Raw genomic sequence first — 71,695 nt, 5'->3', positions numbered from 1 at the left:
AACAGAGAACATCCCTGGTCATCCCTACTCCCTCTGATCTGGAGGACTCGCTAAACAGAGAACATCCCTGGTCATCCCTACTGCCTCTAATCTGGAGGACTCACTAAACAGAGAACATCCCTGGTCCCTACTGCCTCTGATCTGGAGGACTCACTAAACAGAGAACATCCCTGGTCATCCCTACTGTCTCTGATCTGGCGGACTCACTAAACAGAGAACATCCCTGGTCATCCCTACTGTCTCTGATCTGGCCAGCGTCCCGGACTCGTCTCTTCACTGTTGACGCTGAAACGGGTGTTTTGAGGGTACTATTTAATGAAGCTGCCAGTTGAGGACTTGTGAGGTGTCTGTTTCTCAAACTAGACATTCTAATGTACTTGTCCTCTTGCTCAGTTGTGCACCGGGGCATCCCAATCCTCTTTCTATTCTGGTTAGGGCCAGTTTGCGCTGTTCTGTGAAGGGAGTAGTACACAGCGTTGTACGAGATCTTCAGTTCCTTGGCAATTTCTCGCATGGAAAAGCCTTAATTTCTCAGAACAAGAATAGACTGATGGGTTTCAGAAGAAAGTTCTTTGTTTCTTGCCATTTTGAGCCTGTAATCGAACCCACAACTGCTGATGCTCCAGATACTCAACTAGTCTAAAGAAGACCAGTTGTATTGCTTCTTTATTTAAATAGCACAAGAGTTTTCAGCTGTTCTAACATAATTGCAAAATGGTTTTCTAATGATCAATTAGCTTTTTAAAATGATAAACTTGGATTAGCTGACACAACGTGCCATTGGAACACAGGAGTGATGGTTGCTGATAATGGGCCTCTGTACACCTATGTAGATATTCCATAAAAAATCTGCTGTTTCCAGTTACAATAGTCATTTACAACATTAACACTGTCTACACTGTATTTCAGTTTTTGTTTTTTTAAGTGTTTTTCTTTCAAAAACAAGGAAACTTCTAAGTGACCCCAAACTTCTGAACGGTAGTGTATACATGTACAGTATATATTTACGTAATACTTTTCAGACCCAGTAAACCCCTGCGACACCCTCGGAGAGTCACTGTTATCCTAAACAGTGTGGAGTGTATTAATAGAGTAGAACTAAAGCTAGCTATCAGTATCTACATACGAACCTATTCTACATAGTGGTATCTCCGGTGTGATCCGCAGCAGTCCCCGTAGCCGATCATTCTCCTACTGGTACTCCACTACCGTTTTCTCAACTGCCCCGAAAATCTCTACAGCAGCCGCCCGCAACCTTCAACAGAGACCCAGTTTTTGCACACGGAGTCGAACATTGCACTCCAAAACAACATATTCAGATTATTAGGCTCCTGAGACGCCCTGAGGAGGGGCGTCTCACTTTTTATGTTATGTTTATATTTTTGTTCACTATACTAATGAATAATAACATATATGTCAGAGTGTCCAGCTGGTGAACAGTGTCCGAGTGTCCAGCTGGTGAACAGTGTCAGAGTGTCCAGCTGGTGAACAGTGTCAGAGTGTCCAGCTGGTGAACAGTGTCAGAGTGTCCAGCTGGTGAACAGTGTCCGAGTGTCTAGCTGGTGAACAGTGTCAGAGTGTCTAGCTGGTGAACAGTGTCAGAGTGTCCAGCTGGTGAACAGTGTCCGAGTGTCCAGCTGGTGAACAGTGTCCGAGTGTCCAGCTGGTGAACAGTGTCCGAGTGTCCAGCTGGTGAACAGTGTCCGAGTGTCCAGCTGGTGAACAGTGTCCGAGTGTCCAGCTGGTGAACAGTGTCCGAGTGTCCAGCTGGTGAACAGTGTCCGAGTGTCCAGCTGGTGAACAGTGTCAGAGTGTCCAGCTGGTGAACAGTGTCCGAGTGTCCAGCTGGTGAACAGTGTCAGAGTGTCCAGCTGGTGAACAGTGTCCAGCTGGTGAACAGTGTCCGAGTGTCCAGCTGGTGAACAGTGTCCAGCTGGTGAACAGTGTCCGAGTGTCCAGCTGGTGAACAGTGTCAGAGTGTCCAGCTGGTGAACAGTGTCCCAGTGTCCAGCTGGTGAACAGTGTCCAGCTGGTGAACAGTGTCCTGGTTTCCACAAATCAGGGAATAACTGCACCTTTTGCAGCATATATTATTGATTGCAAACAAATACATTTGACACAACATCACCCTGCGATAAAGATTTACTGTTGCTGCAGCACAGATGTTTAGAAATGTAACTTTTGAACCAACACATCCTTAGGAAACTATGAATTTGTTGATTGAAGTGTTTGTGGCTATGTAACTTGCCTTATAATGTTGTATGTTACTTCTTCATCTTTATTCCATGTATTTGTCTCGCCACTTTTAGGGATTGATAAAGTTGGTATGAATATAATTGAATTTTACACACTGAGGTCACTAAGTCTATCTATTATAAACGTTATGCATTTATACAGTACATGAACATCATTGGAATCTACTGTATATGTCAATGAGACTTGATATGTTTACTTTAGTGTTTGATCTGTCACATCTGCTCCCACTACGCCCTCTGGTGTCCATCTGGTGTCCATCTGGTGTCCATCTGGTGCCGTCCTAACATTCTTCTTCCCCTGTACATTTACATTTACATTTAAGTCATTTAGCAGACGCTCTTATCCAGAGCGACTTACAAATTGGATACTCTCTCTCTGTCTCTCTCTCTCTGTCTCTCTCAATTCAATTCAATTCAAGGGCTTTATTGGCATGGGAAACATGTGTTAACATTGCCAAAGCAAGTGAGGTAGACAACATATAAAGTGAATATCTGTCTGTCTCACTCTCTCTGTCTCTCTCTCTCTCTCTGTCTCTCTCTCTCTCAACAAAATCTATTGTAGTTATTAATCATTCAAACAATTTTTCTGCTCTACTTTTTGTCTTCCTTTAAAAAATTAGCAGAGGATGGTTTCGATCCATCGACCTCTGGGTTATGGGCCCAGCACGCTCCCGCTGCGCCACTCTGCTATACAGACGAACGCGACATGTGCAGTTTGAACTACTCCAGGAAAAGACGTTGCAGACTAGCTCTATGCTGCCCCCTTTCATTGGGTGACTCCAGTTGAAGGCCGACCGGGGTACTGCAGGCTGTCATTAGCACTACACAGAACAAAAATATAAAGCGCAACATGCAACAATTTCTAAGATTATACTAAAATACAGTTCATATAAAGAAATCAGTCAATTGAAATAATTAATTAGGTCCTAATCTATGGATTTCACATGACTGGGAATACAGATATGCATCTGTTGATCACAGCTATCTTAAAAAGAAAACATATATATATCAAATGTAACCTTTATTTAACTAGGCAAGTCAGTTAAGAACAAATTCTTATTTACAATGACGGCCTACCCCAACCAAACCCGGATGACGTTGGGCCAATTGTGTGACCGCCCTATGGGTTGCAGCCTGGATTTGAACCAGGTACTTGCACTGAGATGCAGTGCCTTACACCACCGTGTCACTCAGGAGGCCCAAAGGGTAGGGGCGTGGATCAGAAAACCATTCAGTACCTGGTGTGACCACCATTTGATTCCATATGTGTTATTTCCTAGTTTTGACATCTTCACTGTTATTCTACAATGTAGAAAATAGTAAAAAATAAAGAAAAACCCTGGAATGTGTAGGTTTGTCCAAGCTTTTGACTGGTACTGATACCTGTATGCACTTGTGATAAAACATCATCTTTTTTATAAACTATTGATCCTTTGTGGCTAAATTATGCTCTCCGGTGAATTTTGAACATTGACAGTGGGCTCCTGTGGTTGGATAAAAAACTATAATAATATATTTAAAAAATATAATTTTTTCATCTTGGGCGTCTGACTCAAACAAATGACCAGTCACATGTATTTAATACGCAGTTTTTGTATTGTAATTTTGTATTAATCAGTTACCCACGTGGGCCACCTACCTCCTCTCCTCCCCCATCTGATGATGAGCAGAGCACAGCAGCAGCCTGTCTACAACCAGAGAACCACAGTATGAGTCATAAAACCCATCAAATCTAGCGGTCAAACAAGGAAATGGTTCCCAACGTTTTTCCACCATTCATTTTCCCCACAGGGTGATTTTAGAAACACTTCAAATAGGCTCACCCTGGCATGATGTTTTGTTTAGGCTTACCCTGGCATGATGCTTACCCTGGCATGATGTTTTTGTAGGCTCACCCTGGCATGATGTTTTGTGTAGGCTCACCCTGGCATGATGTTTTGTGTAGGCTCACCCTGGCATGATGTTTTGTGTAGACTTACCCTGGCATGATGTTTTGTGTAGGCTTACCCTGGCATGATGTTTTGTGTAGGCTCACCCTGGCATGATGTTTTGTGTAGGCTCACCCTGGCATGATGTTTTGTGTAGGCTCACCCTGGCATGATGTTTTGTGTAGGCTCACCCTGGCATGATGTTTTTGTGCTTACCCTGGCATGATGTTTTTGTGTTTACCCTGGCATGATGTTTTGTGTAAGTTTACCCTGGCATGATGTTTTGTTACCCTGGCATGATGTTTTGTGTAGGACTTACCCTGGCATGATGTTTTGTGCATGATGTTTTGTGTAGGCTCACCCTGGCATGATGTTTTGTGTAGGCTCACCCTGGCATGATGTTTTGTGTAGGCTCACCCTGGCATGATGTTTTGTGTAGGCTTACCCTGGCATGATGTTTTGTGTAGGCTCACCCTGGCATGATGTTTTGTGTAGGCTTACCCTGGCATGATGTTTTGTGTAGGCTCACCCTGGCATGATGTTTTGATAACTGTGCAAATCTCTCTAGGACAAGGTACTTTAATCAACATATTTGTCTGTATTTACCCAAAGTACTTTGTACTTTACTATTTATATTTATGACAACGTCATTTTTACTCCATACATTTTCACTGACACCAAAAAAGGTACTCGTTACATTTTGAATACTTAGCAGGACAGGGAAATTCACGCACTTATCAGGAGAACATCCCTGGTCATCCTGACTGTCTCTGATCTGGAGGACTCACTAAACAGAGAACATCCCTGGTCATCCCTACCCTCTCTGATCTGGAGGACTCACTAAACAGAGAACATCCCTGGTCATCCCTACCCTCTCTGATCTGGAGGACTCACTAAACAGAGAACATCCCTGGTCATCCTGACTGTCTGTTCTGGCGGACTCACTAAACAGAGAACATCCCTGGTCATCCCTACTGCCTCTGATCTGGAGGACTCACTAAACAGAGAACATCCCTGGTCATCCTGACTGTCTCTGATCTGCCGGACTCACTAAACAGAGAACATCCCTGGTCATCCCTACTGTCTCTGATCTGGCGGACTCACTAAACAGAGAACATCCCTGGTCATCCTGACTGTCTGTTCTGGCGGACTCACTAAACAGAGAACATCCCTGGTCATCCCTACTGCCTCTGATCTGGAGGACTCACTAAACAGAGAACATCCCTGGTCATCCTGACTGTCTCTGATCTGGCGGACTCACTAAACAGAGAACATCCCTGGTCATCCCTACTGTCTCTGATCTGGCGGACTCACTAAACAGAGAACATCCCTGGCCATCCCGACTGTCTCTGATCTGGAGGACTCACTAAACAGAGAACATCCCTGGTCATCCCTACTGTCTCTGATCTGGCGGACTCACAAAACAGAGAACATCCCTGGTCATCCCTACTCCCTCTGATCTGGAGGACTCGCTAAACAGAGAACATCCCTGGTCATCCCTACTGCCTCTAATCTGGAGGACTCACTAAACAGAGAACATCCCTGGTCCCTACTGCCTCTGATCTGGAGGACTCACTAAACAGAGAACATCCCTGGTCATCCCTACTGTCTCTGATCTGGCGGACTCACTAAACAGAGAACATCCCTGGTCATCCCTACTGTCTCTGATCTGGCCAGCGTCCCGGACTCGTCTCTTCACTGTTGACGCTGAAACTGGTGTTTTGAGGGTACTATTTAATGAAGCTGCCAGTTGAGGACTTGTGAGGTGTCTGTTTCTCAAACTAGACACTCTAATGTACTTGTCCTCTTGCTCAGTTGTGCACCGGGGCCTCCCACTCCTCTTTCTATTCTGGTTAGGGCCAGTTTGCGCTGTTCTGTGAAGGGAGTAGTACACAGCGTTGTACGAGATCTTCAGTTCCTTGGCAATTTCTCGCATGGAAAAGCCTTAATTTCTCAGAACAAGAATAGACTGATGGGTTTCAGAAGAAAGTTCTTTGTTTCTTGCCATTTTGAGCCTGTAATCGAACCCACAACTGCTGATGCTCCAGATACTCAACTAGTCTAAAGAAGACCAGTTGTATTGCTTCTTTATTTAAATAGCACAAGAGTTTTCAGCTGTTCTAACATAATTGCAAAATGGTTTTCTAATGATCAATTAGCTTTTTAAAATGATAAACTTGGATTAGCTGACACAACGTGCTATTGGAACACAGGAGTGATGGTTGCTGATAATGGGCCTCTGTACGCCTATGTAGATATTCCATAAAAAATCTGCTGTTTCCAGTTACAATAGTAATTTACAACATTAACACTGTCTACACTGTATTTCAGTTTTTTGTTTTTTTAAGTGTTTTTCTTTCAAAAACAAGGAAACTTCTAAGTGACCCCAAACTTCTGAACGGTAGTGTATACATGTACAGTATATATTTACGTAATACTTTTCAGACCCAGTAAACCCCTGCGACACCCTCGGAGAGTCACTGTTATCCTAAACAGTGTGGAGTGTATTAATAGAGTAGAACTAAAGCTAGCTATCAGTATCTACATACGAACCTATTCTACATAGTGGTATCTCCGGTGTGATCCGCAGCAGTCCCCGTAGCCGATCATTCTCCTCCTGGTACTCCACTACCGTTTTCTCAACTGCCCCGAAAATCTCTACAGCAGCCGCCCGCAACCTTCAACAGAGACCCAGTTTTTGCACACGGAGTCGAACATTGCACTCCAAAACAACATATTCAGATTATTAGGCTCCTGAGACGCCCTGAGGAGGGGCGTCTCACTTTTTATGTTATGTTTATATTTTTGTTCACTATACTAATGAATAATAACATATATGTCAGAGTGTCCAGCTGGTGAACAGTGTCCGAGTGTCCAGCTGGTGAACAGTGTCAGAGTGTCCAGCTGGTGAACAGTGTCAGAGTGTCCAGCTGGTGAACAGTGTCAGAGTGTCCAGCTGGTGAACAGTGTCCGAGTGTGTGGTAGCAGGTGAACACAGTGTCAGCTGGTGAACAGTGTCGAGTGTCCAGCTGGTGAACAGTGTCAGAGTGTCAGCTGGTGAACAGTGTCCGAGTGTCCAGCTGGTGAACAGTGTCCGAGTGTCCAGTGGTGAACAGTGTCCTAGTGCAGCTGGTGAACAAGTGTCCAGCTGGTGAACAGTGTCCGAGTGTCCAGCTGGTGAACAGTGTCCGAGTGTCCAGCTGGTGAACAGTGTCAGAGTGTCCAGCTGGTGAACAGTGTCCGAGTGTCCAGCTGGTGAACAGTGTCAGAGTGTACAGCTGGTGAACAGTGTCCGAGTGTCCAGCTGGTGAACAGTGTCCGAGTGTCCAGCTGGTGAACAGTGTCAGAGTGTCCAGCTGGTGAACAGTGTCCGAGTGTCCAGCTGGTGAACAGTGTCCAGCTGGTGAACAGTGTCCGAGTGTCCAGCTGGTGAACAGTGAACAGCTGGTGAACAGTGTCCGAGTGTCCAGCTGGTGAACAGTGTCCAGTGTCCAGCTGGTGAACAGTGTCCGAAAGTGTCCAGCTGGTGAACAGTGTCTGCTGAGTGTCCAGCTGGTGAACAGTGTCCGAGTGTCCAGCTGGTGAACAGTGTCGAGTGTCCAGCTGGTGAACAGTGTCAGAGTGTCCAGCTGGTGAACAGTGTCCAGCTGGTGAACAGTCAGAGTGTCCAGCTGGTGAACAGTGAAGTGTCCAGCTGGTCAGCTGGTGAACAGTGTGTCCAGCTGGTGAAACAGCTGGTGAACCGAGTGTCCAGCTGGTGAACAGTGTCCGAGTGTCCAGCTGGTGAACAGTGTCCAGCTGGTGAACAGTGTCCTGGTTTACACAAATCAGGGAATAACTGCACCTTTTGCAGCATGTATTATTGATTGCAAACAAATACATTTGACACAACATCACCCTGCGATAAAGATTTACTGTTGCTGCAGCACAGATGTTTAGAAATGTAACTTTTGAACCAACACATCCTTAGGAAACTATGAATTCGTTGATTGAAGTGTTTGTGGCTATGTAACTTGCCTTATAATGTTGTATGTTACTTCTTCATCTTTATTCCATGTATTTGTCTCGCCACTATTAGGGATTGATAAAGTTGGTATGAATATAATTTAATTTTACACACTGAGGTCACTACGTCTATCTATTATAAACGTTATGCATTTATACAGTACATTAACATCATTGGAATCTACTGTATATGTCAATGAGACTTGATATGTTTACTTTAGTGTTTGATCTGTCACATCTGCTCCCACTACGCCCTCTGGTGTCCATCTGGTGTCCATCTGGTGTCCATCTGGTGCCGTCCTAACATTCTTCTTCCCCTGTATACTCTCTCTCTGTCTCTCTCTCTCTGTCTCTCTCAATTCAATTCAATTCAATTCAATTCAAGGGCTTTATTGGCATGGGAAACATGTGTTAACATTGCCAAAGCAAGTGAGGTAGACAACATACAAAGTGAATATCTGTCTGTCTCTCTCTCTCTCTGTCTCTCTCTCTCTGTCTCTCTCTCTGTCTCTCTCTCTGTCTCTCTCTCTCTCAACAAAATCTATTGTAGTTATTAATCATTCAAACAATTTTTCTGCTCTACTTTTTGTCTTCCTTTAAAAAATTAGCAGAGGATGGTTTCGATCCATCGACCTCTGGGTTATGGGCCCAGCACGCTTCCGCTGCGCCACTCTGCTATACAGACGAACACGACATGTGCAGTTTGAACTACTCCAGGAAATGACGTTGCAGACTAGCTCTATGCTGCCCCCTTTCATTGGGTAACTCCAGTTGAAGGCCGAGCGGGGTACTGCAGGCTGTCATAAGCACTACACAGAACAAAAATATAAAGCGCAACATGCAACAATTTCTAAGATTATACTAAAATACAGTTCATATAAAGAAATCAGTCAATTGAAATAATTAATTAGGTCCTAATCTATGGATTTCACATGACTGGGAATACAGATATGCATCTGTTGATCACAGCTATCTTAAAAAGAAAACATATATATATCAAATGTAACCTTTATTTAACTAGGCAAGTCAGTTAAGAACAAATTCTTATTTACAATGACGGCCTACCCCAACCAAACCCGGATGACGTTGGGCCAATTGTGCGACCGCCCTATGGGTTGCAGCCTGGATTTGAACCAGGTACTTGCACTGAGATGCAGTGCCTTACACCACCGTGTCACTCAGGAGGCCCAAAGGGTAGGGGCGTGGATCAGAAAACCATTCAGTACCTGGTGTGACCACCATTTGATTCCATGTGTGTTATTTCCTAGTTTTGACATCTTCACTATTATTCTACAATGTAGAAAATAGTAAAAAATAAAGAAAAACCCTGGAATGTGTAGGTTTGTCCAAGCTTTTGACTGGTACTGATACCTGTATGCACTTGTGATAAAACATAATCTTTTTTATAAACTATTGATCCTTTGTGGCTAAATTATGCTCTCCGGTGAATTTTGAACATTGACAGTGGGCTCCTGTGGTTGGATAAAAAACTATAATAATATATTTTAAAAATATCATTTTTTCATCTTGGGCGTCTGACTCAAACAAATGACCAGTCACATGTATTTAATACGCAGTTTTTGTATTGTAATTTTGTATTAATCAGTTACCCACGTGGGCCACCTACCTCCTCTCCTCCCCCATCTGATGATGAGCAGAGCACAGCAGCAGCCTGTCTACAACCAGAGAACCACAGTATGAGTCATAAAACCCATCAAATCTAGCGGCTCACCCCTCAAACAAGGAAATGGTTCCCAACGTTTTTCCACCATTCATTTTCCCCACAGGGTGATTTTAGAAACACTTCAAATACGGGCTGTGTTTTGTGTATGGCTTACCCTGGCATGATGTTTTGTGTAGGCTTACCCTGGCATGATGTTTTGTGCTTACCCTGGCATGATGCTTACCCTGGCATGATGTTTTGTGTAGGCTTACCCTGGCATGATGTTTTGTGTAGGCTCACCCTGGCATGATGTTTTTGTAGGTACCCTGGCATGATGTTTTGTGTAGGCACCCTGGCATGATGTTTTTGTGTACCCTGGCATGATGTTTTGTGTTACCCTGGCATGATGTTTTGTGTAGGCTCACCCTGGCATGATGTTTTGTGTAGGCTTACCCTGGCATGATGTTTTGTGTAGGCTCACCCTGGCATGATGTTTTGTGTAGGCTTACCCTGGCATGATGTTTTGTGTAGGCTTACCCTGGCATGATGTTTTGTGTAGGCTTACCCTGGCATGATGTTTTGTTTAGGCTTACCCTGGCATGATGTTTTGTTTAGGCTTACCCTCTCTCTGTCAACAAAATCTATTGAAGTTATTAATCATTCAAACAATTTTTCTGCTCTACTTTTTGTCTTCCTTTTACCACCCTGTATTTACCACAATAACATATTGAATATACTCTCCCCTTGGACAGTGGAGCTAAACCTTTTCAATTGGCTCTGCAGTGTACTCCAGCATTTTGGATTTGAGATCAAATATGTTATATGAAGCAGAATGTCACCTGTTATTTGAGGGTGTTTTCATACATTTCAGTTTTACAGTTTAGACATGAAAGCACTATGTATCCAGTCCCCCCATTTGAAGTTGTCATAAGTATTTGGACAAATTCACTTATTGTGTATTAAAGTAGTCAAGTTTAGTATTTGGTCCCATATTCCTAGTACACGAGTATATAGCCAAATGTAAAAATGTAGCATCACTGTTGAAATACTCTCCGCCGGGAGCTGTCGGTCTGTCCTCTGGAGCTGTAATATCATAGAGAACCACAGGGGGTGCTAATACCACACCATGTTCCTGTCTGTCCTCTGGAGCGGTAATATCCAATGATAACCTATATACAGTGCATTCGGAAAGTATTCAGACCACTTGACTTTTTCCAAATTTTGTTACATTTAAGCCATTTTCTAAAATGTATTAAATTGTCGTCCCCCCCTCATCAATCTACACACAATACCCCATAATGACAAATCAAAAACAAGTTTAGAAATGTTTGCTAATTTATACAAATTTAAAAAGTGGAAATAACAAATTTACATAAGTATTCAGACGCTTTACTCAGTACTTTGTTGTCGTAAACCCACTGTTCCTAGGCCATCATTGAAAATAAGATTTTGTTCTTAACTGACTTGCCTAGTTAAATTAAGGTAATAAAAAGGTGTCATGCACAGAGCAGGTGTTCTTAATGTTTTGTATACTCAGTGAATATCATTACTCTATTGAAGATTAAACATCAAGGATCGGACACTTTCTTTCCCCATTTTCACCTGAAATGAAAAAACAAACTGCCTGTAGCACAGGACCTGAAGAAAGGATATGCTGATTCTTGATACCGTTTGAAAGGAAACACTTTTAAGTTTGAGAAAATGTGAAATGAATGTAGGAGAATATAACATTAGATCTGTTAAAAGACAAGACAAAGAAAAAACATGCGTTTTCTATTAAATTTTTTCTCCATCTTTGAAATGTAAAAGGAGTCTAGGCGCAATTTAGATTTTGCCCACTAGATGGCAGCAGTGCATGTGCAACGTTTAACTGATTCAATGAACCATTGCATTACTGTTCAAAAGTCTCACCACAATGTGCCGAATTGGTCAATTGATACATTTTCATGTACATAACATACAAAAATGATATGGTAATAAAAGATGTAAGTTTAAACACTCCCAGGAATTTCATAAATGATGGTTCATTAGCTGGACACCGATCCCATAGAGGTTAATAAGCAGCATTAGGTAAAAATGGTTGATAAATACTCTTGGACAAATTGAAGGAGACATTTTCTGTTAAAAGTATAAACATGTTTTAATGTATCAATAACACCAATCTTACCATCCTCATCACCTGAGAAACTTTACAAAACAAACAACCAGGAAGTCCTGTTTACATTTGAGTCATTTAGCAGATGCTCTTATGCAGAATGTCTCCTTCTGGTCCCCCGTCGGTTTCGAACCCACAACCCTGGCGTTGCAAGCACCATGCTCTACCAACTGAGTTACATATAATAACCTGAACACACCAACAGACTTTGGCAGTGTTTATTTACATAGGCAGCCCAATTCTTATCCATTCCCGAGAACAAAATTGGGCCTTCATGTGCTGTTGGCTTTGTTGGAGTTGGGAGAATTTGAGAATTTTTACAAAGAATTTGTACAATATGATTTTTTTTTTTAAAACATGTAAATGCTTAAAGGGATACTTAAGGATTTTGGCAATGAAGCCCTTTATCTACTTCCCCTGAATCAGATGAACTCATAGATGCCATTTTTATGTCATGCAGTTTACAGGAAGTTGCTAACTAGTGTTACCGCAATGACTGGCAGTTTATGGCAACTGCTAGCATGCTAGTAGATACTATATACTTCCAGTTATTGTGCTAACACTATTTAGCATTGGCTCGCAAAACTACCTCCAACTTCCTTCATACTGGATGCAGAGACATACAATTTGTCAAATAAAACCCTAAAAGGCCTAAATCATAAAAGCCTAAATCCAGAAGTATCCCTTTAAGATCCCAGACTGCACCTTCAAGCAAGCTTGCTAAATGTATTTTTAGCAACATTGGCTAGCTTATCTAACTTGCTAAAATCTTAATGGTCGAAGAATTGTTCCGACTTCAAAAAGCACTTGAACACAATCATGTCACACTTGCGACTTCCTTCCTTCCTTCCTTGTTTTTTTTTCTTACACACACAAAACATTCAAACGACAACATCGCACAGACATCCACAACATCACCCCTGCCCAGACCCACCTGCGCACACTCCCATCTCCAGGGCCCGCATCACTCTCCGTCACATGGCCTCAAACTGCACCATTTTGTTTCTCTCCATTGCCCCACACACACCGTCAACATTTAGATAATAAAGCATTTGAATTGCAAATTCCTTATTGGGAAGTTTTCCACTTCGGCCCCAATAGTTTTCTTGCTTTGTGGAAGTTTTTAACATGCATAAACAGATTGCTCTTCACACTGAAACTTTTCCCACAGTCGCCACAACTAAATGGTTTCTCTCCTGTGTGAGTCAGTATATGATTGTTTAGGGTCTTCTTGTGTCTGAATCTCTTCCCACAGTCGCCACAACTAAATGGTTTCTCTCCTGTGTGAGTCCGTATATGTTCGGTTAGAGTGTGCTTGCGACTGAAGCTTTTCCCACAGTCGCCACAGCTAAAAGGTTTCTCTCCTGTGTGAATCCGTATGTGTTCAATTAGGTTCCCCTTCTGACTGAAGCTTTTCCCACAGTCACCACAGCTAAATCGTTTCTCTCCTGTGTGAATCAGTTTATGTCTGGTTAGGGTCTTCTTGAGACTGAAGCCTTTCCCACAATCACCACAGCTAAAACATTTCTCTCCTGCGTGAGTCCTCATGTGCCTGGAAAGATCTTTTTTGAGTTTAAAGAACTTGCTACAAATGGAACAGGTGCAGAGTTTCTCTACGTGGCAGAGTCGGACATGGGCCTTCAGTTTACAGGTGGAGTTGTAGCGTTTTTGGCAGAAGCGGCATTCACTGGGTGTCTTCCTGGTGAGAGTCACATGTCTCTGCAGGTCAGCTTTCAGAGGAAACGTTGCACCACAGTCACGGCAGTGGTGAGTTTTTCTAGACGTGGTGCTGAGTTTGGAACAGTGTTCCTCCAATGGTGGACTGGGACCCAATGGTGGACTGGGATCCAATGGTGGACTGGGATCTAATGGCGGGCTGGGATCTAATGGCGGGCTGGGATCCAATGGTGGACTGGGATCCAATGGTGGACTGGGATCCAATGGTGGACTGGGATCCAATGGTGGACTGGGATCCAATGGTGGACTGGGATCCAATGGTGGACTGGGATCCAATGGTGGTCTGGGATCCAATGGTGGACTGGGATCCAATGGTGGACTGGGATCCAATGGTGGACTGGGATCCAATGGTGGACTGGGATCCAATGGTGGACTGGGATCCAATGGTGGACTGGGATCCAATGGTGGACTGGGATCCAATGGTGGACTGGGATCCAATGGTGGACTGCAGTCAAGTCCTACTGTGTCGCTGCTTATGGCTGAGCTGCGGCTGGAGGCATTGTTTTGTCTATCTGGAGGGTTACAGGGAATGTCGAAACCCTTCAGGTGGGTCACAGTGCCAAAAGGTTTGAGATCCACTGGTTTAGAGTCTCTCTCTCTGTTCTCCACAGTCTGGGTTTGGGGAAGAGTCAAGGACCAAAGTGGGTCCTCCTGATCACATTCACTTTTCACACAGGAAGGAGTAAATTGGAACTCTATGATATTAGGCTCCACCCCTTGAAGCTGCTCTTCCTCCTGACTGGTCCTGACTTCCTCCTGTTCCTCTTTAATCTGTTTAGTCTCTGGGTCCTTCTGTACCAGACTGGGGCTCCACTCCTGCTCACAGTGCTGCTGCTCAGGGGGAACCTCCTCTTCAGAGACAGAGAGCTGCAGGGAGTCTGGAGGGAATAAGAGGAGGAGCAGACATTATTTATGTACCACGTAATTAAATATAACACTTTAATCATACAGGTGAATTTTAGATGTATACGATTTTAAATATCAAATGGCTTTATTGGCATGGATGTCTATGATCTACACAGCCTGTAGACCTGTCTGAGTCCAGCGAGGTATATGCTCTTCTTAACACAACCCATATAAGACTTGGGTTCTCATTCCTACTATGGAACTCACTGTGGCTAATGTGTACAAAAGTCCTGACACTCTGTCTAACCCTTAATAACCATTGTGTTCAATACGTTTTTGGAAACCTTAGAAACTCAACTTTTATATCAACCCAAAATAATATACACCGATGCTGTTTTACCACAGATTCCCACAGAGGTGTTTAGTGTTGCACATTCACCTGAACTATAACACAAAGGAAACTAAGAGTGGGATTAAAAACAAGCATTGCTCGAATCATTTGTTTGGTTATTTTTGGACGATTATGAAGTTCAGTTTTTAGGTTTCCATAAAACGTATCACAATCAAGAATCAATTGTTTTGTTTTTTAGATAGAGCTGAGGCGCAAAGTTTTATTTTTTAAATGTTTGCCAAACTGTCAAGTAATTATTTAATCAGTGTTCATAAATTCCAAAATTATATTTATCTGTCTGATACCCAGAGTTTGTAAAGTTCTGGTCTTAAATTAAAACAGACAGAATTCCCAGCTCACAATTGATCAGGTTCCAATTTATTTGCGAGAGCTCCAAAGTTTTCACAAATCCATTCCTTCCTATCATCCTAAACTACTCACACACATACACACCAACAGGGATTTTCTCATGAGTCTAACCACAGTTTATAACCCCTAAACTGACGGTTCCAGGCTCCCCCAAACATCATAACTCTGGAGGAGCCCTCCCTGTCCTCTCTTATCTCCACATACATTCCTTTTTTCCTAGGTCCATGCCATGGAACCCCTTCCTAATGAACAAACATGATTTAATACTACAAGAAAGACCGGGTAGAATTCTTGCCAGTTATAGTGCAGTATACCTCATTTAGTCATTATTGATGAAAATCCCATAACACAAACAAAAACTATTAATTCCAAAGTTAAACAAACTCTTTGCACAAGGACAACTTTTTAAAAAGTCCAATGAAAATTTTACAAAAACACATTTACTGGAAGAACAGTGCAGAATGACGGTAAAATCTCTGTATGTTTATGTGACCCAAGTTTTCTAAAAAAGGTTAAATATATATTCTGAGTCAAGATTCAAAGATGTTTGCAGAGAGAATGGGATGTCAGCTATGATATCACACAGAGTTATTTTTTTATTTTTTTAACTATACTGAACATGTTGGATCATTGCTATTCCAACTTCTGCGACGCATATAAGGCCCTGCCCCGCCCTCCTTTCGGAAAAGATGACCACGACTCCATTTTGTTGATCCCTGCCTACAGACAGAAACTAAAACAAGAAGCTCCCGCGCTGAGGTCTGTCCAACGCTGGTCCGACCAATCTGATTCCACACTCCAAGACTGCTTCCATCACGTGGACTGGGATATGTTCCGTATTGCGTCAGACAACAACATTGACGAATACGCTGATTCGGTGAGCGAGTTCATTAGAACGTGCGTTGAAGATGTTGTTCCCATAGCAACGATTAAAACGTTCCCAAACCAGAAACCGTGGATTGATGGCAGCATTCGCGTGAAACTGAAAGCGAACCACTGCTTTTAATCAGGGCAAGGTGACTGGAAACATGACCGAATACAAACAGTGTAACTATTCCCTCCGCAAGGCAATCAAACAAGCTAAGCGTCAGTATAGAGACAAAGTAGAATCTCAATTCAACGGCTCAGACACAAGTGGTATGTGGCAGGGTCTACAGTCAATCACGGATTACAGAAAGAAAACCAGCCCCGTCACGGACCAGGATGTCTTGCTCCCAGGCAGACTAAATAACCTTTTTGCCCGCTTTGAGGACAATACAGTGCCACTGACACGGCCCGCAACTAAAACATGTGGACTCTCCTTCACTGCAGCCGACGTGAGGAAAACATTTAAACGTGTCAACCCTCGCAAGGCTGCAGGCCCAGACGGCATCCCCAGCCGTGCCCTCAGAGCATGCGCAGACCAGCTGGCTGGTGTGTTTACGGACATATTCAATCAATCCCTATCCCAGTCTGTTGTTCCCACATGCTTCAAGAGGGCCACCATTGTTCCTGTTCCCAAGAAAGCTAAGGTAACTGAGCTAAACGACTACCGTCCTGTAGCACTCACTTCCGTCATCATGAAGTGCTTTGAGAGACTAGTCAAGGACCATATCACCTCCACCCTACCTGACACCCTAGACCCACTCCAATTTGGTTACCGCCCAAATAGGTCCAGACGATGCAATCTCAACCACACTGCACACTGCCCTAACCCATCTGGACAAGAGGAATACCTATGTGAGAATGCTGTTCATCGACTACAGCTCGGCATTTAACACCATAGTGCCCTCCAAGCTCATCATCAAGCTCGAGACCCTGGTGCCTCGACCCCGCCCTGTGCAACTGGGTACTGAACTTCCTGACGGGCCACCCCCAGGTGGTGAGGGTAGGCAACAACATCTCCACCCCGTTGATCCTCAACACTGGGGCCCCACAAGGGTGCGTTCTGAGCCCTCTCCTGTACTCCCTGTTCACCCACGACTGCGTGGCCACGCACGCCTCCAACTCAATCATTAAGTTTGCGGACGACACAACAGTGGTAGGCTTGATTACCAACAACGACGAGACGGCCTACAGGGAGGAGGTGAGGGCCCTCGGAGTGTGGTGTCAGGAAAATAACCTCACACTCAACATCAACAAAACTAAGGAGATGATTGTGTACTTCAGGAAACAGCAGAGGGAACACCCCCCTATCCACATCGATGGAACAGTAGTGGAGAGGGTAGTAAGTTAAGTTCCTCGGTAAGTTAAGTTGTCTGTCGTCCTTAACGTAGGAGACTCTGCTAGCTAGCCAACAGCTAACAGCTAACAGCTAGCCAACGTCTACTGAAACGAATTCAACAACCCGGTCGCAGTCACAGGTAGTATCACATTTTCATTTCATTTCATTACAGTACAACGGTTTGATTTGTTTGATCGTAGCTAGCTACTTAGCTAGCTACATAGCCGTCTTTGTTTCAAAGATAATTGTGTAGTCTAGAGCGATTTTCTAGGTTAGCTAGCCAGCTATTGTCGTTCTTTTAACGCAACGTAACGTAAACAACACTGCTAGCTAGCCAGCTAGCCCCCGAATAGTAGCACTGCAGAAACTATTACACTCAACGGAACGACTTGATTAGTGTAGTGTCAACAACGCAGCTACTGCCAGCTAGCCTACTTCAGCAGTACTGTATCATTTTAGTCAATAAGATTCTTGCTACGTAAGCTTAACTTTCTGAACATTCGAGACGTGTAGTCCACTTGTCATTCCAATCTCCTTGCATTAGCGTAGCCTCTTCTGTAGCCTGTCAACTATGTGTCTGTCTATCCCTGTTCTCTCCTCCTGCACAGACCATACAAACGCACCACACCGCGTGGCCGCGGCCACCTAATCTGGTGGTCCCAGCGCGTACGACCCACGTGGAGTTCCAGGTCTCCGGTAGCCTCTGGAACTGCCGATCTGCGGCCAACAAGGCAGAGTTCATCTCAGCCTATGCCTCCCTCCAGTCCCTCGACTTCTTGGCACTGACGGAAACATGGATCACCACAGATAACACTGCTACTCCTACTGCTCTCTCCTCGTCCGCCCACGTGTTCTCGCACACCCCGAGAGCTTCTGGTCAGCGGGGTGGTGGCACCGGGATCCTCATCTCTCCCAAGTGGTCTTTCTCTCTTTCTCCCCTTACCCATCTGTCTATCGCCTCCTTTGAATTCCATGCTGTCACAGTTACCAGCCCTTTCAAGCTTAACATCCTTATCATTTATCGCCCTCCAGGTTCCCTTGGAGAGTTCATCAATGAGCTTGATGCCTTGATAAGCTCCTTTCCTGAGGACGGCTCACCTCTCACAGTTCTGGGCGACTTTAACCTCCCCACGTCTACCTTTGACTCATTCCTCTCTGCCTCCTTCTTTCCACTCCTCTCCTCTTTTGACCTCACCTCTCACCTTCCCCCTACTCACAAGGCAGGCAATACGCTTGACCTCATCTTTACTAGATGCTGTTCTTCCACTAACCTCATTGCAACTCCCTCCAAGTCTCCGACCACTACCTTGTATCCTTTTCCCTCTCGCTCTCATCCAACACTTCCCACGCTGCCCCTACTCGGATGGTATCGCGCCGTCCCAACCTTCGCTCTCTCTCCCCCGCTACTCTCTCCTCTTCCATCCTATCATCTCTTCCCTCTGCTCAAACCTTCTCCAACCTATCTCCTGATTCTGCCTCCTCAACCCTCCTCTCCTCCCTTTCTGCATCCTTTGACTCTCTATGTCCCCTATCCTCCAGGCCGGCTCGGTCCTCCCTCCCGCTCCGTGGCTCGACGACTCATTGCGAGCTCACAGAACAGGGCTCCGGGCAGCCGAGCGGAAATGGAGGAAAACTCGCCTCCCTGCGGACCTGGCATCCTTTCACTCCCTCCTCTCTACATTTTCCTCCTCTGTCTCTGCTGCTAAAGCCACTTTCTACCATTCTAAATTCCAAGCATCTGCCTCTAACCCTAGGAAGCTCTTTGCCACCTTCTCCTCCCTCCTGAATCGCCCCCCTCCTCCTCTCTGGTCAACCATTTTGAAAAGCCGACATCCGATCCTCGTTTGCTAAGTCAAACGACACCGCTGGTTCTGCTCACACTGCCCTACCCTATGCTCTGACCTCTTTCTCCCCTCTCTCTCCAGATGAAATCTCGCGTCTTGTGACGGCCGGCCGCCCAACAACCTGCCCGCTTGACCCTATCCCCTCCTCTCTTCTCCAGGGAGACCTTCTCCCTTACCTCACCTCGCTCATCAACTCATCCCTGACCGCTGGCCACGTCCCTTCCATCTTCAAGAGAGCGAGAGTTGCACCCCTTCTGAAAAACCTACACTCGATCCTCCGATGTCAACAACTACAGACCAGTATCCCTTCTCTCTTTTCTCTCCAAAACTCTTGAGCGTGCCGTCCTTGGCCAGCTCTCGCTATCTCTCTCAGAATGACCTTCTTGATCCAAATCAGTCAGGTTTCAAGACTAGTCATTCAACTGAGACTGCTCTTCTCTGTATCACGGAGGCGCTCCGCACTGCTAAAGCTAACTCTCTCTCCTCTGCTCTCATCCTTCTAGAACCTATCGGCTGCCTTCGATACTGTGAACCATCAGATCCTCCTCTCCACCCTCTCCGAGTTGGGCATCTCCGGGCGCGGCCCACGCTTGGATTGCGTCCCTACCTGACAGGTCGCTCCTACCAGGTGGCGTGGCGAGAATCTGTCTCCTCACCACGCGCTCACCACTGGTGTCCCCCAGGGCTCTGTTCTAGGCCCTCTCTTATTCTTGCTATACACCAAGTCACTTGGCTCTGTCATAACCTCACATGGTCTCTCCTATCATTGCTATGCAGACGACACACAATTAATCTTCTCCTTTCCCCCTTCTGATGACCAGGTGGCGAATCGCATCTCTGCATGTCTGGCAGACATATCAGTGTGGATGACGGATCACCACCTCAAGCTGGACCTCAGCAAGACGGAGCTCCTCTTCCTCCCGGGGAAGGACTGCCCGTTCCATGATCTCGCCATCACGGTTGACAACTCCACATTGTGTCCTCCTCCCAGAGTGCTAAGAACCTTGGCGTGATCCTGGACAACACCCTGTCGTTCTCAACTAACATCAAGGCGGTGTCCCGTTCCTGTAGGTTCATGCTCTACAACATCTGCAGAGTACGACCCTGCCTCACACAGGAAGCGGCGCAGGTCCTAATCCAGGCACTTGTCATCTCCCGTCTTGATTACTGCAACTCGCTGTTGGCTGGGCTCCCTGCCTGTGCCATTAAACCCCTACAACTCATCCAGAACGCCGCAGCCCGTCTGGTGTTCAACCTTCCCAAGTTCTCTCACGTCACCCCGCTCCTCCGCTCTCCACTGGCTTCCAGTTGAAGCATCCGCTACAAGACCATGGTGCTTGCCTACGGAGCTGTGAGGGGAACGGCACCTCAGTACCTCCAGGCTCTGATCAGGCCCTACACCCAAACAAGGGCACTGCGTTCATCCACCTCTGGCCTGCTCGCCTCCCTACCACTGAGGAAGTACAGCTCAGCCCAGTCAAAACTGTTCGCTGCTCTGGCCCCCCAATGGTGGAACAAACTCCCTCACGACGCCAGGACAGCGGAGTCAATCACCACCTTCCGGAGACACCTGAAACCCCACCTCTTCAAGGAATACCTAGGATAGGGTAAGTAATCCTTCTCACCCCCCTAAAAAGATTTAGATGCACTATTGTAAAGTGGCTGTTCCACTGGATGTCATAAGGTGTATGCACCTATTTGTAAGTCGCTCTGGATAAGAGTGTCTGCTAAATGACTTAAATGTAATGTAATGTAATGTACACATCACAGACAAACTGAATTGGTCCACCCACACAGACAGCATCGTGAAGAAGGCGCAGCAGCGCCTCTTCAACCTCAGGAGGCTGAAGAAATTCGGCTTGTCACCAAAAGCACTCACGAACTTCTACAGATGCACAATCAAGAGCATCCTGTAGGGCTGTATCACCGCCTGGTACGGCAACTGCTCCGCCCTCAACCGTAAGGCTCTCCAGAGGGTAGTGAGGTCTACACAACGCATCACCGGGGGCAAACTACCTGCCCTCCAGGACACCTACACCACCCGATGTCACAGGAAGGCCATAAAGATCATCAAGGACAACAACCACCCGAGCCACTGCCTGTTCACCCCGCTATCATCCAGAAGGCGAGATCCGTACAGGTGCATCAAAGCTGGGACCGAGAGAGAGACTCAAGGCCATCAGACTGTTAAACAGCCACCACTAAATTAGTGGCTGTAAAATATCAATCTTTAATAATGTGAATTTATGGGAAATGATTAAAATATATCACTAGCCACTTTAAACAATGCTACCTAATATAATGTTTACATACCCTACATTATTCATCTCATATGTATACGTATATACTGTACTCTATATCATCTACTGCATCCTTATGTAATACATGTATCACTAGCCACTTTGTTTACATACTCATCTCATATGTATATACTGCACTCAATACCATCTACTGTATCTTGCCTATGCCGCTCTGTACCATCACTCATTCATAAATCTTTATGTACATATTCTTTATCCCCTTACACTTGTGTCTATAAGGTAGTAGTTTTGGAATTGTTAGCTGGATTACTTGTTGGTTATTACTGCATTGTCGGAACTAGAAGCACAAGCATTTCGCTACACTCGCACTAACATCTGCTAACCATGTGTATGTGACAAATAAAATTTGATTTGATTTAATTTGATTTGGTCCCATGTTTCATGAGATGAAAAAAAGATTCCAGAAATCCTCAAAATGCACAAAAAGCTTATTTCTCTAAAATTTTGCACACAAATTTGTTTACATCCCTGTTAGTGAGCATTTCTCCTTTGCCAAGGTGTGGCATATCAAGAAGCTGATTAAAAGGAATGATCATTATACAGGTGTACCTTCTGCGGGGATAATAAAAGGCCACTCTAAAATGTGCAGTTTTGTCACACAACTATAATGCCAAAAATGTCTCAACTTTTGGGGGAGTGTGCAATTGGCATGCTGACTGCAGGAATGTCCAACAGAGCTGTTGCAGAGAATTTAATGTTCATTTCTCTACCATAATCCACCTCCAACGTCATTTTAGAGAATTTGGCATTACATCCAACCGGCCCCACAACCGCAGACCACGTGTAAAAAACGCCAGCCCAGGACCTCCACATCTGGCTGTTTCACCAGCAGGATCGTCTGAGACCAGCCACCCAGACAGCTGATGAAACTGTGGGTGTGTACAACTGAAGAGTTACTGCACAAACTGTCAGAAAGCGCCTCAGGGAAGATCATTTGCTCGTCGTCCTCACCGGGTTCGTGATCTGACTGCAGTTCGGTATCGTAAACAACTTCAGTGGGCAAATGTTCACCTTCGATGGCCACTGGCACACTGGAAAAGTGTGCTCTTCACGGATGAATCCCAGTTTCAACAGATAGCAGACAGATGGTAGACAGCGTGTATGGCGTAGTGTGGGTGAGCGGTTTGCTGATGTTAATGTTGTGAACAGAGTGCCCCATGGGGGCGGTGGGGTTATGGAATAGGCAGGCATAACAATAGCATTTTATTGATGGCAATTTGAATGCACAGAGATACTGTGACGAGATCCTGAGGCCCATTGTCGTGACATTCATCCACGGCCATCACCTTATGTTTCAGCATGATAATGCAGAGCCCCATGTTGCAAGGATCTGTACACAATTCCTTGAAGCTGAAATTGTCCCAGTTCTTCCATGGCCTGCATACTCACCAGACATGTCGCCCATGTTTGGGATGTTTGAGCATGTTTGGGATGCACTGGGTTGACATGTAAGACAGCGTGTTCCAGTTCCCACCAATACCCAGCAACTCCGCACAGCCATTGAAGAGGAGTGGGACAACATTCCACAGGCCACATTCAGCCAGATCAACTCTATACAAAGTAGATGTGTCGCGCTGCATGAGGCTAATTGGTGACCACACCAGATACTGACTGGTTTTCTGATCAACGCGCCTACCATTTTTTAAAAGGTATCTGTGACCAACAGATGCACATCCATAGATTAGGGCCTAATGAGTTTATTTCAGTTGACTGATTTTCTTATATGAATTGTTACTCTGTAAAATCTTTGAAAATTGTTGCAGTTTGCGCATTTATATTTTTGTTCAGTGTATATTTAAGTTGACCCTGAAGTGGATTAACACCTGATAACAGAATGACATCATGGGTCCCTGATCTTGTACTACACAGAAATGCATGGAAATATTATGGATTCCGTAACAGAATGACACGTTTAAGCACTTCATAAACAAACACAATAATGAATTGGTAGGTCCAAATATAGTTCTTACTTCTGTAAACTTTCATTATCCTTCCTCACGAGGGAGAGAAATTAGAAAACGATCTTAAAAGATCCAATGAGCTCCAAAAGTATTGGGACAGTGACAATGTTTTTTTTTTTTTGTCTCTGTACTCCAGCACTTGAAATGACACCATGAGGTTAAAGTGCAGACTGTCAACTTTCATTTATATCGGGTGAACCGTTTAGGAATTACACGTTTTGCACAAAATCCCCACATTTTAGGGGACCAAAAGTATTGGGACAATATGTGTGGTATTAAATGTAGTCAAAACGGAGCCAAAACAAACAATGAAAATGTGTTACTGTCCCAATACTATTGGAGCTAACTGTATGTGGGGTTTTTGTAACAATAACAAGACACTGGGTAATGCTCCTAAAAACTCACATTAGGCAAATAATTTCTGCAAAATGAAACATAGTTAAAATGAGTTGAAATGAGTTGGCCTTCCTTAGTGGTCTTAACTTCAGTATTATTGTGTTTTGATGTATTTCTTATATATTTGCCTGGTAGATGTTTAAGACCCCTTTTCCATTTATTTATTTTTAACCAGAAATCAAAGCCTTTGCTTATTCCTACAAAAAAAATTCAACATGTGTCTTATGCCTTTATTAACATATACATTTGACATGCTTCTATGAATTTCACATGTTCGTGCTCATGGGTCCTTTAACTTGGAAATGGCCTTTGACCATTAACCCCCAGCTGATCAAAAGAAAGATTTAATATCTCCAATGAAATTGCGTCGGCGTCAGAATGACGAAGCCAACCAGTTATGCTATTTCAATACGTTTCGTGACACACAACTTTTAAATGATGCACGGGTGGATCTTACATTAAATAGCTTAGCTAACTGTTCTTTCAAATGGATTCACAGTGACTCACTTTAGCCAAACAGTTTATAAATAAAGTAGAACTATAACTAGCTATCAGTAGCTCTACATACGAACCTATTCTACATAGTTGTATCTCCGGTGTCCTCCGCAGCAGTCTCCGTAGCCGATCATTCTCCTCCTGGTACTCCACTACCGTTTTCTCAACTGCACCGAAAATCTCCACAGCAGCCGCCGTTAAACGCTCATTTAAAAACACACGCAGCAACTGTAGTTTAGACATTTTCAGTCAAAAGGGAGTTGGGTAACGTTACCCAACTTAGTTCAGTCAGTATGTCGTTCTTTACTTCACACAAGGAATGTAAAATCAAAACAAAGTCTTCTCCAATCCTATTTCCGTGTTCTAGTCAAGTAATGATTTTAAAAAGGTTTTCCTTGGTTGTAAGCGGGTAGCGAACACGGAAAAGAACAATAGCGCCGCCAGCTGGATTGGGGCAGCCTACAAACCAGTAGAAACTGGTTTAGGATCATCAGGAGTCGACTTTATAACATTATACAATATTAAATAAATATCATCAAAGAGCAGCATTAGGTGAAATCTGATGAAACATACTCTAGGACAAGAGCAAGGAGACCTTTTCTGACATTTTATTTGATGTATCAATCACATCAGTCCAAACATTTTCTCATCAGCATGACAGAAATGACAAAACAGAGGAATTTATATTCTAATTATGTGAGAACATCAACGGACTTTGAACAGCAGACCAGTGAGTTTCCTCCAATACTCTGTGCTGTTTAATCATTACATCAGCCTTTCCTTCCAGTTCTCTGCTGCCAATGACTGAAACAAACTGCAAAAATCACTGAAGCTGGAGACTCATATCTCCCTCACTAGCTTTAAGCACCAACTGTCAGAGCAGCTCACAGATCACTGCACCTGTACATAGCCCATCTGTAAAGAGCCCATCTAACTACCTCATCCCCATACTGTATTTATGTATTTATCTTGCTCCTTTGCACCGCAGTATCTCAACTTGCACATTCATCTTTTGCACATCTATCACTCCAGTGTTAATGCTAAATTGTAATTACTTCGCCACTATGGCCTATTTATTGCCTTACCTCCCTTAATCTTACCTCATCTGCACACACTGTATATATACTTTTCTACTGTATTATTGTCTGTATGTTTGTGTAACAGTATAACTTTAGACCGTCCCCTTGCCAGAACCAGGGATCTTCTGCACACATCAACAACAGTCACCCACAAAGCATCGTTACCCATCGCTCCACTACTTCAAGGTCTCAGAGCAAGTGACGTCACCGATTGAAACGCTATTTAGCGCGCACCGGTAACTAAGCTATCCGTTACATTTGTTTATTCCATGTGTAACTCTGTGTTTTTGTATGTGTCGAACTGCTTTGCTTTATCGTGGCCAGGTCTCAGTTGTAAATGAGAACTTGTTCTCAACTGGCCTACCTGGTTAAATAAAGGTGAAATAAAATGTTTAAAAAAATTGAATACATCTTTATTTATTTAGCTTGACCTTTTAGTCATTTAGCAGACAGTTTTATCCAGTGACTTACAGTCAGTTCATTCATCTAAAGATAGCTAGGTAAGACAAGCACATATCAAATAAAATAACATTGTATTTCTCATATGCACTGAATACAACAGGTGTAGACGTTAGAGTGAAATGCTTAATACAACAGGTGTAGTAGACCTTACAGTGAAATGCTGAATACAACAGGTGTAGTAGACCTTACAGTGAAATGCTGAATACAACAGGTGTAGTAGACCTTACAGTGAAATGCTGAATACAACAGGTGTAGTACACCTTACAGGGAAATGCTGAATACAACAGGTGTAGTAGACCTTACAGTGAAATGCTGAATACAACAGGTGTAGTACACCTTACAGTGAAATGCTGAATACAACAGGTGTAGTAGACCTTACAGTGAAATGCTGAATACAACAGGTGTAGTAGACCTTACAGTGAAATGCTGAATACAACAGGTGTAGTAGACCTCACAGTGAAATTCTGACCTACAAGCCCTTAACCAGCAATATTTACTAAATAAACTAAACTAAAGTAAAAAATAAAAAGTAAGGATCTGGGAATCTTTTCAGTCTCCTGAGGGGGAAAAGGTGTTCTTGTGCCCTCTTCACAAATGTCTTGGTGTGTTTGGACCATGATAGTTTGTTGGTGATGTGGACACTGTTCGGCCCTCCTTTCCTGTAGTCCACGATCATCTCCTATTTCTTGCTCACATTGAGGGAGGTCAGAGACTGTTGTTTCATCAGAAAACTTAATGATGGTGTTGGAGTCGTGCTTGGCCATGCAGTCATGGGTGAACAGGGAGTACAGGAGGGGACTGAGCACGCATCCCTGAGGGGTCCCTGTGTTGAGGATCAGCGTGGCAGATGTGTTGTGCACTACCCTTACCACGTGGGGGCGGCCCGTCAGGAAGTCCAGGTTCCAGTTGCAGAGGTAGGTGTTTAGTCCCAAGGTCCTTAGCTTAGTGATGAGCTTCGTGGGCACTATGGTGTTGAACGCTGAGCTGTAGTCAATGAACAGCATTCTCACATAGGTGTTCCTTTTGTCCAGGTGGGAAAGGGCAGTGTGGAGTGCGATTGAGATCGCATCATCTGTGGATCTGTTGGGGCAGTATGTGAAATGGAGTGGGTCAAGCGTTTCCACGATGATGGTTTTGATGTGAGCCATGACCAGCCTCTCAAAGCACTGTCATGGCTACCGACGTGAGTGCTACGATGTGGTAGTCATTTAGTCAAGTTACATTTGCATTCTTGGGCACAGGGACTATGCTGGTCTGCTTGAAACATGTAGTTATTACAGACTCGGTCAGGGAGAGGTTGAAAATGTCAGTGAAGACACTTGCCAGTTGGTCCGCACATGCTCTGAGTACACGTCCTGGTAATCTGTCTGGCCGAGCAGCCTTGTGAATGTTGACCTGTTTAAAGGTCTTGCTCACATCGGCTGCGGAGAGCGTGATCACACAGTTTTCCAGAACAGCTGGTGCACTCATGCATGTTTCAGTGTTATTTCCTCAAGACAGAAGTTATCAGCAAAGTCAGTGCTACTAGAAAAAGACAAGCGCAATATATGTATATATATACAGTGGGGCAAAAAAGTATTTAGTCAGCCACCAATTGTGCAAGTTCTCCCACTTAAAAAGACGAGAGAGGCCTGTAATTTTCATCATAGGTACACTTCAAATATGACAGACAAAATAAGGAAATAAAATTCAGTAAATCACATTGTAGGATTTGTAATGAATTTATTTGCAAATTATGGTGGAAAATAAGTATTTGGTCAATAACAAAAGTTTATCTCAATACTTTGTTATATACCCTTTGTTGGCAAGGACAGAGGTCAAACGTTTTCTGTAAGTCTTCACAAGGTTTTCACACACTGTTGCTGGTATTTTGGCCCATTCCTCCATGCAGTTCTCCTCTAGAGCAGTGATGTTTTGGGGCTGTTGCTGGGCAACACGGACTTTCAACTCCCTCCAAAGATTTTCTATGGGGTTGAGATCTGGAGACTGGCCAAGTCACTCCAGGACCTTGAAATGCTTCTTACGAAGCCACTCCTTCGTTGCCCGGGCGGTGTGTTTGGGATCATTGTCATGCTGAAAGACCCAGCCACGTTTCATCTTCAATGCCCTTGAATTGTGGGCTTTGTTACTTAGGTCCCAGCTCTCTGCAGGTCATTCACTAGGTCCCCCCGTGTGGTTCTGGGATTTTTGCTCACCGTTTTTGCTTGTGATCATTTTGACCCCACAGGGTGAGATCTTGCGTGGAGCCCCAGATTGAGGGAGATTATCAGTGGTCTTGTATGTCTTCCATTTCCTAATAATTGCTCCCACAGTTGATTTCTTCAAACCAAGCTGCTTACCTATTGCAGATTCAATCTTCCCAGCCTGGTGCAGGTCTACAATTTTGTTTCTGGTGTCCTTTGACAGCTCTTTGGTCTTGGCCATAGTGGAGTTTGGAGTGTGACTGTTTGAGGTTGTGGACATGTGTCTTTTATACTGACAACAAGTTCAAACAGGTGCCATCAATACAGGTAATGAGTGGAGGACAGAGGAGCCTCTTAAAGAAGAAGTTACAGGTCTGTGAGAGCCAGAAATCTTGCTTGTTTGTAGGTGACCAAATACTTATTTTCCACCATAATTTGCAAATAAATTCATTAAAAATCCTACAATGTGATTTTCTGGATTTTTTTTCCTCATTTTGTCTGTCGTTCCCATATCAACAATTAAAACATTCCCAAACCAGAAACCGTGGATTGATGGCAGCATTCGCGTGAAACTGAATGCGCGAACCACTGCTTTTAACCAGGGCAAGGTGACCGGAAACATGACCGAATACAAACAGTGTAGCTATTCCCTCCGCAAGGCGATCAAACAAGCTAAGCGTCAGTATAGAGACAAAGTAGAGTCGCAATTCAACGGCTCAGACACAAGAGGTATGTGGTAGGGTCTACAGTCAATCACGGATTACAAAAAGAAAACCAGCCCCGTCACAGACCAGGATGTCTTGCTCCCAGGCAGACTAAATAACTTTTATGCCCGCTTTGAGGACAATACAGTGCCACTGACACGGCCCGCAACCAAAACATGCGGACTCTCCTTCACTGCAGCCGATGTGAGTAAAACATTTAAACGTGTCAACCCTCGCAAGGCTGCAGGCCCAGACGGCATCCCCAGCCATGCCCTCAGAGCATGCGCAGACCAGCTGGCTGGTGTGTTTACGGACATATTCAATCAATCCTTATCCCAGTCTGCTGTTCCCACATGCTTCAAGAGGGCCACCATTGTTCCTGTTCCCAAGAAAGCTAAGGTAACTGAGCTAAACCGCCCCGTACTTCCGTCATCATGAAGTGCTTTGAGAGACTAGTCAAGGACCATATCACCTCCACCCTACCTGACACCCTAGACCCACTCCAATTTGCTTACCGCCCAAATAGGTCCACAGACAATGCAATCTCAACCACACTGCACACTGCCCTAACCCCCTGGACAAGAGGAATACCTATGTGAGAATGCTGTTCATCGACTACAGCTCAGCATTTAACACCATAGTACACTCCAAACTCGTCATCAAGCTCAAGACCCTAGGTCTCGACCCCGTCCTGTGCAACTGTGTACTGGACTTCCTGACGGGCCTTCCCCAGGTGGTGAGGGTAGGCAACAACATCTCCTCCCCGCTGATCCTCAACACTGGGGCCCCACAAGGGTGCGTTCTGAGCCATCTCCTGTACTCCCTGTTTACCCACGACTACTTGGCCATGCACGCCTCCAACTCAATCATCAAGTTTGCGGACGACACTACAGTGGTAGGCTTGATTACCAACAACGATGAGACGGCCTACAGGGAGGAGGTGAGGGCCCTCAGAGTGTGGTGTCAGGAAAATAACCTCACACTCAACATCAACAAAACTAAGGAGATGATTGTGGACTTCAGGAAACAGCAGAGGGAGCACTCCCCTATCCAGACAAACTGAATTGGTCCACCCACACAGACAGCATCGTGAAGAAGGCGCAGCAGCGCCTCTTCAACCTCAGGAAATTTGGCTTGTCACCAAAAGCACTCACAAACTTCTACAGATGCACAATCGAGAGCATCCTGTCGGGCTGTATCACCGCCTGGTATGGCAACTGCTCCGCCCACAACCGTAAGGCTCTCCAGAGGGTAGTGAGGTCTACACAACGCATCACCGGGGCCAGACTACCTGCCCTCCAGGACACCTACACCACCCGATGTCACAGGAAGGCCATAAAGATCATCAAGGACAACAACCACCCGAGCCACTGCCTGTTCACCCCAACATCATCCAGAAGGCGAGGTCAGTACAGGTGCATCAAAGCAGGGACCGAGAGACTGAAAAACAGCTTCTATCTCAAGGCCATCAGACTGTTAAACAGCCACCACTAACATTAAGTGGCTGCTGCCAACACACTGACTCAACTCCAGCCACTTTAATAATGGGAATTGATGGAAATTGATGTACAATATATAACTATCCACTTTAAACAATGCTACTTAATATGTTTACATACCCTACATTATTAATCTTATATGTATATACTGTACTCGATACCATCTACTGCATCTTTATGTAATAAATGTATCACTAGCCACTTTAAACTATGCCACTTTGTTTACATACCCTACATTACTCATCTCATATGTATATACTGTACTCGATACCATCTACTGCATCTTGCCAATGCCGTTCTGTACCATCACTCATTCATATCTTTATGTACATATTCTTTATCCCTTTAACCCTTGTCTGTATAAGGTAGTAGTTTTGGAATTGTTAGGTTAGATTACTCGTTGGTTATTACTGCATTGTCGGAACTAGAAGCACAAGCATTTCGCTACACTCGCATTAACATCTGCTAACCATGTGTATGTGACAAATACATTTGATTTGATTTTCATAGTTGAAGTGTACCTATGATGAAAATGACAGGCCTCTCATCTTTTTAAGCGGGAGAACTTGCACAATTGGTGGCTGACTAAATACTTGTTTGCCCCACTGTGTATACACAGTGCATTTGTAAATCATTCAGACCCCTTCCCTCTTTCACATTTTATTATGTTACAGCCTTATTTTAAAATGGATTAAATAAAAATCCTCAACAATCTACACCAAATAGTGACAAAGCAAGAGAAAAAACAATGAGTCTTTCTAAATGTATTAAAAATAACATAAAAACACAAATACCTTTATTACATAAGTATTCAGATCCTTTGTTAAGAACAATTCCCTTGAAAAGGCAGGAAGCTAGGAAGAAACCTTGAGAGGAATCAGGCTCTGAGGGCTGGCCAGTCCTCTTCTGACTGTGCTGGGTGGAGATTATAAGAGTACATGGACATTAAGGCCATATCCTAGTCTCCCAATTTTTCTCCTTTTTTCTCCACCTATGCAGAGGCCTCTACTAGTCACCACAATGAGATCTGGGGTGAAGAGTTCAACATTAAGATCTTGGATGATATCTGGAGAGAAGCTCCATCTAGAATTCACTCTTGTTCCATCAATACCCCCAGGTATCAATTGATACAATACAAAGTACTGCATACTTCATTACTCCGAAACTAAACTATATAGAATCTACCTCCATGTTTCTCCAATGTGTGACAGGTGTAAACTATGTAGAATCTACCTCCATGTTTCTCCAATGTGTGACAGGTGTAAACTATATAGAATCTACCTCCATGCTTCTCCAATGTGTGACAGGTGTAAACTATATAGAATCTACCTCCATGCTTCTCCAATGTGTGACAGGTGTAAACTATATAGAATCTACCTCCATGTTTCTCCAATGTGTGACAGGTGTAAACTATGTAGAATCTACCTCCATGTTTCTCCAATGTGTGACAGGTGTAAACTATGTAGAATCTACCTCCATGTTTCTCCAATGTGTGACAGGTGTAAACTATGTAGAATCTACCTCCATGTTTCTCCAATGTGTGACAGGTGTAAACTATGTAGAATCTACCTCCATGCTTCTCCAATGTGTGACAGGTGTAAACTATGTAGAATCTACCTCCATGCTTCTCCAATGTGTGACAGGTGTAAAACCCTTAGAGATAGATAAAGGACTCATCTTTGTATCGGTGACAGCATGGGCAGCACCATTGAGGCTATTTTCTTCTTCACGATTGGCTGATCCCTCCTGATGACCCAACAGATTCTGGGTCCATATTTCTGTGTCTTCTGGATAAAGACCGGATTGTGAATGCTTACCTGACTGTCCTGTTGTCGTCACTATCATATTGTTGTCCTATTGTAGCTGTGTCTTCAGCAAAATTCCACTGTGTCTTCGTGTTGTATTGAACTATAAAATAAATTCATATAAAATATATTTCAAAATAAGAAATTGTAACACAGGTGACTCCTGATAAGGGCAACGGTTAGGGATTGATGTGACAGCGTGCGCTAAACTAAAGAACGCAGTTATACGGAGATTTTACTAATAATTTTATTGAGTTGGGACTGAAAAAAAACTCTAGTCTACTTAAAACCGAGTTCGCACTTCTACAAAGTGTACTTACGAGGGGTCGATTGTAAATCATTACTTCCCAATGGATTCAAAACAATATCATGAATAAGCAGCATTAGGACAAAATGGATGAGAAATACTTTTGGACCGATGGAAGGAAGATATATTCTGTATCAATAACCACTCTCTCATCAGCTGGGAGACAATCTAAATCAAAAGGCCCAGGAATTCCTGTTTATAATAACCTGAAAACATCAGACAGAACCAGCGAGCTTCCTACATTCCTACCATTCACTGTTTAATCATTACATCATCAATTGAATCAAATCAAACTTTATTCACATAAAATGTTGAAAAACACAACTTGCTTTTATATACTTCTTTCTGAAACCCTCAGTGTGAATGATCCTCCTTTCCTACGAGTTGTCCACATCCTTGCATATTCCTCATCAGCTGACAGAACATGTCTTGTCAACTGAATTTTCCAAAGGTGGACTCCAATCAAGTCGCAGAAACATCAAGGATGATCATTGGAAAAAGGATGGACCCAAACTCAATTTTATAATCATATAGCAAAGGGTCTGAATACTTATGTAAATAAGTTATTTAAAAATATTTAAAAAATGTGAAAAAAATGATAAAAAACAGTTTTCACTGTCAATATGGGGTATTGTGTGTAGATTGATGAGGGCATTTTTTTTATTTAATCAAATCTAGAATAAGGCTGTAATGTAAGAACATTTTTAAAAAGTCAAGGGGTCTGAATACTTTCCAAATGCACTGTAAGTCAGTTTATGCCTCCTTAGGTCCATCTTATGATTGAAGCCTTTCCCACAGTCACCACAAATAACAGTGCATCATCCTGTGTCTCTATGTCAACAGTTCGGTTCCCCTTGACACCGAAGCTTTTCCCACAGTCACCACAGCTAAACGGTTTAGACAGTTTCTGCATGGTTAGGTTCTGCTTGAGACCGACACTTCTCCTGTGTGAGTCTGTAAATGTGCAGTTAGGTGCTCCTTGCGAATGAAGCCTTTACCACAGTCACCACAGCTAAATGGTTTCTCTCCCGTGTGAGTCAGTATGTGTCTCATTAGGTCCCCTTTCTGGCTGAAGCTTTTACTGCAAAAAAAACATCTAAACGGTTTCTCTCCTGTGTGAGTCAGTTTATGCATGGTTAGGGTCCCCTTCTGACTGAAGCTTTTCCCACAGTCACCACAACTAAACGGTTTCTCTCCTGTGTGAACCCTCATGTGCCTGGACAGATGTCCTTTTTGTTTGAAGGTCTTGCCACAAAAGGGCCATGTGCAGGTTTCCCCCATTATTGTGTTCAGATCCAATGGTGGGCTGCTGTCAAGTCCTACTGGGCTTCTGCTTACAGCTGAGCTGCGGCTGCAGGCGATGTTCTGATTATCTGGAGGGTCACAGGGAATGTCAAGACACTTTAGGTGGGTCACAGTGACAAAAGGTGTGAGATCCACTGGTTTAGAGTCACTCTCTCTGCCCTTCACAGTCTGTGTTTGGGGAAGAGTCAAGGACCAAAGTGGGTCCTCCAGATCACATTCACTTTTCACACCTGAAGGAGTGAAATCGAACTCTATGATATCAGGCTCCAGACCTTGAAGCTGCTCTTCCTCCTGACTGGTCCTGACTTCCTCCTGTTTCTCTTTAATCTGTGTGGTCTCTGGGTCCTCCTGCCCCAGACTGGGGCTCCACTCCTGCTCACAGTGCTGCTGCTCAGGGGGAACCTCCTCTTCAGAGTCAGTGAGAGAGATCTGCAGGGAGTCTGGAGGGAAGGAGCAGAAATTTGAATCAAACAGATGAATTCAAGATGTCTATGATCTATACAGCCGAGCAGATAACTAGGGCCAGCTTCTAGACAGAGACTAGGTACCAGTTTATTTATCCAACATTCCACTCCCTGTACTCCATGTCATTTTCCAAAAAGACTGGCCTTTCTGCCATCTTCCAATATGAACATTCTATCATTAACGAGCTCGAGGAGAACAGAGTATTTAATCCTGATTCAGCAACCCTCACAGCTATCCTCCAATCACAACGATTATGCAAATATTGGAACTCAATTCTTTTTTTTTTCTCTCCAGAGAACATGCCAGTATCTGGTTGCTAAGCAACCGTTTTGTTCATCCAAACGAAACAGTCGTAAAGTTGCTAGCTTACATCTCAAACTAAATACATACTGCAAATCCAATCACAAAACGTCTTCGCTTTGATTTTAAGCCTCAAAATACAAAAAAGATCATCAAGGACAACAACCACCCGAGCCACTGCCTGTTCACCCTGCTATCATCCAGAAGGCGAGGTCAGTACAGGTGCATCAAAGCTGGGACCGAGAGACTAAAAAACAGCTTCTATCTCAAGGCCATCAGACTGTTAAACAGCCACCACTAACAGAGAGGCTGCTGCCAACATACAGACTCAAACCTCTGGCCACATTAATAAATGGACATAATAAAAGGTATCAGTAGTCACTTTAAATACTCATCTCATATGTATATACTGTATTCTATACCATCTACTGCATCTTGCCTATGTCGCATGGCCATCGCTCATCCATATATTTATATGTACATATTCTTATTCATCCCTTTACATATTTTTATTTATTTATTTAACCTTTATTTAACAAGGTAGGCCAGTTGAGAACAAGTTGCCATTGGAAACTGCGACCTGGCCAAGATAAAGCGAAGCAGTTCGACACATACAACAACACAGAGTTACACATGGAATAAACAAACATACAGTCAATAATAGAGTAGGAAAATCTATATACAGCATGTGCAAATGAGGTCGGATAAGAGAGGTAAGGCAATAAATAGGCCATGGTGGCAAAGTAATTACAATATAGCAATTAAAACACTGGAATGGTAGGCTGTGCAAGTTGAGATACTGGGGTGCAAAGGAACAAGATAAATAAATAAATACAGTATGGGGATGAGGTAGTTGGATGGGGTATTTACAGATGAGCAATGTACAGGTGCTGTGAGCTGCTCTGACAGCTGGTGCTTAAAGCTAGTGAGGGAGATACGAGTCTCCAGCTTCAGAGATTTTTGCAGTTCTTTCCAGTCATTGGCAGCAGAGAACTGGAAGGAGAGGTGGCCAAAGGAATAATTGGCTTTGGGGATGACCAGTGAGATATACCTGCTGGGGCGCGTGCTAAGGGTTGGTGCTGCTATGGTGACCAGTGAGATATACCTGCTGGAGCGTGTGCTACGGGTGGGTGCTGCTATGGTGACCAGTGAGCTGAGATAAGGCGGGGCTTTACCTAGCAGAGACTTGTAGATGACCTGGAGCCAGTGGGTTTGGCGACGAGTGTGAAGCGAGGGCCAGCCAATGAGAGCATACAGGTCGCAGTGGTGGGTAGTGTATATGGCTTTTGTGACAAAACGGATGGCACTGTGATAGACTGCATCCAATTGGTTGAGGAGAGTGTTGGAGGCTATTTTATAGATGACATCGCCGAAGTCGAGGATCGGTAGGATGGTCAATTTTACGAGGGTATGTTTGGCAGCATGAGTGAAAGATGCTTTGTTGGGAAATAGGAAGCCGATTCTAGATTTAATTTGGATTGGAGATATTTAATGTGAGTCTGGAAGGAGAGTTCACAGTCTAACCAGCCACCTGGGTATTTGTAGAATACACCAGCAGCGAGAGCGACATCATTGATGTATACAGAGAATAGAGTTGGCCCGAGAATTGAACCCTGTGGCACACCCATAGACTGCCAAAGGTCCGGACAACAGGCCCTCCGATTTGACACACTGAACTCTATCAGAGAAGTAGTTGGTGAACCAGGCGAGGCAATCATTTGAGAAACCAAGGCTGTTGAGTCTGCCAATGAGGATGTGGTGATTGACAGAGTCGAAAGCCTTAGCCAGGTCGATGAATACAGCTGCACAGTAATGTCTCTTATCAATGGCAGTTATGATATCGTTTAGGACCTTGAGCGTGGCTGAGGTGCACCCATGTCAATGACTGGAACTAATTGAAAAAAAAAAAAAAAAAAATGTTTTTAAAAATCACTGAAGCTGAAGACTCATATCTCCCTCACTAACTTTAAGCATCAGCTGTCAGAGCAGCTTACAGATCATTGCACCTGTACACAGCCCATCTGTAAATAGCCCATCTGTAAATAGCACACCCAACTACCTCGTCCCCACATTGTTATTTATTTTTGCACCCCAGTATCTCTACTTGCACATCTATCACTCCAGTGTTAATGCTAAATTGTCATTATTTCGCAACTATGGCCTATTTATTGCCTCACATCCCTAATCTTACTACGTTTGCACACACTGTATATATATTTTTTTATTTTGTGTTATTGACTGTACATTTGTTTATCCCATGTGTAACTAACTCTGTGTTGTTTATGTCGCACTGCTTTGCTTTATCTTGGCCAGGTCAAGGTAAAGGCCAAAACAGTCAAACACTACATCTAAACATGAATCGATTCACAATTCTGGGACAGATCCAGAGACATAAATCCCACTCCTTTCATAACACATCATAATAATTTCACGAATGCAAAGCACACACTTCCTCTACACTGTTTACACAATTTCAGCAGACAGTATTTTTTTCAGTGACAACACGTAAGCTGCTCTGGCATCAGTCTTCCATTTATATTTCATATTTTACACACAGGTGTTATGAGAATCACCTAATTATCCCATATTTTACACACAGGTGTTATGAGAATCACCTAATTATCCCATATTTTACACACAGGTGTTATGAGAATCACCTAATTATCCCAGGTAATCAACTCAGTTCGAACTTATAAAAGACACACCCTCGTCCACTTACCCATCATCCCAAGGGCCGTATGCCTTTGGGGGAATCCCCATCGCCATCTTGGCGGACGGTCCAAATCATTAGCCAAGCAAGGGAAGTTTGCAACGTAAGCCCATTAGCTCTCGTTTTTTAGTCGAGTTTACATGTGTACAATTACGTTCACTCCAGGGCCTGAAACTCGCCATAATTCAATTCGCGACGATTGTACATCCGCTAAGAACGGTCAGCGAAAAACTTAAAAACAACGGAGAAGTTAACGTACAAGTGTAAATAAAAACGAATGCAAATTGGTTTGAAATTGTGCTACTAATGCACATGACGGCACAAACACACCTCGTAAAAAGTCAATGTTTTGTTTGGTCATCTTTTGGAAATTGTAGAAATACAAATGTTCCTTCAGAAGTTCTAGCTAGTTATCTAATTCATTTGCTAGCCATCGTACAGTATGCGTATATTAATAATTCTATATTTAATAAGTAGACATTCACTCAATTGACTAGCGCATATAAAGCACCCACATGCTGCCGGTGGCTGAAAACACAATCATCCCGGGATGAACCAGTGACGAATTCCCGGCCAAGGGTGGTCCATTTAAAAATCATTTCTCGTGAGCCAAATAGTAAATGCAGTGTTTAAAAAAAAAAATAGTTATAAAGAATTCTTATCACTTTACAAGGTGCCTGTAACACCTAAAGATTTTGCAATTGTTTTAGATGCCATTCCCTCAGGCGTTGCTTTATTATTCAGGAACGTGTCAAGACCTGAACCTCAGAGCCTACCTTCTGTTGACCCTGTTGACTCATCAGTAGGAAAGACCTGACCCTCAGAGCCCACCTTCTATTGACCCTGTTGACTGATCAGTAGGAAAGACCTGACCCTCAGAGCCTACCTTCTGTTGACCCTGTTGACTCATCAGTAGGAAAGACCTGACCCTCAGAGCCCACCTTCTATTGACCCTGTTGACTGATCAGTAGGAAAGACCTGACCCTCAGAGCCTACCTTCTGTTGACCCTGTTGACTCATCAGTAGGAAAGACCTGACCCTCAGAGCCTACCTTCTGTTGACCCTGTTGACTCATCAGTAGGAAAGACCTGACCCTCAGAGCCCACCTTCTATTGACCCTGTTGACTGATCAGTAGGAAAGACCTGACCCTCAGAGCCTACCTTCTGTTGACCCTGTTGACTCATCAGTAGGAAAGACCTGACCCTCAGAGCCTACCTTCTGTTGACCCTGTTGACTCATCAGTAGGAAAGACCTGACCCTCAGAGCCTACCTTCTGTTGACCCTGTTGACTCATCAGTAGGAAAGACCTGACCCTCAGAGCCTACCTTCTATTGACCCTGTTGACTCATCAGTAGGAAAGACCTGACCCTCAGAGCCTACCTTCTGTTGACCCTGTTGACTCATCAGTAGGAAAGACCTGACCCTCAGAGCCTACCTTCTGTTGACCCTGTTGACTCATCAGTAGGAAAGACCTGACCCTCAGAGCCTACCTTCTGTTGACTCATCAGTAGGAAAGACCTGACCCTCAGAGCCTACCTTCTATTGACCCTGTTGACTCATCAGTAGGAAAGACCTGACCCTCAGAGCCTACCTTCTATTGACCCTGTTGACTCATCAGTAGGAAAGATTGGTTTCTCTTTTGGTCCAGTCAACAACAGAGCGATACGAACCTTGTTTCAGCAGGATGCTGTATCTATACCTTATTGTCATGCCTTATTGGAATGGATTTATTGATAATATCTGTTGGGAAAAAAGTTTGGATGTTGCCACACAACATACCTACTTGTGAACAAAATTAAGGAAGTTTCCTTTAAAAAATGTCATAAATATTTTTTAAAAGCTGTTAGAATTGTAGGTGTCTGTATGTCTCTTACTATCCCCTCAGCCCTCAAATTAAGTGGACAGTTCTGATGACGTTTCATGACGTCTGACGAGTATACACTTACAGGGCGAGGGAGGAAGAAATGATGAAAAATATCTATTAACAACAAATCAATACAGGAAGTACGTGTGGGAACACAAGTGTGTCTGTATATATAAATAATATAAAATGACAATTGGACTAGGGGGTCTAGGGGCGGGGCCAGGGGGTACAATATCACATTACACATGGACCTTAGGATAGGGTGTCTTAAGTGTTTTTTGACAGCAGCCTCTGTCTTCCGTCTCTTTTCCGTAAACACGCGTTGTAACAATGAGGGGGTTCGAATAATCTCACCCAGGTGCCCAAGCAAAGTCGGCTCAAAATAAGTGACATAATTAAAGCATGTGTTGTTGGCTAATTAGTAAGATTATGTGATTGGTTTTGATTTTTAAAAAAGCTACCTTCACAATGAAAACTAATTAGAAAACGCAAACATTTGTTTTAACCGAAAATATATGTTGTATGTTTCTGAACGACGCACCATCCTACATTGTCGACAAAATGACCGAGCAGTGTCTTTGCCCGGTTCATCCAGGGCCCGCGTAAAGTAACTCCCTCGTGGAGATATGGCTTTGTGAAAACATTAACCCTATAAAAAGTTATCAATTTAAAATCGTGTATTTCTCGATAATATGAAAGATAAGGTCGTTCGACTTACAAAACCGTACCGCAAGTGATGCGTGTTAATGTTCCTAAACTCTCCTTATACTGAGAGTCACGATCAAAGGCTACATAGCCACAGATATAAGAATGATTAGAACGGGTGTCCCTATTCAAGTCAATTATGCTATAATGTTTGGATGGCGGCCATTACGACTGTACACATAGGAGCACAGCAGGAAGAATATCCAGCAATCTGTGCTGTGATTTGTTGAATCAACTCTAATGAGATGACAACAAATGCATCCCCATTGCTTGAGCCGCATCAGTTACAAGCCCGTTCTATTCATTCTTATTTCTATGTTCATAACTACGTACCTATTCTCGATAACTTTAGTGGTATCTCTGGTGTGATCCTCAGCAGTCTCCGTAGCCGATCATTCTCCTCCTGGTACTCCACTACCGTTTTCTCAACTGCCCCGACAATCTCCACAACAGCCGCCGTTAAGCGCTCATTTAGAAACACACTCAACAACTGTAGTTTAGTCATTTTCAGTCGAATGAGAGTCGGGTAGCCTATTTAGTATTGTCAGTGGGTATTTCTTTACTGCACACAGGGAACGTTGAAAATAAAAACAAGTCGTCTCCAATCCTACTTCCGTGCTCTAGTCAAGGAATTTTAGAAAATGCATTTTATTCTAGTGGGTGGTTAGTTTAGAAATGCACAACAGGCGCCGCCAGCTGGATGGGAGTTTACTACTGTGTAAGACAGCCTATAGACCCTAAGTCTTTAAATGTCCTTAAGTGGACACAACTTATTGAATCACTGCTCCTGCTGCTTAATTCACAGTAAAAGCAGTTTCTGTGGCACATAGTGAATAAATTATATTCTTTAAAGTTGGAATCCTTAATGGTAAAACTGCCACTTTTGTTTGGGATATTATACCAACAAAGAAGTTTACAGAAAACAACGAACACAGTTTTTTCTCTCCCTCTGACATCACTGCACGCTTCAATAGATCAGAAGAATATGTCCTGCACAGGAGGTTGGTGGCACCTTAATTGGGGAGGACGGACTCGTAATGGCTGGAGCGGAATCAGTTCCAGCTATTTATTATGAGCCATCCACTGATGTACTGCAATTTGTTTTTACCACACTGCTCATTTACATTTAGTCAACAAAACAAAAACTCTATAACAATGGCGCTGAGGTGAACAGTGGCACTGTTTCCCCTAATGTGGATTCTGTCTTTAATAAGTCAGTGAGGTTGATGCTGTCAGAGCTCCAGCAGGTGTATCTCACTGATCATCCCTAAAGCCAACACCTCATTTGGCCGCCTTTCGTTCCAGTTCTCTGCTGCCTGTGACTGGAACGAATTGCAAAAATCGCTGAAGTTGGAGACTTTTATCTCCCTCACCAACTTCAAACATCTGCTATCTGAGTCAGCTAACCGATCGCTGCAGCTGTACATAGTCTATCGGTAAATAGCCCACCCATTTTTACCTACCTCATCCCCATACTGTTTTTATTTATTTACTTTTCTGCTCTTTTGCACACCAATATCTCTACCTGTACATGACCATCTGATCATTTATCACTCCAGTGTTAATCTGCAAAATTGTAATTATTCGCCTACCTCCTCATGCCTTTTGCACACAATGTATACAGACTCTCTTTTTTTCTCCTGTGTTATTGACTTGTTAATTGTTTACTCCATGTGTAACTCTGTGTTGTCTGTTCACACTGCTATGCTTTATCTTGGCCAGGTCGCAGTTGCAAATGAGAACTTGTTCTCAACTAGCCTACCTGGTTAAATAAAGGTGAAATAAAAATAAAAAAATAAATAAAAAGAGACAGATTGAAACGGTTTATCGTGGTGAAAAAAGTAGATCTCGTTGTGAGTTCGTAGACCCTGGTGTGATATAAAGACACGTGTTAGGCTTGCCTCACGACTCACCTTGAATTGAATTCCTCTGCTCTGTCAATCGCTACATACGTTCAGTCTGAAACTGTCATTTGTGTGACTTTAAAATGAGGGGCGTTGTACAAAACAAATTAATCAGCGATTGGATCTTCTCTAACAAGTCTAACCAATCAGAGTTATCACAGTTAATGATGTCATCACGTAGTCCGGCTCTTGCCCAACCCTTACGTTTCTATGACCAATCAGAATGTTGGGGAGATTGGCAAATCCAGGCTCAACGTGGAGAAGAAACATCAGTTGGCCAGAGCCATGTGGATGGGTAGCCAGGCAAACGCTTAACAGTGGGTTTAAAGCCTAATGAAGGTCCATCTAGGATCCTTCGGCGGAGGGCATGCTGCAGCTCTGGTTTCCAGGGTACAACACCTTTGTGTTCAGTCAATCAAATCAAACCTGACTTTGAGACATATTAAATGTAAACCAGTTCAGTTGAAAAAATACCAAAAATGTTCATAGCCTTTAGTAGTGTCCGATCTACCTGCCGAGTGGTTAGAATGTTGGATTAGTAGCCGAAAGGTTGCAAGATCAGATCCCGGAGCTGACAAGGTAAAAAATCTGTTGTTCTGTCCCTGAACAAGGTCGTCATTGAAAATAGGAATTTGTTCTTAACTGACCTGCCTAGTTAAAAAAAAAGAAAAATGGAGACTACAAACTGTTCTACATTTTAAACTAAGGGAGGGACATATAAAATACACTCTGATGACCAAAAATAATCTAGGCATGTATTCATTAGGTTTCAGAAGGGAAGCAAGGCTTCTTGTACATTTCACTAAGATGTGCTCAGTATAAACTAAAGAGCCAGTAAACACCCCATGTCATTACCCCAGATAAATTGAATGTAATGTAAGACTGCAGACAATTTCTGAAGTACCAACTACCAACCAATCAGTGGCTAAACATAGTCCCTGTCGGTATATACCCTTAAACATTGTTTTTATTATTTAACCAGGCAAGTCAGTTAAGAAGAATTTTTTTTTTCAATGATGACCTAGGAACAGTGGGTTAACTGCCTTGTTCTGGGGCAGAACGACAGATTTTTACCTCGTCAACTCAGGGATTCGATTTTGCAACCTTTCGGTTACTAGTCCAATGCTCTAACCACTAGGCTACCAGCCTTGTGTCCCAGCTTAAATCAAAGCTGGGACCCACTGTTCCTTGGAGGCGAAGATGTGGATGTCGATTATGGCAGCCCCCAGCACCTCTCTGATTCAGAGGGGTTGGGTTAAATACTGAAGACACATTTCAGTTGAATGCATTCAGTTGTTGTATATTGTAGCTATTGTAGGAAGCAGTAACTCCCCATTGCTGACCTTTACTCAACTAAAAATACTTTAAAGTACTACTTAAGTAGTTTTGGGGGGTATTTGTACTTTACTTTGTATTTTTTTGACAACTTTTTCTTTACGCTCAAGGATTTCACCATTAGGCCAATGGTGACTTTAAAACAGCTACAGAGTTTAATGGCAGTGTTAGGAAAAAGGAAAAAAACTGAGGATGGATCAACAACATTGTAGTTAATCCACAATAGTAACCTATTTGACATAATTGAAAAGAAGTCGGCCTGTACAGAATAAAAATATTCCAAATCATGCATCCTGTTTGCAATAACTCACTAAAGTAAAAAATTGCTAAACATGTCCTGAATACAAAACTATATGTTTAGAGCTATGCACAGGGAAAGTTCTAGAGGAAAACCTGTTTCAGTCTGCTTTCCAACAGACACTGGGAGACAAATTCACCTTTCAGCAGGACAATAACCTACAACACAAGGCCAGATATACACTAGAGTTGCTCACCAAGACAACATTGAATTTTCCTGAGTGGTCTAGTTACATTTTTTACTTATATCGGCTTGAAAATCTATGGCAAGATTTAAATGGCTGTCTAGCAATGATGAACAACCAACTTGACAGAGCTTATTAAAAAATAAAAAATAATAATATGCAAATATTGTGTGCAAAGTTCTGAGACTTACCAAGCCTCATAACTGTAAGCGCTGCCAAGGGTGATTCTAACATGAATTGACCCAGGGGTGTGAATACTTAGGTAAATTATATATCTGTTTTTCATTTGGGTGTCTGGATTCTTTGACAATTTATAGGGCCTTACTCTGACACCCCCTGGTATAGATGTCCTGGATGGCAGAGAGTTCTTCCCCCGTGATGCACTGGGCCGTATGCCTTACCCTCTGTAGCGCCTTGTGCCTTCATATGCCAAGCAGCTGCCATTAAAGTGGTGATGCAGCTAGTCAATATGCTCTCAATGGTGCAGCTGTAGAACTTTGAGGATCTGAGGACACATGCCAAATCTTTTCAGCCTCCTGAGGGGGATATAGGTGTTGTCATGCCCTCTTCTTGTGTTTTGACCATGATAGGTGTTGACACAGAGGAACTTGAAACTCTTGACCCGTCGGTGTGAATGGGGGCCTGTTCGGCCCTCCTTGCCTGTAGTCCACGATCATCTCCTTTGTCTTCATCACGTTGAGGGAGAGATTGTTGTCCTGGTACCACACTGCCAGGTCTCTGACCTCCCTGTAAGCTGTCTCATCATCGTTGGTGATCAGGGCCATCACCGTTGTGTCATCGGCAGACTTGATGATGGTGTTGGAGTCGCGAGCGGCTATACAGTCATGGGTGAACCGGGAGTACAGGAGGGGACTAAGCACGCACCCCTGAGGGCGCCCCATGTTGAGGGTCAGCGTGGCGGATTTGTTATTGCCTACCCTCACCTCCTGGGGGCGGCCTGTCAGGATATCAAGATCCAGTTGCAGAGCGAGGTGTTCAGTCCAAGGTTCCTTAGTTTATTGATGAGCTTGAAGGGAACTATGGTGTTGAACGCTGAGCTCTAGTCTACGTACAGCATTCTCACTTAGGTGTTCCTTTTGTCCAGGCAGGAAAGGGCACTGTGAAGTGCAATACAGGTTGCATCATCTGTGAATCTGTTTGGGCAATATGTGAATTGGAGTGGATCTAGGGTGTTTGGGATGATGGTGTTAATGTGAGTCATGATCAGCCTTTAAAAGCCCATCTTTTCAGATTCCACAATGATTATTTAGATGTGTACACAACATCACCGCACTTTGTAAGTCACCTTGATTTAGCACGTGTGAGTTTACTAGGACTGCATAGGTTTTGAGAGATCTGTTATCCTTGTGGAGCCAGACTTTCACCACCTTTAGCATCACACAGCCAGAGTGATTTGATAGGTTCAGGTAGACTGTAGTTGGCGGTGAGCTGACCATCAGGATACTTATCCTTTTCTTCAACCCTTTTCCTCTTTCTGGTCCAACTCGACGGGCCCGACTGGGAATCCGCTTGGCCTGAGACTTGACTTGTAACCATGCAGTCAAGTAGGGTGTAGGTTCTGTCGACCCCTGTTTGTAGAATGCCTTTGGTAAGGCAATAGTTTTTTTGGGCCTGGAGTCACAGGTGCTAAAGGCACCCCAGGTGTAGACTGCTGGCGTGGATTGGGCCCCATGACCTTTATAGAATAAGAGCGGGTGTGGTGCTGGCATGCTCATAGAAGGGTAGAGTAACCATAACCCTTTTCTAAGAGGGAGTGGCGCCACTCTGCCTTCTTCAGTTTGTTCTGGGCCTGGCGAAGGCGTTGCTGCTCTCTCCATTGTCTTGCTCTACTCTCTAGCTCACGCGCTATACTTTTTGTATTCATGTTCCGTGATTTTTGGGCACTTGTTTACTCTACTCTGCTCTCCTGCACCTGACTTCGCCTGCCTTACACAGCCTTAACAATAGTTGATGATATGGTCCAGTATGTCAATCCTCTCTCCATTTCAATGAGGGTATTTTATTAGCAGTTTGACTTTTCACCCACAAAGTGCTGTGCGTACACATTGTGCTTAAATACGTGTGTGCTTAAATTTACGCACATTCTCAAGTAAACCTGTCGGTTTTACTGTTGTTTGCTGAAGCGGTTCTCCCAATTTATGTAAAACTTGGGTATGTGAGATATGCGGTGAGACAGAAGTGTTACAATTGCAAAAAAGTTAGGACACGTGGCCAAGTGTTTGTAGAAGGAATAAATGTGTAGTAGGTGAAGGGTCAGATGAAGCATGTTGTTGTAATTGTGATGGGAATCACGTTCCCGAGGTCCCGGAGTGCCCTGTATGGATGAGGGAGGTCGCAGTGGCTAGGATCAGGGCTATCCAGCAGGTCTCCTATGTGGAGGCAGTGAAAATATCTGAATGAATGAGTAGAGTTGGTTCTGGTTGTGGATGGCCCACAGTCTGCAGTGAATGCCATGCAGGAGAAGGATCCCGACATACTAATAGAAGGTGGACTTTGTTGCATTCATAACGAAAGTGATAAATTGCACGAGTCAAACTAATAAAATAAATCAAAGAAGCTAGACATCATTGTGACGCGGCAAATATATTTCTGGATCTCCAGGACTTAATAATAAATAATATAATTGACAGCTAAAATATTACAGGGCGTACTGAATTAAGAAGTTCCCCCCTCCCAGGTGTAGGGATCTGAATAGTACCGTTTTTGTTTGACATTCAGGGTAGTGGCGTGAATTTGGTCCGTGTTAATGTATTTATTGTTGGTAATTTAGTATGATTTGTTCATCCACAACATTTTTTGTTTTTGTGGTATTTTTTAAATTTCCCGTACAGTAGGTGGCGGCAATACACTTTATGAGTGTAGTCCGCCCATAAACATCAGCAAAGAAGAAGGTTATGAACACAGCACAAGACATTGTCAGCGGGTATGGTTTGTTTGTGACAGCCATTCTTCCTTCGTTGACGAAGCCATAGTAGCTGAATACCCAACTCTCAGTCGACTGAAAATGTCTGAACTACAGTTGTTACGTTTGTTTTTAAATGAGCGTTTAACGGCGGCTGCTGTGGAGATTTTCGGGGCAGTTGAGAAAACGGTAGTGGAGTACCAGGAGGAGAATGATCGGCTACGGAGACTGCTGCGGAGGACACCAGAGATACAACTATGTAAAATAGGTTCGTATGTAGATCTACTGATAGCTAGCTATAGTTCTACTCTATTAATACACTCCACATTGTTTAGGCTAACAGTGATCACCATTTCAACAATTGTACTTAAAAAAAATATATATATACGTTTACCATACATGGGTAAAAACACAAGTCTTTGTCAAACAGTCTTTGTCACAAACCAGGAAGTTATTTGAATTTATAATTAATGAATTGACAAACTTTAGAAATAAATAGCTTTTTAATGTATTAGGAGCTCATTTAAAACATACATATTGTTGTTATTGGATTGGAATTTGAGTTTGCTTTTATATTGAATTTACAAGTTTAAATTCAAATGGACCCCAACCATCAAATCAAATGTTATACCACATGCTTAGTAAACAACAGGTGTAGACTAACAGTTCAATGCTTACTTGTCCTTCCCTCCAGACTCCCTGCAGCTCTCTGTCTCTGAAGAGGAGGTTCCCCCTGAGCAGCAGCACTGTGAGGAGGAGTGGAGCCCCAATCTGGGGCAGGAGGACCCAGAGACCACAGAGATTAAAGAGGAACAGGAGGAACTGAGAACCAGTCAGGAGGAAGAGCAGCTTCAAGGGCTCATTCATACCAAAGACTCCATATTCCCTTCAACTTCCGTGAAAAGTGAATGTGATCAGGAGGACCATCTTTGGTTCTTGACTCTTCCCCAAACCCAGACTGTGGAGAACAGAGAGAGTGAACCTAAACCAATGCATCTCACATCTTTTGGCACCGTGACCCACCTAAAGGGTCTCAACATTCACTGTGACCCTCCAGATAATCAAAACAATGCATCAAGCCACAGCTCAGCTGTAAGCATTGACCCAGTAAGACTTTACAACAGTCCACTATTGGATCCCAGCCCACCTTTGACTCTCAATCGACCAATGGAGAAACACCGTTCCAAGCCCAGCATCATGTCCAGAAAAGCTCTGGAAGCTGACCTGCAGAGGCATGTGACTCTTGCCAAGAAGAGCCTAAGTGAATGCTATAACTCCACCTGTAAACTGAAGGCCCATGTCCGACTCTGTCATGGTGGTAAACCCTGCACCTGCCCCTTTTGTGGCAAGACCTTCAAACAAAAAGGACATCTGTCCAGGCACATGAATATTCACACAGGAGAGAAACCATTTACCTGTGGTGACTGTGGGAAAACCTTCAATCGCAAGGAGCACCTAACTAAACATAGACAGACTCACACAGGAGAGAAACCCTTTAGCTGTGGTGACTGTGGGAAAAGCTTTAATCGCAAGGAGCACCTAAATAAACATATACGCATTCATAGAGGAGAGAAACCATTTAGCTGTAGAGACTGTGGAAAAATGTTCAATCGGAAGGGAAACCTGAATTTGCACATACTGACTCACACAGGAGAGAAACAACATGGCTGCTCAGTCTGTGGTAAAAGATTCACTCAGAAGACTCATCTTCTGAAGCATATGGACAATATCCACAAAGAGGGAAAAACAGACAGAAGAAATAAAATCAGTCAGAAGATGGGAATAAAAAGACAGGATGTGACCAACACTCTTACGAAAGGAGAGCAACTCCAGACCATTCATACTGTGTCTCTCAGATGAATAAATGTATCATAGATTGTCATAAAACATTGTATGTAAATAAAGTTTGATTTGGATTTGAACGATGAGTACAGAGTATTGCAGGAAATTCACAGGTCTGTTGAAATTTTACCTTAATTAGAAACAGTAATATCTGGTCGTTTTGATTTGGAATGTCTCTCAGGGTGATGACAGAATGGTCGGGCTTTATTGATACATTTATATTGAACACAATTGCAGAAGAGGATCGGAGCGGAAGAGGAGGGGGACCCATGTACTCCGCTTCAATCAAGCAGACTTCAGACACCCCCAAGAATGACTTGGGAGACGAATACATCTATGGCCTCCTTGTCAGGCCTCTCACACTGCAGACAAGGGTCCTGGGGCGAGCCTGGCTGGATGAGGGGGCTTAGCCGCCTCAGTTCAAACTTAGTAGCTCCCTCAGTAGTAGTTTTATGTCCCTATATAAAAATAGCAACAAAATTTTAATGATTGAGTGACAGGTTGGCACATAAAAAAAATATTTATACGCTGCACTGTTTCGACACAACGGGGCGCGCTGCGGTGTGTGTAGGGGGGCTATGGAAAGCCACTAGGTGGTTAGGTATTTTCCTTTGGGGAGAAAACACTTCTCATCTCTGTGGTAGGCTAAGTGAATAACACGATACTCCTACGCCTGTAATATTTAATTTCGATGTATTAGCTGTACCGTTGAAGCTGCTTCACTCTTGGCTAGCTAGCTGTAAAATGTGTTTGTGTTATTAGCCTTAGCCTATTTAGCTGGCTCAAACTAGTTAACCTGCCACGGTGGATATCAGAAATGGGGTTCACCATGACGATTAGGAGAGCGATGAGCAGCAGCATCAAACCACAGGCCGCCACCAGGCCCAACAGCGATGACGAGCTCCAGCTTGCTAAGTGCGCAGTCTACCCAACCTTCCAAAAGTGCCGCCAGGATAATGGCTCCCCAGCCGCCTCCAACTCCGACTGTTCCTGATGATCTTGGAACAGAGGAGCCAGACCAGATTAGCCTAGAATCCTACCGTAGCCACAGGTTTTCTGTACAACAACTTTCATTAAATAGCAACTGGTTCATAAAAAGAAAGTGTCTGGAATACTCGGTTACTGCAGATGCTGCATTCAGTTTCCCATGTCGAAAGTTGTGTGTTGAGTCGAATACTAACACAGACAAGGCCTTGTGAATTACTGGGGAGCTCCTAAATGCAAAAAAAAAAAAAAACGGGTGGGGGAGGTCTAATTCTAATTGAAGCATTCTATATGTTTCAAGTTTAAAATAGTGATAAATATGTTTAAGCATAGATTTTCTGGTGTACTTATTAACGTTTGCCATTTGTTTGCCATGCGTCTTTGTCCTTGATAGCCAACGCATTAGATTTATCAGTTGGTTTATCATCGTTTGCCTTTGTCAGTCAGCTGTTTAGAGCGCTCACTGCGTTGTTTTTCCAGGTGCGCGCGGGAACTGGTGTTCTCGGTGCCATCCGTAGCCAGAAGTAGTAGACGGTTAGTTTAGCTTTATTATTTTCTGTTTCTTTCCTGGATCGGCTGATGATGATGGACAATATCACTAGACAACTAGCCGACAGCTAGACGCCAGTGCGCATCCAATTCATCCAACAAGTAGACTATACTCTAATGACAGTAGGCCTATAAATTGCCTCTTTTGATTTAGATACGGTTTTAACGTTCGGTGAGAAGCATTCGATGTTGCAATGGCACAGGCCTACATTACTTTGGGTTTGTGTGCGCATGAGAACTGGTTTCACGGTGAAACACGTAGGCATAGTAACACACACAGTGCATTTTCCCGAGGACTCCAAGATCCATAGTTTGTACAGGGTTTAACTTCAATGCTCTAATTCAATTCGTACATTCTTAATAATGACACATAACACTGTCATAAATGTAATTCATGTAAAGAAAGGTTGTGTTTATGTCATACGATCTGTGAAGACTCCAAGCATTAACTCGTGAATGAGGGTGTAAAAAATACGCACGAAATCTGCTGAAATATATGATGTACATATATGCACGAATTGAATGTGAGGTTGGTCTGACATCATTTACAAAGGAAGCATTTGTGTTTAGTGAGTCCGCCAGATCAGAGACAGTAGGGATGACCAGGGATGTTCTCCTGATAAGTGTGTGAATTGCACAATTTCTGTCCTGCTAAGCATTCGAAATGTAACTAGTACGCGTGGGTGTCAGGGGAAAAGTACATTAGGCAGTTTTCGTTTAATTGTTATTTAATTCTAAGCAAGTCACAGCCTATATGCGTATATTTGTAGACTATAATGATTAAATGCTGTTGTGTCGCACTCGTTTCACAGTGTATTTCTTTGGAGGCTATAGCCTTGAAATAATATAAATAATATAGCCTAAATAATTCATGTTTGTACCTTTTAGGCTTCCTGTCAGGCTCCTGACCTATTTATAGAGTGTTTATATGCTGTTTAATACGACATGTAGCCTATTTGAAATTATGTTCACTTCTTACATTCACCTTTTCATATTTATTCAAATAAATACTTTTCATTCAAATCCAGATGGTTTGGTTTCAATACTTAAAAACCAATTGGTAGGTCCAGGTATTCACAAAAATAGATGGGTGTTGGTTAAATTGTGATTTTAATGAATGGAGCGAATTTGGAGCGCAGTTTTTTCCCCCTGTAAGCATGGATCGGTTTTTAGCGGGAGCTCAACTCCTCCCACATACTCTGTTGGAAAGGCAATGGAGCTCGAGAGCTTGTAGTCCTAAAACCGGAAATTAGTTACCTCTGGTTCGTTCAGCCATCCCTGTTGGAAAAATGAATGGGAAAAGAATAGGGTTTTGGGATAAACGCTGAAAATAAGGTCTGAGGTCAACACATGCTTAAGATATCTTATACCTTTTTTCCTATGAGATAATATCAGTCAGTTAACAGGACCTTTAGTGGCTGTTTTTAGGGAATCTTAGGTGGTGGGAAAGCAACAAATAGTCAATCTCTGATAAGGGAGGAGCTGGTTTTTACATATTGTGTATATTCATTTCTTCTGAATGCAGTTAGTCCGGGTACCCCCAAGCCACAAGACTATTTAGCAGTCTTACTGCATGGAGGTAGAAGCTGTTCAGGGTCCTGCTGGTTCCAGACTTGGTGTATCGGTACCGCTTGCCGTGCGGTAGCAGAGAGAACAGTCTATGACTTGGGTGGCTGGAGTCTTTGACAATTTTTAGGGCCTTCTTCTGACACCGCCTGGTATAGAGGTCCTGGACGTCAGTGTTCTCAGCCCCAGTGATGTACTGGGCTGTACGCACTACCCTCTGTAGCGCCTTGTGGTCGGATGCCAATCAGTTGCCATACCAAGCGGTGATTCAGCCAGTCAAGATGCTCTCAATGGTGCAGCTGAACATGAAGCTCTCGACCCGCTTCACTACAGCCCCGTCAAGGTGGATGTGGGTGTGCTTGACCCTCCATTTCCTGTTGTCCATGATCAGCTCTTTTAACTTGGTGACATTGAGGGAGAGGTTTTTGTCCTGGCACCACACTGCCAGGTCACTGACGTCCTCCCTATAGGCTGTCTCATCGTTGTCGGTGATCAGGCCTACCACCATCGTGTTGTCAGCGAGAGCCTGCGTTGCCAACGGATAAAATAGAAGTCAGTTCTATTTGTGATGCAGATCGCGCTGCAAATCCTGCCTCTCCCATACCCTCATTGGCTTATAGAAGTAGATACCCACGTGACATCTCATTGGTTATAGCCACGTGGGTGATTGAAAGACAAACTGAGCTGACGGTCGTCGTGGTAATACTATGAAAGTATGCCAATCGCCATATAAGTTCATAGAAGAAAAAGCCTGGAAGGAGGAGAGATGACTAGAAACGATTCGGTTGACCATTTTATGTGTGGATTAATTGGTGGAGTAGAGGACCTTGTGCATTTCAGGTAAAATAACAACTCAATGTTTATATCACAGGACAAATTAGCTAGCAACAGCAAGCTAGCTAAATAGGAAAAATTAGCTAGCAAGTGCAAGCTAGCTAGCTAAATTGCCATAAATGTTTAATGCTTTTCGACCTGTCCCCAAATTAATGTAATTGGTTCAGAGTTTGTTTTGATATTTTAACCTGCATGTCGTGATCGCGTTTGGGGCCAAAATTAATTTATGCACGATGGCGCGTGGCCGGTTTGGGTTCCATGTTAAGCAAATGTTTACTCCTGAACTTATTTAGGCTTGCCATAACAAAGGAGTTGAACATTTTGACAAACCTAGTTCCACTTTGACATTATGGGTTAATGTGTGTAGGCCTGAATTTTTATATATTTAAAATTCAGGCTGTAAAACAACATTCTGAAGGCACTATAGATAGATGTACATGTAAACAGGACTAACAGTGAATAGAGGCAGGATAAATAGATACTAATGGTAAAGGCAATAATCAATGAACGACAGCGTAATCAATACTAATTTTAGCAGCAGTGTAGGGGTGAGGTGAGGCAGTAGTTGTCAGCCATTTAACAGTATTATGGCCAGGGGATAGAAGCTGTTTAGGAGTCTGTTGGTCTGAGCATTAATGCACGGGTACGGTCCGCCGGACAGTAGCACGGAGAACAGTCCATGTCTCAGGTGGCTGAGTTTTTCAGGCTTTTCTCAGACACCGCCTGGCATGTACGTCCTGTATGGCTGGGAGCTCATCCCCAGTGATGCGCTGGGCCGTCCGCACCACCCGCTGTAGGCTCTTCCGGTCGAGGGTGTGCAGTTGCCTTACCATATAGTGATACAACCAGTGTTTATATGCTCTCGATGGTGCAGCTGTAGAAGTTCCTAAGGATCCGAGTGGCCATCCCAAATAGTTTCAGCCTTCTGAGGGAGAAGAGGCAATGCCGTGCCTTCTTCACGACTGTGCTGGTGTGAGAGGTCCACGTTAAGTCCTCAGTAATGTGGACATCGAGGAACCTCTCCACTGCTGCCCCAAGTTCTATTAGGTAAAGAGTAGAGATAATGGAAATAGATGTGCAGAAACTGCATGTATGGAAACAGCTACAATTAGTAATAGCACAGTTGAAAGGGGAAAAGTATCATTATTTTGTATATGATGTTCTAGGATGATAATTTCTTGTATGAACTGCATTGAAAGACTTACATTTTTAACAGTCGACTCATGAACTACCTGCAACGGCTTGGGACTGATGTGACAGCGTGTACTCAACAAGATAATGCCGTTATCAAGAGAAATTGCAAAGAATGTTATTGAATTGGGACTGGAAATATACAATTCGTCAACGTCAAAATAAGATCAATTGAATCGTGTTCCAATTCTGAAGCGTGACAAGTACAACGTTCCCCCTGCTAAAAATAGATACATCTTAAACAGGAAGAGAAGCTCATAGTCGAACTGCATTGTGGGATAGAACACCGGTGCCGTTTCTCTCTAAAGAATTGTAAAGATGATGGTGAGTAGCCGTTCATGCTTCGCTCATTCAGATAAAATCCACCTGCATCCGTCAAATTATCCCTGTATATGTGTTACCAAATTGCATGTATTGTCAAATGTATGCTCTTTCTATCCAGATTGACGCATTATCTTTCAAATAAAATACGTTATAAAGTCCACCGTTATCACGATGCTAACAAGTAGCGTCACCTCGCATCAAAAGGGCATACCGGTTACCAGTTAGCTCCTTAGCTAGTGACGGTCCTGTTCGGTTAGTTCATACACTTTTTGGGGTGAGGGTTAGCTATGCACATTAGTAATATACTGACAGGGGTTTATAGATAAGTGTAAAACCATGTATATTTTTTTCGTAGTAGTCATCGCGTCTGGTTCGTTAGGTAAAATAGCTGCTACGCACGGGCTTTGTCAACTTGTGCTAACGTTGCTAGCTGGCTAGGTGTGGTTATCGGTCACGGTTTGAAGGATCCCGTTTTTTTTTGTTAAATTTAACGCCAGGTTTGAATTCTCGTAATAGGGTAGAATTTATGCAGCGGGTTAGGATAAACGGGTTAATTGAAATGCAAAAGAAATAACCTCACTAACTACAGTAGTAGTTGGTGAGGAGTGGCTGTCGGGCTGTGGCGCATCAGATGGTCAGAACAGTCGAGAACTTTCCTGCTAAGCTAGTTAGCGGGTTATATTTCCCGCGTGGGCCCATTTAAGCATGTTTTGATGGTCTGTTATTGACAAATATACGGAGGCTAGCCCCTTAGACCCTGAATACGTTATTTTACGTTGAACCGATGTAAAGCCGGTCACGTTATCAAGCAAAAGTGGGGAGAAGGGAGCGCCCTTGCTTGGCCTTAATCAAATGAAACAATCTGCGCCGCTCGGTCATTTTGACAATGCAGCATGCTTCATCGTCCAGAAACTGATCTTTTACGTAATACATATTAGAATGTATAACAAGTTCATTGGGGAGGCAGATGGCTAAAGCGTTAAAATCAATCCTACGCATTACTACACATGCTTTTGTGGGCAAGGCTTTGAGCCGGTGCAGAACACGGGGGCCCGGGCGAGATTAATCAAATCCCCCTCTTAGCTACTCACTGTTCAATGGGAGTTGTGTTTGGTAGCAAGAAACGCAGCTAACGTTAGCCATATATAGTTTTAGTTAGATAGCGAGGAACCACCGTGCCCTTTGGCTAAACAGATTGGCTACATGTTCTGTGCTCAGTCATTACAGCCCATCAGTTTGGAAGTAGTAACCTTACAGTCGTTTTATAGCGTTCAGACTATTTGATTATTACCGTGGACATTTTATTACGCACTGGCGATATTGAATGGGTAGGGCTGGGCCTTTTGTTTCACTGGTATTTCCATCCTTCCGCTGGCTTTAATGCAGGAAGAAAATCCTAGGACATTTATTATATTATTATTTTAATTGACACAAGCGTCTCCAATCATTCTATATCTGGGTGCACTTGATTGTTTGCTGGGGGGGGGGGATCGCACATCTTAATTTAACAAAGGGTATAATATGGCAGGGAATACTATTTGTAGATTAGTGATTCTACACCTCGCTTTGCTCAAGCTGATTCTCTCCGACTGATTCTCCCTGATCATCGGAGGTTATACACATTGGTTAATTAGGACAGTTAAAAGGGGAGAGACTATGAATCCAGACAGAAAATATAAAACGTTTCAGAATCACAATATAACTTGGAGAAAGAAGAACAAAAAGAGCACGCCAATAGCCTGCTGGGATACTCTTTCTACACGATATGTTTAGCAAAACCTGCATTTGATCATTAGCTTATAAACGTAAAGACAGGCAGCCATCTGAAATAAATGTAAACAGTGTTTCAGGATGCTTCTAGAAGGTTGTGGACGATCATCCTTACATAAGACGACACCAGAAACAACATTTCCCATCTTGGTGTTTCTGACAATCTTAGCTTGCCACCTCTAATGAGCTGTGGAGCTTCTCAAAGTAATTTTTTCTTAAACCTCAAACAGCGAGTAAACAAAGTGTCATTAAAGATCCCATGGCACTTATCGTAAGAGTAACCCCGGTGTCCTGGCTAAATTCCCAATCTGGCCCTCAAACCATCAGGGTCACCTAATAATCCCCAGTTTACAATTGGCTCATTCATCCCCCTCCTCTCCCCTGTAACTATTCCCCAGGTCGTTGCTGCAAATGAGAATGTGTTCTCAGTCAACTTACCTGGTAAAATAACGGATAAATAAAAGATAATAAAAAAATATCCCTTGGGAATTACAATAGTTCCTCATTGTAGGCCTATCTGAGTTATTTATTTCTATAACCCCCAAGTCTTGTTGTGAAAGGGAAACATGCCATGCACTGATCCCGTGGAAACGTAATAAAATACCTGATTTTTTTTACTTATCCAAATAAAGTTGTCTGTCCGGGGGCTCACTGACACAGAGACTGAGGCCCCAGAGTACTTGATACATGTTTGCAAGTGCTGGACTTAATGGTTAATGTTTGCAAGTGCTAGGGCTGGACTTAGTTGTTAATGTTTCATGTTTGGCTAGGCATGGCTTGTTTGCAACAATGTAATTTATAGGATATTTATTTTTGAGGGTGTTTTCTACCTGCAATGGTTTTTATTTGTTGGCTTTATGTAGGCTATTTTTTTTACATCGTTGACAATAGAAGCAACTTTTAGATTTGTCAGTTTCATTTAGATATAATTTAACCACATGACAGTGATTCTGAGATAAAAAGACCTTATTTAAATTAAACTGTTTCACAAATGTGCGTATGAAATATCATACCTAGTGCGCAGGTCACTGTAAACTGGCACTCAACATGAAATAGGCTTCAGCCTGCTGTTGTCTCCTATTATCGGCAACTTCAGTAGCATCTGTGAAGGCCAGCATTTGTCTTAATTATTTCATCAAACGCTGCGCTTAAAGCCAAATGTGTGGACACGAGTCATGACTTGGGTTTGAGTCATGAATTTTGATGACTTGAGCCTCTACTTGATAGAAAATAAAAAATTACTTGACATGGAGCCTCAAGACTCTGGGTCCAATCAATAGTATGTTGACAGAATGTGCAAAACAGCTTGTCGCCTGACTCAGTTCTTTGGGTATTGCTCTGCTCTGAATTTAGGGGTTAGTGTCGAATGTTTTGGTTTTTGACGACTTGGCCCTCTTGACGACCTCTTCGACATGTTTCTCAAAGTAACAGCCAAGTTGTGAGATGACGTAAGAGTCCGGCCCTTTCTATTTTTTCCCCCTCCATTTTTAAAAATTTCAGCCAAAATATAGAAAATTATGCAACATTCTTCGTTTACAGTTGATTCCATTTTTATTACCAAATTCTGCGATTCCGTCCGTGTTTTCCTTCCCACTCTTAGCCAGGGCCCAACTTGTCTGCATAGTGACCGTCATGTCTCAGCCAACATCTTGCTGAAGGATGTCTTGCTCATCTCTCAATTCTATCCTTCCCTCTTCTCCCTGTAGCCCACACCGGTTATCCTGCTTAAGGAGGGGACAGATACGTCTCAGGGCGTCCCTCAGCTGATCAGCAACATCAATGCCTGCCAGGTCATCGCTGAGGCCGTCCGCACCACACTTGGGCCTCGCGGCATGGACAAACTCATGGTGGATGGCAGAGGTGAGAGGGATGGAGGAGATGTCAGAGTGGGGGGAACATGGTCGGTCATTTTTTTTTTGGGGGGGGGGGCATGGCCTGCAGTAGTTGGACACTTGTTTTGCAGTGATACTGAAGCTGTGTGTGTGGGGATGTCTCCCTTCAGGTAAAGCCACCATCTCCAACGACGGGGCGACCATCCTGAAGCTGCTGGATGTGGTTCACCCTGCTGCCAAGACCCTGGTGGACATTGCACGCTCCCAGGATGCCGAGGTCTGTGTGTGTCTTGTTTGAGTCCATCTGTGAAAGCGTTAGTGATAGCCCCCCCCACCCACCTGGCTCCTCTAGCCCCCCCCTCCCACTGGCTCCTCTAGCCCCCTCCCCTCCCACTGGCTCCTCTAGCCCCCTCCCACTGGCTCCTCTAGCCCCCCTCCCACTGGCTCCTCTAGCCCCCCCTCCCACTGACTCCTCTAGCCCCCCCCCCCCTCCCGCTGGCTCCTCTAGCCCCCCCCTCCCGCTGACTACTCTATCCCCTCCCCTCCCGCTGACTCCTCTATCCCCCCCCTCCCACTGGCTCCTCTCGTTCTAGTGTTAGGCTGTTCCCTCTCCATTTGTATTCATTGTTTTCTGTTCTCTGTCCAGGTGGGCGACGGTACCACGTCTGTAACCCTGTTGGCAGCAGAGTTCCTGAAGCAGTTGAAGCCGTACGTGGAGGAGGGTCTCCACCCCCAGACCATCATCAGAGCCTTCCGCAGCGCTACGCACCTGGCCGTCAAGAAGATCCGAGAGATCTCTGTCACCGTCAAGAAGGACGACAAGAAGTGAGTTGTGTGTGTGATCTTTCAAAGGGGATGGAATAAAGAGGAAGGTGTTTCCGTTGGACTTCAGATTGAACCGTGGTCTTCCTCTAGAGAACAGAGGGAGCTCTTGGAGCCACCACAGCCATGAACTCCAAGCTGATCACTGTCTACACCCCCTCTTCTATCTCCCTCCTCCCTATAGAGAACAGAGGGAACTCTTGGTGAAGTGTGCTGCCACAGCCATGAACTCCAAGCTGATCGCAGGTCAGTTCTTTTTTAATTTTTTATTGAACAACAGAATCATAAGGTGATGGAATTAGCTTTTACAAATGACTTACAATTAATTCATCTATTGCATTTGTTACTAAAATGCCCCCCCTTTTTTGTTTTTACTTGTTATCTTGGTTGAACCATTCATGATTTCCAGCTTATTCCTTCTTGATTCTGGGAATTTTCCAACCCGGGTATTTTTTTTTTGTAAAGTTGCCAAAATAATGCAACCCTAACGACTGGTAGTCTCTCAGAGAGTACGGGTATTCGTGGGGTGTTACGGTTGTAGTCTACAGCTTGTATTAATGTTGTAATTCAACCCCAGGTCAGAAGGAGTTCTTCAGTGAGATGGTGGTGGAGGCTGTCATGATGCTCGATGAGCTGCTGCCTCTCAAGATGATCGGGATCAAGAAGGTGCAGGGAGGAGCTCTGGAGGTAAAACACTAGCACCGTAGGGCTGGGTGTGGGAGAGGGAAGATGGTGGGTGTCGTTTTAGTGAGTTGAGACTACAGTGCTGAATCTCAATATACTAAAGCGGCTCTACTCCATCTTGGGGTGTCGGGCTGGGACTTTATCTCATTATAGGTCCTAAAGCAGGGTAAACAACTCTTTGTTCCTACTAAACACCACACCTGACCAATTGATTAGTTCAGTGATTGCCTACATTCAACACACCTGGTCTTCCAGGTAAAATATTTTTTTGTCTACTCCTGTCCTGGGGTAAACGCGGTACAACCCAGTGTCCTGTCTGGTGCATTACCATGTGGTCTGGATCCTTTCAAAGTGTTTAATTTATTCCACCACCTATTGCAGTCGCTCTCACTCTACAAGAGACTCATTTTTACCCCCCTCCACTCTCCCACCCCTCCTACCTCTACAGGAGTCTCACCTGGTAGCTGGCGTGGCCTTCAAGAAGACGTTCTCCTACGCCGGGTTTGAGATGCAGCCTAAACGTTACGACCAGCCCAAGATCGCTCTGCTCAATGTCGAGCTGGAACTGAAGGCCGAGAAGGACAATGCGGAGGTCCGCGTCAAGTCTGTCGAGGTTAGTAATCGATCAGTCAATTAAACAATCAATAAAGGAGCATTATTATATTATCACTAGTGACTTTAAAAAAATAATAATCTTATATTCATATTTAAACTAAGACAATTGCAGACGTTTCGATCTGCTTAAATATATATATGTGTGTATATGAGAGACGTGATTCGTACCCACGTCTCCAGTGATGTATGTGATCTGGGGTCTTGGGCTCAGCACTACCGCCAGACTCTAAAGATGGCGTCCCATTCAATCACACTGGCCCTGTATACATCTGAAATATAAAGAGTATTATTCACTAAGCCATAGGAAATACACTACCCAACACCAATGCTTTTTAAATGAATGAGGGAGAGTGAAGTCTATGTACCCTTTTCCCCTCGGTGTCCCCTCCCCAGGACTACCAGGCCATCGTAGATGCAGAGTGGAACATCCTCTATGACAAGCTGGAGAAGATCTACAAGTCAGGAGCCAAGGTACGTAGTAGCTAGACAACCTTTTCCCTGGTTTACATGTCCTCTGACAGTTGGTTGAAATGGTTGCCGTGACTACCACAGGCTAGCTTGCTGGCAGCGGAGACTAAGGTTAGACGTTAACTTTCATGCTAGCAGACTTTTTATTTTTAGGAAATTAATTATTCAACTAATCAAAAAAAGTTGTGGTTATCTTTGTTTTAAAAGCATGAAGAAATCAAAAGTTGTCTGAAATGTGACATGTTGCTCCTTTTTTAAGGTGGTCCTGTCCAAGCTGCCCATTGGAGACGTGGCCACACAGTACTTTGCTGACCGGGATCTGTTTTGTGCTGGACGTGTTCAGGAGGAGGACCTCAAGAGGACAATGATGGTAGGGGACCGCAGTCAGATATATGGACATTAAAACTGGGTTGTGTTCATTAGTTGAGTCTTCCAAGCCATGGAAAATGTCTTGTTTTCTCATTTGAGAAGTTCACAAGCATTTGTCTGAATTTAGAGCATCTGTCGGGGTGTAATTCTTGTCAATGGTATCTTCTATTGGTTTGTGCTTTTTCAAACTGTATTGTTCCTAATGTGTTGTGTGTTGCTGTATTTCTTACGGTGTAATGTGTCCTCCAGGCCTGCGGGGGCTCCATCCAGACCAGTGTTGGCTCCATGACAGATGATGTCCTGGGGCGCTGTGAAGTCTTTGAGGAGGTGCAGGTTGGAGGAGAGAGGTGAGAGCTCCTAGGAGGAACTTCGGTGTGTTTATTTGCCGACTGCTTCGGGAACATTTGTAGAACGGCTAAGTGCGCTGTTGGATAAAACTTATTTTGCACATTTTTTTATATTTTTTTTACGGGAGATCTCCGCTAAACACAGAATAAAAATGTTTGTCTCTGTGACCGTCCAGTGCAAAGTTGGCTACAAGTGCAAAGTTGGCTACAAGTGCAAAGTTGGCTACAAGTGCAAAGTTGGCTACAAGTGCAAAGTTGGCTACAAGTGCAAAGTTGGCTACAAGTGCAAAGTATAAAATTATTCTTCAAATGAAAACCAAGAGGACTGGCTTAAGAGACCTACAGTGGACAACACATTGAAATCAATTTCACCTTATTTCAATTCATATTTTGCCAGTTGTACGTTGTCTAATTTTTTGCCTCAATATATTTCAGGAAGTGCCAAATCAATGATTTTGTGCGTTAGGCCTATTGTAGGGAGGATAAGCATTTGGGCTAAAATAATCTGGCTTAATATTTGCAGCCATATTGGTGATAATTTAACCAGGATTTGATCTGGTCGTCGGTATTGTGGAATAGTGGTACGGTTTTTATATTTCACCCCCGTCTCTCCAATTTCATGATATCCGAGTTTGATCTTGTCTCATTGCTCCAACTCCCCAACGGGCTCGGGAGATGTGACAGTCGAGTCATGCGTCCTCCTTAACACGCCCCGCCCTCCTTAACACCCCCCCGCCCTCCTTAACACCCGCCCATTTTAACATGGAAGACAACTGCACCTATATGCCTGCCACGAGGAGTCACTAGAGCGCAATAAGCTAAGTAAGCCCCCCCGGCCAAACCCTCCTAACCCGGGATGACGCAGGACCAATTGTGCGAACCCTATGGGACGGACAATTAGGACACAACCTGAGATCGAACCCGGGTCTGTAGTGATGCCTCGAGCACTGTGGTGCAGTGCCTGAGACTGCTGCGCCTCAGGAGGCCCGTTTGATGTTTGAATGGAGAAAACAGCGCTGCCTTTCTCCTATCCCTAGGCCTGTCGACACGTGCTCTTAACGACGCACTTGGCAAACCGTTCTTTCTGCGCCGCGTTTTAGGAAACGCGTGTCACGTCTTCGGCCATTTTGTAACGATGCGTGTTCGGAGAGAGGATTACAGGCCAGTGTTAAAACACTCGTTAGCCTAAGTTCCATCGATATCAGGAAACCGGGCCCTGGCTAGTAGAACATTTCACTGGCCTGGCAGGGTCTTTAAAAAAAAATATTGTATAGCAAAATATTGGGAGAATCTCACCCAGCCTTGTTTAAAATTGTGATTTTTGTAGTCTGTGTTTTTTAAAATGCGTGCCCCGTTCCTCCAGGTATAACTTCTTCAAGGGTTGTCCTCGCTCCCATACGTGTACCATCATCCTGAGGGGCGGAGCCGAGCAGTTCATGGAGGAGACGGAACGCTCTCTACACGACGCCATCATGATCGTACGCAGAGCCATCAAGGTAGGTTGACCCGCAGGCCACTGGACCTAAACCATAGAGTGGGATAGAGGGCACATCCTAAAGCTAAAAATGGCCTTTGTGGCAAGTGCTCCCTCTACCAAACTCTGACTTAAACCAATGCCATCCTTCTACAGTGAGCTGATAGTTAATCAGTGCTTGTGCTGGGTACCTAAACTAACCCACGGCATCTGTGTAGGTAAATGCTTCCTCCTATCCAGCACGCTTCATTGTTCCCTAACAGTCATTGAAGTCAGTAGCCTAGTAGTTAGAGCGTTGGGCCAGTAACGAATCCCCTGAGCTGACAAGGTAAACATCTCATTCTGCCCCTGAACAAGGCAGTTAAACCCAATGTTCCTAGGCCGTCATTGTAAATAAGAACGACAGTCTAAATTGTCTCCTTTCCTCCGTCTTGTCGTCTCCTCTCCTCCATCCTAGGGGGTGCTGGTGCAGTAGAGATGGAACTCTCAAAAGTACCTGCGTGATTATTCTAGAACCATTCACTAACCTCTCCCTCCATCCTCTCCTCTCCAGAATGACTCCATCGTGGCTGGCGGAGGTGCGATCGAGATGGAACTCTCAAAGTACCTGCGTGATTATTCCAGAACCATTCCTGGCAAGCAGCAGCTGCTGATTGGAGCATACGCTAAGGCTCTAGAGATTATCCCCAGACAGCTGTGTGACAACGCAGGCTTCGACGCCACCAACATACTCAACAAGCTGCGCGCCAAGCACGCGCAGGTACACACACACACACACCATGCCTACACAGGTGGGTAGGTGGGCACGTTCCAGCGGATCACTTTAGTCAAGATGTTGACTGTCGTTGGTCACCTTTTCATTGTGTTGCATTATGGGTAGAGGTGAAAGTAAGTTAAAAACAACATACCGCTAAAACAACGTACCGTTAAAACAACGTACCGTTAAAACATGAGTCTGTCACAATCATTAGAAAACTTGGGGATTTTTCTTGGAACCTAATTAATTGATCATTACCGCATGAAGAATGAGCCAATAGACTTCAACTTGTTGAAAACGCTCAAATGAGGTGTGGTTGAACGATAACTCTTGGCCGACCCAGAGATGCGTGAACGACAGGAGTGGAGAAATATGAAAAAATATTTCTTTCAACATCTTGAGAGAATGTGATTGGTCGCTTAGTGTCCTGTTGTGTAGCCTAAACATGTGATTAAAAAAAAAAAATTTATATATATTTATGAAAGGTGACAGTTTCATTTTTCAACCACACAAAATATGCATCTAAGACCAACTGAAATGCTATCAGAGAACATGTTGGATCGTTTTCACAGCTTTCCAGGTCTTTTAAAACTGTTCAAACTATCATTTGGATGTCTCCCCCGGTCCTTGCTCTGTGAGCCAAGCCGAAATGAATGAACTTGACCGTCAACTAGATAGAATATCGATGTAGAACGATCAGTGCATCATCGACATTCTATCGATGTAGAACGATCAGTGCATCATCGACATTCTATCGATGTAGAACGATCAGTGCATCATCGACATTCTATCGATGTAGAACGATCAGTGCATCATCGACATTCTATCGATGTAGAACGATCAGTGCATCATCGACATTCTATCGATGTAGAACGATCAGTGCATCATCGACATTCTATCGATGTAGAACGAGCAGTGCATCATCGACATTCTATCGGTGTAGAACGAGCAGTGCATCATCGACATTCTATCGGTGTAGAACGATCAGTGCATCATCGACATTCTATCGGTGTAGAACGATCAGTGCATCATCGACATTCTATCGATGTGCAGTGCATCATCGACATTCTATCGATGTCGAACGAGCAGTGCATCATCGACATTCTATCGATGTCGAACGAGCAGTGCATCATCGAATTCTATCGATGTGACAGTGCATCATCGACATTCTATCGATGTCGAACCAGTGCATCAAATTCTATCGATGTCGAATGAGCAGTGCATCATCGACATTCTATCGATGTCGAACGAGCAGTGCATCATGGACATTCTATCGATGTCGAACGAGCAGTGCATCATGGACATTCTATCGATGTCGAACGAGCAGTGCATCATGGACATTCTATCGATGTCGAACGAGCAGTGCATCATGGACATTCTATCGATGTCGAACGAGCAGTGCATCATGGACATTCTATCGATGTCGAACGAGCAGTGCATCATGGACATTCTATCGATGTCGAACGAGCAGTGCATCATCGACATTCTATCGGTGTCGAACGAGCAGTGCATCATCGACATTCTATCGGTGTAGAACGATCAGTGCATCATCGACATTCTATCGGTGTAGAACGATCAGTGCATCATCGACATTCTATCGGTGTAGAACGATCAGTGCATCATCGACATTCTATCGGTGTAGAACGATCAGTGCATCATCGACATTCTATCGGTGTAGAACGATCAGTGCATCATCGACATTCTATCGGTGTGACCTTATTCTGGTGAGCAAAGCTTTTTTATTTTTTGTATTCTGGATGAGCGGCAAGTAATTACAGAAGAGAAGGTATTGTAGACTATTTGACTAACAAATAGTCTACCAAATGTCACAATTTATAAGCAGAAAAAAATCAAAATGTGGCTTTAAAATGAACATGGCATCTTGTCGTTTCGGCATCCCTGCGTACCCTGCAGGGATCCCACATAAGACTTTTGAAGTAGTTGTTTGATAACATGACTGCTTGTGCTTATGCCTCATTAGAAGATGGGCTAATACATTTTTAAAAGTTAAATGACAAATCTTTATGACTAGGCCCACAGATCCTATTGAATTAATAGGGGTTCCATATGGAATTCTATGATTTTGTTTTGTGTGTAGACACAGGATGTCCCTGTACTGGGACGAAATTCATGTTCAACTCCGACCTGCTACTTGGCTACATGTTACTGCGTGAACTTTACAAAAATCATGTGTTCAAAAGTGATATTTGGGTCCTGTCAGTAACCAATGAATTGTAGCCACATTGTTTTTAGTTTGAGTGTGATATACGAATATAGAAACGTTTATTTTAACATATATTATTTAACAATAGCAACTATGTTGATGCTGCCGTGTTGATCTGAGCCTTGCTGTTGAAAAACCACTAGCATCCGATTTTCTGCTGTCGCAGATGCACCTGCACCCACTTTTCACTTATTTATTTTATTATTTTTATTTATTTATTATTTTTTTCATTTATAGTCTGCTTCATTAGGCTTACTCCTCAAACCCTATGAGAGATCCACACACACACACTAACCTCCCCCCTTCTCTCCCCCTCTCTTAGGGTGGTATGTGGTACGGTGTAGACGTGAACAATGAGGATATAGCTGATAACTACTTGGCGTGTGTGTGGGAACCCTCCATCGTGCGTATCAACGCACTGACTGCCGCCAGCGAGGCCGCCTGCCTCATCCTCTCAGTGGACGAGACCATCAAGAATCCACGCAGTAGCGTAGAAGGGCCACCAGGGGGCGGGAGAGGCCGGGGACGTGGCAGGCCCCATGCTCACTAAGGGGGGGGGGCCCTGACCTCTAACCTACAGAGCCATAGACCGACATTCTGGCAAACTAGGTGAAATAGGAAAGAATCATCCACTTTGTTACTAAATGTTCCCATGACAACAGCAGTCTAGATGAGATTCTGTTCATTTGAATTAGAATGTGATAGTCTTTGGAATGTTTGGAACCAACATGGCGGTTCTATTAGAGAGGCTCTAAATTCTAATGGATTTTACTGATCTATGTATGTCTATGGCTCTGGTCTAGTCTCACTTCAGTCGCCTCCAACACTTCTTACAGGAGGGGTGCAACAGCAACGGTAGTAGTGGTACTCTGGGCTCTGGCTTGGATGGTGGTAGAATTTGGTCCAATTTCCCTTTTCTCTCCTTGTAAGTGATGGCCTTATGTTGTCCAGTCATCTTAATGCATTAGTCGGCCAAACCAATTCACCTGTCATGACTAACATCAGCCTGTGTCTTACAAACTACTAACCACAACTCTTATTCCCTTTGTCTCACATTGCTTCACATTGAGATGGTTGGATACTTGAGCCGCCTCACCATAATACCATATTCTTGTTGTTTTTTTGGCATGTGTTTAGGAACCCCCCCCAGCCATTGTCTAGGACAGAGTCAAGGGTGCCATCTTTTGTAATGCTTGTAACTGTCACACGCACTGAGTTAGTCGATGATGTTGACAATGTTTTTGTTGCTTTGTTGCTATTTATTATTGGACCATTAAAATCAATAATTCTACAGCTCAACTACGGTCTCCTGTGTGTTGCAGGAAGAGGGGTGTGTGTTTGAATATTAGCTGAAAAATACCTTGGATTTGATGATCTAGAAGACTTCACTAGTCAATCCTGGTGCATTGTGTTTACCTGCCCTTCAATGACGGTTGGTGGTTGCCATAACAATAAGTATTCAACCCCTTTTTTGTTTTGGCAAGCCTCAAATATAAACGCATGTAAAGTGTTGGTTTCGTGGGGTTCAATAAAAGATCCCAGATATGTTCCGTACGCACAAAGTTTATTTCTCAATTTATTTATATTCGTTAGTGAACATTTCTCCTTGGCCAAGATGATAATTCACCTGACAGGTGTGGCATATCAAGAAGCTGATTTAAACAGCATGATCATTACACAGGTGCACCTTCTGCTTGGACAATAAAATGGCACTCTGAAATGTGTAGATTCGTCACACAACACAATGCCACAGATGTGGCACGTTTTGAGGCGGCATGCTGACTGCAGGGATTGTCCACTTGTGCTTTTGCCAGAGAATTGAATGTTAATTTCTCTACCATAAGCCGCCTCAATGTCGTTTTTGAGAATTTGGCAGTATGTCCAACTGGCCTCATGACCAGCCCAGGACTTCCACATCTGGCTTCTTCACCTGCAGGATCGTCAGACACCAGCCATCCTTACAGCTGATGAAACTGGGTTTGATGAAACTGGTTTTGCACAACTGAAGAATTTCTACATAAACTCAACGTATGAGGGACGCTCATCTGTGCTTGTCGTCCTCGCCAGGGTCGTAACCGACTTCAGTGGTTAAAGACTCACCTTCGATGGCCACTGGCACGCTGGAGAAGTGTATGGCGTCGTGTGGGCGAGCAGATTTGCTGATATCAACATGAACAGAGTGTCCCATGGTGGGGCTACAGACAAACATATTTGCACTTTATCGATAGCAATTTGAATGCACAGAGATATCGGGATGAGATCCTGAAACATAGTCGGGCCAATCCGCCGCCATCGACTCACATTTCAGCATGGTAATGCACGGCCCCATGTTGCAAGGATCTGTACACAGTTCCAGTTCTTCCATGGCCTGCATCCTCACCGGACATGTCACCCGTTGAGCATGTGTGGCATACTCTGGGATCAACAGGTACGACAGCTTGTTCCAGTTCCCGCCGATGTCCAGCAACTTCTCAGCCATTGAAAAGGAGTGGGACAACAGGCCACAAGCAACAGCCTGATCAACTCTGCAAAGGAGATGTGTCACGCTGCGTGAGGCAAATGGTGGTCACAACGGATACTGACTGGTTTTCTGAGCCTCTCCCCAACCTTTTTACGGTAGTTGTGACCAGCAGATGCATATCTATATTCCAAGTCATGTGAAATCCATAGATTAGGGCCTAATTAATTTATTTCCAATTGACTGAGTTTCTTTATATACTGTAACTGTAAAAAATGAAATTGTTGCAAGTTTCATTTATAATTTTGTTCAGGAGCATAACAATTGCTTAAATTGCATGGACTGAGTCATTATTGCACAATCTCTGTACCCACACATAGTCGTGGCCAAAAGTTGAGAATGACACAAATTGTAATTTTCAAAGTCTGCTGCCTCAGTTTGTATGATGGCAATTTGCATATACTCCAGAATGTTATGTAGAGTGATCAGATGAATTGCAATTAATTGCTTAGTCCCTCTGCCATGCAAATGAACTGAATCCCCAAAAAACATTTCCACTGCATTTCAGCCCTGCCACAAAAGGACCAGCTGATATCATGTCAGTGATTCTCTCGTTAACAGAGGTGTGACTGTTGACGAGGACAAGGCTGGAGATCACTCTGTCATGCTGATTGAGTTCGAATAACAGACTGGAAGCTTCAAAAAGAGGGTGGTGCTTGGAATCATTGTTCTTCCTCTGTCAAACATGGTTTGCAAAGAAACACGTGCCGTCATAATTGCTTTGCACAAAAAGGGATTCACAGGCAAAGATATTGCTGCCAGTAAGATTGCACCTAAATCAACCATTTATCAGATCTTCAAGGAGAGCGGTTCAGTTGTTGTGAAGAAGGCTTCAGGGCGTCCAAGAAAGTCCAGCAAGCCCCAGGACCGTCTCCTAAAGTTGATTCAGCTGTGGGATCGGGGCACCACCAGTACAGCGCTTGCTCAGGAATGGCAGCAGGCAGGTGTGAGTGCATCTACACACAGTGAGGCGAAGACTTTTGGAGGATGGCCTGGTGTCAAGAAGGGCAGCAAAAAAGCCACTTCTCTCCAGGAAAACATCAGGGACAGACTGATATTCTGCAAAAGGTACAGGGATTGGACTGCTGAGGACTGGGGTAAAGTAATTTTCTCTGAATCCCCTTCCGATTGTTTGGGGCATCTGGAAAAAAGCTTGTGCGGAGAAGACAAGGTGAACGCTATCATCAGTCCTGTGTCATGCCAACAGTAAAGCAGCCTGAGACCATTCATGTGTGGGGTTGCTTCTCAGCCAAAGGAGTGGGCGTGGCTGCATCATGTTATGAGAAAAACGGGTTCAGTCTGCTTCCCAACACACACTGGGAGACAAATTCACCTTTCAGACAAATTCACCTTTCAGCAGGACAACAACCTGAAACACAAGGCCAAATATACACGGGAGTTGAATGATCCTGAGTGGCCTAGTCACAATTTTGACTTAAATTGTCTTGAAAATGTATGGCATGACTTGAAAATGGCTGTCTAACAATGAATAACAACCAACTTGACGGAGCTTGAAGATTTGTAAAAAGAATAATGTGCAAATGTTGTACAATCCAGGTGTGCAAAGCTCTTAGAGACTTACCCAGAAAGACTCAGCTGTAATGACTCTTAGAGACGTACCCAGAAAGACTCAGCTGTAATGACTCTTAGAGACTTACCCAGAAAGACTCAGCTGTAATGACTCTTAGAGACTTACCCAGAAAGACTCAGCTGTAATGACTCTTAGACTTACCAGGAAAGACTCAGCTGTAATGACTCTTAGAGACTTACCCAGAAAGACTCAGCTGTAATCGCTGCCGAAGGTGATTCTAACGTATTGACTCAGGGGGATGAATACTTATCTAATCAAGATTTGTTTTATTTAAAAAATATATATACAAATATTATAATTTTTTCCCACTGACATTATAGAGTATTTTGTGTAGATCATTGACAAAAGAAAGTTCCAAATAAATTTTAATCTCACTTTGTAACAACAGCAAAATGTGGTATAAGTCAATGGGTGTGAATACTTCCTGTACTATGTCCTATTTTTATATGCCTCGTGAGCTTTAGTTCAGCTGTCTTATGCCATCAGAACCCCAAATATGAGCTTCTTTTACTCAATGTTTGTTAACAATGTAAATGCAAACAGTGTATAGCCTCAACATGGTTAACTATTACATTTGATATCATGGATGGTCCATCCTTATATACATAGCTCTGTCTATGGTTTTGAGTCATTACATTTTCCCAAGCCCAACCCTTAGCTTTTGACCAAAATGGGTGAAATAAGGATTCTAGCAAAATAAGAATTATAGCAAATTAAGAATTCTTATTAGAATTATAGCAAAATAAACATTCTTGCAAAATAAGAATTATAGCAAAATAAGGATTCTTGAAAGATACTGATTCTAGCAAAATAAGGATTCTAGCAAAATAGGATTCTAGCAAAATAAGGATTCTAGCTAAATAAGAATTATAGCAAATTAAGAATTCTTAGAATTATAGCAAAATAAACATTCTTGCAAAATAAGATTTTAGCAAAATAAGGATTCTTGCAAAATAAGAATTATAGCAAAATAAGGATTCTAGCAAAATAAGGATTTTAGCAAAATAAGGATTCTAGCAAAATAAGGATTCATAAGGATTCTAGCAAAATAAGGATTCTAGCAAAATAAGGATTTTAGCAAAATAAGGATTCTAGCAAAATAAGGATTTTTGCAAAATAAGAATTCTTGAAAAATACGATTCTAGCAAAATAGTTCTAGCAAAATAAGAATTCTAGCAAAATAAGGATTCTAGCTTTAACAGACAGTTAATATGGTTATCTTCGATGAACAAGCTATAAACAGGTTATTTCTTAAGATAGTTCTTTATACATAATGATAATATTTCATATAAGGGTATAAAATACAGGATCCATCAGGATATCTGCATGTACTGTACACAACTTAAATACTGTTGTGATCAAACCTTATTTGGTGTTTTTCCAAGAAGCCTACATTTCCTTCAAGCAACTGTATATAAAAGGTCTAGATTACTAGTGTATACAATCAATGGTTCAGATATATTCATAGCATATTTCTTTCAGTCCTCGTCACAACCAGTCAACAGTTCAGTTAATTTCTCCATACATAGAAAGTAAAAGGCATGTTCAGCTGGTCATTCAATCCAGTGGCCACAAGGTGGCACTACAACAAAGACATTTAGTATTATTATTATTATATTATCAGTTGACTTGAAGACGGAGGCACTGGAACTAGATACAGGCAAGAATCTATGGCAATGTTCGAGAGCAAGGATTTGATCCGTGATGCATAGTGGGTAAATGCTGACTGACTTATCTACAAGTAATCATGAGTAGCTATTTATGATTCAAGGTGATTGGTCAGGATTCGGCAGTGGTCTCCAACAAGCCCAATATATTCAGGCAGCAGTCACTCCCAGAGGGACCTGATCCTAGATCAGATTGAGATGTTTTGTTTCGATGTGAAAAAGGAATTGTGATGTTGAGCAGTTCGAAGGTCATGTCGTCACTTAAAATGTCACATCGTGCCATAACTCAATGTTAAAACATTTAATTGATCCTGGATCTTTGACGTTATTCCTCGTGGGTCCATTTCCTACTTCTCCTTCTTTACCCTTTGACCTTTTGGCATTGTGGTCAGTCTCCTCAATTTGAAAGGAAGTCGATGGCGGCTCGGACCGTCTGATTGGTCGCCATGTCCACCGCCGTCACTTTGATCTCTGTGTCTCCGAACTGCATTGTGGCTCGGATCTCTCTCCTTTCCGCCCCAGCAACTGTCCCCGGCAACGCCTCCGGTAGATCCAGAGTGATCGCGCCACACTTCCTCACTCCAGGGTCGCTGATGTAAACAACGTCGTCGCTGACGCTGCAGTAGATATTGATGATGATCTTCCTCTGGCCGGATCTGGAGAAA

General features: G+C 43.5%; 5 protein-coding genes across 7 annotated transcripts in view; 2 read left to right on the top strand and 3 right to left on the bottom strand.

Moving 5' to 3' along the window:
* Positions 1-11,971: 11,971 nt before the first annotated feature.
* LOC118369212 (zinc finger protein 79-like) lies at positions 11,972-24,986 on the bottom strand. Its single transcript, XM_035753672.2, has 2 exons — positions 24,647-24,986; positions 11,972-14,621 (listed from the first exon to the last, which is right to left on the bottom strand). The coding sequence occupies exons 1-2, from the start codon at positions 24,810-24,812 to the stop codon at positions 13,075-13,077; spliced, it is 1,713 nt and encodes a 570-aa protein (XP_035609565.2). The 5' UTR covers positions 24,813-24,986; the 3' UTR covers positions 11,972-13,074.
* An 8,253-nt stretch (positions 24,987-33,239) lies between these two features.
* LOC118369010 (zinc finger protein 2-like) lies at positions 33,240-40,597 on the bottom strand. 2 transcript variants are annotated; one of them, XM_052497764.1, is made up of 3 exons: positions 38,715-38,877; positions 37,398-38,274; positions 33,240-34,353 (listed from the first exon to the last, which is right to left on the bottom strand). In XM_052497764.1, exons 2-3 carry the CDS (start codon positions 37,402-37,404, stop codon positions 33,524-33,526), a joined length of 837 nt encoding a protein of 278 aa, XP_052353724.1. In that variant the 5' UTR covers positions 37,405-38,274; positions 38,715-38,877; the 3' UTR covers positions 33,240-33,523. The 2 variants fall into 2 exon arrangements, with proteins under 2 accessions (XP_052353724.1, XP_035609414.1); XM_035753521.2 differs by lacking the exons at positions 37,398-38,274; positions 38,715-38,877 and adding an exon at positions 40,292-40,597.
* A 5,976-nt stretch (positions 40,598-46,573) lies between these two features.
* On the top strand, positions 46,574-48,524 carry LOC118369011 (zinc finger protein 771-like). Its single transcript, XM_035753522.2, has 2 exons — positions 46,574-46,870; positions 47,297-48,524. The coding sequence occupies exons 1-2, from the start codon at positions 46,705-46,707 to the stop codon at positions 48,460-48,462; spliced, it is 1,332 nt and encodes a 443-aa protein (XP_035609415.1). The 5' UTR covers positions 46,574-46,704; the 3' UTR covers positions 48,463-48,524.
* A 5,229-nt stretch (positions 48,525-53,753) lies between these two features.
* cct7 (chaperonin containing TCP1, subunit 7 (eta)) lies at positions 53,754-66,553 on the top strand. Its single transcript, XM_052497758.1, has 13 exons — positions 53,754-53,892; positions 57,369-57,522; positions 57,665-57,771; positions 58,141-58,319; positions 58,501-58,562; positions 58,894-59,003; positions 59,449-59,613; positions 60,009-60,086; positions 60,343-60,453; positions 60,702-60,799; positions 62,163-62,295; positions 62,827-63,033; positions 65,577-66,553. The coding sequence occupies exons 1-13, from the start codon at positions 53,887-53,889 to the stop codon at positions 65,802-65,804; spliced, it is 1,638 nt and encodes a 545-aa protein (XP_052353718.1). The 5' UTR covers positions 53,754-53,886; the 3' UTR covers positions 65,805-66,553.
* A 3,158-nt stretch (positions 66,554-69,711) lies between these two features.
* The window catches only part of hspa12b (heat shock protein 12B), a 48,443-nt gene continuing 46,459 nt past the window's right edge, over positions 69,712-71,695 (bottom strand). For both annotated transcript variants that reach the window (XM_052497741.1, XM_052497740.1), the window contains one exon: positions 69,712-71,686. In XM_052497741.1, the coding sequence (XP_052353701.1) occupies positions 71,428-71,686 (259 nt within the window). In that variant the 3' untranslated portion in view covers positions 69,712-71,427. The remainder of the gene's footprint in view (positions 71,687-71,695) is intronic.

The sequence above is a fragment of the Oncorhynchus keta genome, chromosome 35 (genome assembly GCF_023373465.1).
Source record: "Oncorhynchus keta strain PuntledgeMale-10-30-2019 chromosome 35, Oket_V2, whole genome shotgun sequence".
Classification (NCBI taxonomy): domain Eukaryota; kingdom Metazoa; phylum Chordata; class Actinopteri; order Salmoniformes; family Salmonidae; genus Oncorhynchus; species Oncorhynchus keta.
This window is presented reverse-complemented; position numbering and strand designations above follow the sequence as displayed.

Coding starts and splice junctions, on each gene's coding strand:
- LOC118369212 (XM_035753672.2), bottom strand. CDS start 24,812: ATGTCTAAACTACAGTTGCTGCGTGTGTTTTTAAATGAGCGTTTAACG. Junction 14,622..24,646: donor GATACAACTATGTAGAATAG/GTTCGTATGTAG, acceptor TATTCCCTCCAG/ACTCCCTGCAGCTCTCTGTC.
- LOC118369010 (XM_035753521.2), bottom strand. CDS start 40,463: ATGACTAAACTACAGTTGTTGAGTGTGTTTCTAAATGAGCGCTTAACG. Junction 34,354..40,291: donor ACTAAAGTTATCGAGAATAG/GTACGTAGTTAT, acceptor CCTTCCCTCCAG/ACTCCCTGCAGATCTCTCTC.
- LOC118369011 (XM_035753522.2), top strand. CDS start 46,705: ATGTCTGAACTACAGTTGTTACGTTTGTTTTTAAATGAGCGTTTAACG. Junction 46,871..47,296: donor GATACAACTATGTAAAATAG/GTTCGTATGTAG, acceptor CCTTCCCTCCAG/ACTCCCTGCAGCTCTCTGTC.
- cct7 (XM_052497758.1), top strand. Junction 58,563..58,893: donor GAACTCCAAGCTGATCGCAG/GTCAGTTCTTTT, acceptor ATTCAACCCCAG/GTCAGAAGGAGTTCTTCAGT. Junction 62,296..62,826: donor TCGTACGCAGAGCCATCAAG/GTAGGTTGACCC, acceptor TCTCCTCTCCAG/AATGACTCCATCGTGGCTGG.